Source organism: Ciconia boyciana, chromosome 1 (assembly GCF_034638445.1).
Source record: "Ciconia boyciana chromosome 1, ASM3463844v1, whole genome shotgun sequence".
Classification (NCBI taxonomy): Eukaryota; Metazoa; Chordata; class Aves; order Ciconiiformes; family Ciconiidae; genus Ciconia; species Ciconia boyciana.
In genome coordinates, this window is record NC_132934.1 from 171,983,025 (window position 1) to 172,055,113 (window position 72,089).

Genomic DNA, 72,089 nt, shown 5'->3' on the forward strand with positions numbered 1-72,089 from the left:
AAAGTTAGAAGCAAGTAAAAAACTACTCCAACATGAAACATTTAACACAGTACTTGAAATTTTTCATTCACTGAAATAATGTGTTACATTAGACACTATTAGTAAGAACTATTGGTGTTCTGGGCTATGTTCCTCCTACAGCTGTTGCTGTAACTGGATAGATAACATTTCTAGTAAGCAGCAGTTTCTCTTAAAAAGTGCAAATTTCCTGAGTAAAATGGTAGTTTCTAAGAAGCCAGTCACAAATCTCAGTGACCCCTTTGTACCTGGTAGTTATAGAGAGGTCCATCCAAGATCAGGAGCAAGTGTTCATGAACGTATCGCACCCATCCAAGAGATTTTTAAAAATATGCTGGGAGGGAACCTATCTTTTTCCACCCTAAACTGCACCTCATGAAAGGGTAGGAAAGCTGCCCAGCATCACAAGATTTGTGACAAAATATAAAGTTGAAAACACCGATTTCTTCGTTAATGTAAACCTCAGTGTTGCAAGACTTGAGAAGGCTGCATATGCCACGCAGATTGTATAATCAAAAACAGGGCTGCAGATTGCATTCCTGTTGGGAAGGCTGGGAAAGAGCCAGAGGCATTTCCCATTGGGCCAGCTAGGCTAACAACTGCTGGCCAAGTGCCTTCGCGGACAGCCAGCTGAGACCTCCTTTCCTCTGTCCAAGTGGAGGAGAGTTTGCTATTCCAGTTGTCTCCAGGAAGAAAAGAAAACCTAAGGCCCATTTTCACAGATTACATAGGTACACAAAGTGTCTGGTCATCTGGGGAGGAAGGGGGCGAGGACTGCACTCAGACATGCTCCCATTATTTTGCCAGAAACACCTGCTACATCAGCTGTTGCAAACTCAAGAGTTAAAGGTCCAAGCACTCCTCCTCTCCTTGTCTCTCTTGCTTCCTTCACAGGGAAACTCGGCTTCATACACAGCAATCTCAGCTTGAACCCGTGACGTATCCAGAGCATACTGTTTAGCAGGCACTCACCATCCTTATGAAGGAAGAATCAGGCAGAGACCCGAGCCAAGCCATATGTGACCTGCCGAGTCCAACACATCATGTCAGCTTGCAGTCAGAATTCAGAAACATTTAAGTCTCCCGAATGCAGACACTCAAAAATTTTTGATCACAGGATTATGCTGTCACTGTTTCATGCATTTAACATATGCCCATGTTATGATGAACACCAGCAGAACTGGAATAAGTGTTGTGAGTTTCCGAAAAAAAGAAAAAAAAAAACCTAAACAAAACCCCAAAACTTTGACTCCTCAGGGAAAAAACAGCAGCACTTGAGAGTCCAAAGTAGAGTAACACTACAACTGACTACCGATAATTATTTACAATAGAAATTCCTGGTTTTGCTTAACCACAGTGTCAGACTATCCTCAAAGTAACAGATTTTAAGTGGGATCTGATTTCAGGTAGAAATAGTAGCATTTGGCTTAATTTAATCTGCAGAAATGACTTCCATTGTTCTGTGTATACGGAGAAGTGAACTGATAGGGCTGTCTTCAGAAGTTCCTTATTCTGGAGAGGTACAGAGGTAAATTTGATCCGTCAAAACCAACTCATCATCCTTGAAGACTAAAATCCATATGAAGACTTTCTATGAAAGTTGCAAGAGACATTGTCAAATTAATTAATGAATTAGAAGTCAGTTAGAGACACAAAGAAAAGCAGACCAGCTAAGCAATGGTCCCACAGGTGCTCACACTACCAATTACACAATGATTAGCACTGGCTTTATTCCAGTAACACTTCCACCAATAAGACCTGCAAACTTCGCTCAAACACCCAGTCACTACTAATGGAAAAAATACACCTAAGACTTCAGACTCCAGGAGTGAGCTCTCATCAGCTACGTACAGCAGCAGCAGAAATGGACTGACCAGCAATGCTACTGCAATTATATTAATAATGACAAGACTCAATTAATGAACACATGCAAGTGAAGCTTGCTTTATTAGTTATTTTACTAATAAACAATTTATAGCAGCAGCAGCCTGTTCCATGTGAAACTGGGCATTTGGAAGTCATGGAACTACACCAACCTAGAAGATTAAGAAGGATGGGCATCTGTTAGCCATGTATAATGAAGAATCAATGAACAACTTCTCATATTACACTAAGGATACCCTCACAAACTCAGTGTTTCTTTGACCACAAGAAAAATTAAGAGTGAAGACTACAAGAACAGATGTAAAAACATGGGGATAACTGTAACCATCCCTCAATATAAAAGAACCAAAACATTTTAAACTTTTAATATATACCTTTCTGGTTTTGCACAAAAAAAATTTGAACAATAGCTGGAGAACTAATGCTGTCTGCAATACTTTTAAGCCTCACTGCATGGAAGTTTCCTTCTATAGAAAATATACCATAGACAAAAATCCAGGAAAGCTGATTTTTATTTCATTTGGGAAGGATGGGAAAAAAAACAAACAATTACATATCAGAAAAATGTTTAAAGTTGATCATGGAGACACTTCAGGAGCTAAAGGAAAATATACCTAAAACAAATTCTGCCACTGTTTTAATTCCATTTACATATACAATACTTACAACAGGTGGATGACAGTCACATATTTTAAGCATTTTCAGTTGTCTGAAAGTCATAGATTTTAAAAAGTTGGCTTACCTGTAAAATATAGACATATGAAAATACAAAGCATCATTGCAGTTAAGGAAAAAACCCTTAGAAATTGCTAGGTGGGTTATTTATTAACTGCAGCCAACATGCAGTAGGGCAGCCTTCTGCCTGTCCTTGCAGGGTGCATAACAAGTGCACAGAGAAAGAAGAAGGGGCATGGAAGTGGAAAGGATACGCTAAGTAGAGAAGATACAGATGGTAAAAGTATCCTTGGATGTATAAAGGAAAAAGATAAGGATCTTGGGATGGTGGAAAAGAACAGCATACATAGGACAAACAATACACTGGACTCTGCTTCTGGGTAGCTGTGCACATATGCTAATCACATTTTAGCACGATTTGAAATTATTTTTTTTCTTATTGAGAGATATCTATTTCCATACCAGAGGTTATGCACCTTCTCTTCAAAAGTCCAGGAAGCAATAATAATTCCACGAGATGAGCGTTCTGTTCAAGTGAACAATGCAAGCAACCACACAGGAGGGACTAATGCAGAGTATTATGGGAAAACATCCTCAAAGACTGGAAAAAAGATTAAAAGCTTTCTGATGTTCGGATAGCACCTTAATAAAACCACTTTTCCTGTCCTGTTGTCATCATTCAAAGGGAGGGAAGCAGACCCAGAAAGAGTAGGGCACTGAAACCAGGTTAAAAGGTGTTGCAGGATGAGGACAGTGTCCACACTCTAGGTGAGACAGCAAAGTGAAAGCTTGGAGACAACCTCCTCTCCGTAAGAGGACTGGAAGTGTGAGTGATGGATCATTTCTGAAATGCGTTAATAGAGTCACAGGCTACTTGAATCATATTCAAGATGTCCATCTTCCTGGGCTGTCCACATCAATAAAAGTAGATGACAAAACTAAAGAAATTACATTCATGCCAGTTGCTCAAATAAAATGGAATTTTCTCTCCCCACCTCCCCTCCCCCAGCTGGTTTTGCCCCAAACTTCAAAGCCTTATTTGCATTCATACAAAATCTGTTTACAGTCAACTTCACTGCAATACTGGAGCTCCCCCCCCCGCAAGACACAAAGCAAAGCTGGCCAGGTGTCTCTAAACCACAGAGCCAGCTGCTCCTAACCAAGCTCACAGGAAATAGCAAGGAAAATATGCAGCATTTGACACATCTGGAATAGATTGCAGAGTCTTTGAAAACAGTGTCCCAGTTCCCTTCCTCCTGCTGATGAGATTTCAGGCTACCAAACTGCTGCATCAACTATAGAGGATTAGATAACATGTGTACATTTTTAACCCTACATATTCTTTCTGTCCAAATGAGAATTTTTCCAAGCTAGTCCAGAAAAAAAACCACAACAAAACCAAGTATCTGTACAAAGCTTTCTGTAAAATGCAGTGGAGCAAACGTAAATAACTCAATCAGAAGACTGCTACTTAATTTGGGAAAATTAATATAGTTGGAAAATAGTACTAATTGATATTGGTAAACATACAAAATGAATCAATATTGCACACTTTGCACAGTTATATTAACTCATTAAAAGAAACGTCCTTACAGTTTGTTGCCATAAAACATGAGATGGAGAGTAGAGAGGATTGGTTAGTACCTATTTTGCCAAGTAATTTGTCTGAAATTCCATGTTGACACAAATGTTGCAGTGTGCATTTTTCAATGTGAAGTACAAAAAACCCAAAAAGCGTAAGCCTCAATTAGCAAAACAAAGCAATGTTTTATTATCTGCTTCTTTTTCATATGGACAATGAATGCAAAAGAACACAAACTAACAGATAAGTTTAGAAGGAAATCCCAATCGGATATTGAACATAATACGTAATTTTATTCTTTCCATAAAAAGCTGGGAAGTGGAGGTGCCCCTAAAGTTTTAGTCACTTTCAGTATCTCTGAAAGCTTAAGAAAAAGAATAATGTAACCAGTTTACATATGTGTGTTTTAAACATTCATATAGATACAAAACTGAATACAGCACTAGCTTAAAACAACATAAACCTCACTGTTTTTAAGGTTAGTAATAAAAAGGCAGAATTCTAATATAAAAAGAAAAACTGGAGGAAAGTATTTGTATTTCTTTTTCCTCAAAGGTGCAACCAACAACCAATGTATTTTTGCAACTGAGATTCCAGTTGTACAAAGGACTGAGAGATGTATTCTCCTACTTAAGGAGAAGCATAAATTTCACAAATTTTAAAGGAAACCACACATGCATGAACAGTAGACAGTACCCTTTTAAAGAGATGATATTTATAAGAAAGTAATGGTATACCTTAAATGAATACTGATGAATACTGGGAGAGGTGCAACACACATTGTCTACTTTCAGAGCTTTAAAGTATTTTTTTTTTTTCCCCTTCACAGATTATTTCCAAAATTACCTTCCATTTAAGTTAGTTTATTCTTAGGAAATGGCAAAGTACTTATTCTAAACAAGCGTTGTAAGATAGCTATATGAATTTTTTTTTTTAGAAGCCCTCAGGGTGGATGTTGTATTTATACTGCACTCAAGACTTCTTAAACAGAGCCAGTGTTATAACCCAGGGAATACATTTGCAATACTCTGTTTCAGGAACAAAGGTGCACCTACAAGGATCCAACTGCATAACCAAGGACTAAAGATGTAAGGCTGTCCATCCCTGCTAGCATGAACAAACTCTCTCTTTTAATGGGATCATGCGTATGAATAACGACTTTCAGACTCAAGCCCAAACCAGTTAATAATCATTCACGTGAGGAAAGTTAGGATGAGACAAACAATTCAATGCCTTTACCTCCAAAATTACATCTAAGAGTAACTATACCCTTAATAGCCAATTAACAAAATTTAGAGAATATGCTGTTACAAAATATATTTTGACATATTTCCTAAGAAGCAAATCAAACAGTCATTTATGCAGAGTTATTTACAGGGGACTCAAAGCAGAGTATCAGTTTTAAGCAAACCAGTACATTGGTTTGAATTTGATAAAATATTGTTGAATACAAGTTTGTGACAACAAGGAACTCTGGGGTTTAGTAAACTTAAAAATGTTCTACACAATCATTAGATGAATCTAAAGTATATAAAAAACTGTCTGAACTGGTTAATCTGAATCATTTAATGCATTTCATTGTACTTAAAGTTCAGATCAACAAGTCAGTGGTACATACACGCTGTGAAACAAGTTACCACTTAAATCTTTCAGATACAACAAGCACAGATTAACCGAGTCTGACTGTACCTAATCTATACTAACAGATGATTTGTTCTTACTTCAATACTATGTTTTTAATAAGCACATATACAAATGTGCTAAAACAAAAGGCAGCAATTATAAATATTTACTAGAATGACCAGAACTGGTATTTGAGCATAAACCATCCTGTCATTCATTTTTGAAGCCATATCTTCACTAATTTGTCTTCTGGTTTTAGTAGTCTTCTATCCTATTAACTCAGAGGGTTACAGATCATCTGGAAGTTTCACACTGGTATAGGAAAGGAATGTCTGTTCGATGCAGTCTGGAGATAAAGAAAGAGTTGTACTTCAGTTCATCGCAGTGACTCACTAGAATTAGCGTTGCTAACTGATGTTAAACCTAGAAGCACCAAAGCAGCAGCCTCCCCCCCCCCCATCTCAGGATGGGAGAAATAAGCAAAAACTTACTGCTATTTTGTTATCATTTCAAAAGAACACCTGATAATATTTTGTAACTGTAGAGGTAATATTTGTTATTTATTAAAACTAATAGTCACTGTACAGGAAATTACCTATCTATGCAAGAACAAGGACATTTAAGTGTGATAGCAATTAATTTGAACTTCTTGTTTCAATACTTAAGATGCCTCAAAAAAAAAATTATGTGTCCAGCTCTCTAAATACTCCACAGACCTTATCAGCCCATACATCTCAGTGATGCTTACACGTAAAGGAAAAATTCAAAGCCACCAAACTCGGATGAGACAACTCATTAACTTCAGTTAATGCTGAATTAAATAGCATTTTGTCCCAAAGCAGAATTTTAACTGCAGGAGAGCAAACAATCCCAGACCACATTATCCTACACTCTCGTTATTCTCTTCAAGCTACAGTTTTCAAATACCAATTAGTCCTAACAATTATTTTTGAAATACTATTTTTAAACTTTATTGTACTGAAAGCTGACAGGAATTTTCAGTCTCATACTTCGGTATTCTGAAGAGGTTACCACATTACTAAGAAAAGGAGCGATATGTAACTATTGTAAGAAGGAAATGCTGCCATGTAGATGCCCATTTAGGTTGGTTACTAAAAGGCAATATACACCTTAGTTATTTAACTTGAACTTACTACATAATTTTGACAAAATGGCACATTAAAATGAAATATTATGTTGCAGTTAACAGATTTCTTTCATGATCAAGAACTATATAGTATAGCATAGATATTTATCATTAGGTGTTTTTAAATGTATATCACTGTCTTATATAAAAGGAACCTTTTTTTTCTAGGCAAATACTGTATCAGGTTTTTTTTCAGGCTTCAGTAAAGTGTTGCTGGTTACTTCACATTGATCCTGTGACCAGTCTTGGAGAAGAGTTACACAAACCTGCTTTATTACAGCAAACATAGCTTCTCACTTAAGTCAAACTACAGTATTTAAGCATTTTCAGTAAACTGCAGATTAATGAAAATGCTACAGTACTTATTTCTTGGCTTAAATTTATCTCGTCATGCAGTTTAAGGAAAAAAAGTTGAACACAAATGGAGACCCCTGGTTTAAGTTACATAGTGAAGTCCAATAGATCCACCTAATGGATAAAAAGTATTAAAAAAAAAAAGAAAGAGTGGATATGTGCCAGACTGATTAGTCAGCTACCTGAAGGATATATAAAGCACATTGTTGCATACACAATAATCATACTTGTACATGACTGCCTTAATCCAGTCATGTAGAGAGACAATAATCATCTATTGTTTGCATGTTCAGACCCATGTCAATCAGATTTAATATGCAAGCAGATTAGTGCTTCCTAACTTGCTGACAACAGGTTGACTACCAAAGCCAGTTTTCCAACACAAAAGGACAGTATCCTGACAGGCAGCAGATACTGTTTCTTGCTTAGGAAAAACAACAGGTTCCTTTTCGGTTTTGTTAGTAACCATCAGTTCCAGGGAGAACTGGAGGCAACAAGGATGCATTGTTTACTTTCAAATTTCATAACTTCAAGAGACTTCAGATATTCCCAAGTCCATGTAGAATATATACAACATTCATGACAGATGTTCAAAAACCAGGTGACTTCTGTTTTGTGACAGAAGGTTGATTATTTATTTTTAATAGAAGTATTTCATTCTTCTCAGTTTTCCTGGGAGAGATAATCTTATCACTAAAAATTGCTTACCTTCAGTACAAGAAAAAAAATCTTGTTCTGTGAGCAGCTGCCATGCTTTCAGACATATTTCTGACTTTAAGATAATTAACAAAGCCTCGAAAGAACAGGAGGAGTCCTGAAAGTGTAGAAAATGCACAAAATGAAGTATATCAACATAAGCACATGCTATCCCACATTATTCTTATTAAAATAATTTTTTAAAACCTAGACTACACTAAGTAAAGTGAGGTCTTTATGCATCATTCACAAATTCAACAAGCAAGTCTTCTGCTTTTATCTTGTGATATTAGGATACAGCCTTACGGAAGGCTTTTCAGAAATTTTACACTCATTCTGGGTTCAACTATCATCTACTAAAAAAAACTGCATGAAAGAACTTAAAAACAAGAAAAAAAAAAGAATACATGCTGAACATTCTTTTCAAGTAGAATTCTTAAAACAAGTTACTAGTGTTAGAAGACTACCCAAACCACAAAATGTACCTTTAGAAGCGTAGAAGATAAACGTATTGCAAGTCAAAAAGAGGGAAACAACAAAAAAAAAAAAAAAGAAAAAAGAGAAAGACAGTACAGATTGCTCTAGCAACAAGCCAATAATAAATTATAGTATTATAGTAGATCATGGCTTGAGATTTAACCATCCAGGAAAATGCACCTGTCCAAGAGGAGGAAGAACAACAGTCAATTCAAAGAAAATGTCTCAACATGTATTATGATTACATTTTTTTTTGTCAACTCCACATTTCAAATTATTTTTAAATATTTAAATTTAACTGCATTTGAAAGAATATTTCAGCTCTGATAAGAGGAACAAGAGATGCAGAATAGTCACACAGAAATTACAGTTGTAACAATGGAAATCACTAACATTATGTTGTCAACATCATTTTATCAGTTCAGAGATTCACTGGACATCTGAACAAACCAACCCAGAAAAACACATTGTTCCATAGCGGACACAGCTTTTTGGTCCGTTTTCCTCCACTAACTAAACTTCAAGAGATTAACACATTCATCAGTTGGATCAGGGAGAATCCAAAACAGATAAAACAATCACCTGCCCAAAAAGTTGGGGGGTGTGTGTCAAAATCTGAATTCCACATCCAGCAGAGAGAAACACAAGCCTCAAGAGCAATTCTCCTCATTTAATGAACACACAGGTACCTTGAAGATATACACTTATCTGTATATATACACACATACATTAAGATTCCAAAGGTTTACATAAAAATCTAAACCAAAGCTTAATAAGCTTAGCAAAGGATTTCATCCTTTTCATCCTCTTACATCCTAATAAACAATCTCTGTGGTTACATTGACATTTTGCTATGTGATGCACTTTTTCTTGCTGCTCTCCAGGTTGAGACTGATTTTTTTTTCCTATGCTCATTTCTTCTCTAAATGCTTTTTACTTGTAAATTTTTATTTTATTTACTTTCTGTTCACTTTTTTAAAACCAAAGCCACATTAGGACACACACAAAAAAACCTCCAAACACAGAAAATGCTCTGCTAACCACTGGAACTTTGACCTAAGCCAGACACATTTCTGTGATCAAGGTGAATTCTGCACAGAGAAGAAAGCACTAAGATCTGGATCAAAAGTCTACTACAAAAGCTGCTACCCAGACATTACCAGAGATAGTCCCACGTTCAACTGAAAAGCAGCTGAAACAGCAAAAGGTGGGCAGACAGCTCTTAAGGTGCCTGAAAGCATACTTTCTGCATTACCCATGTTGGAAAACCAGTCCAAGTTCAACCCATATTTTATATTTCTCTGTTTAGGGAAGGAAAGACACCAAAACAACACTTTCCATTGTGTTTTTCAAAAAGAAACATTGGCTAACATTTAAATTTAAAAATTAGAATTGTCTCTCTCTCCAATTTGTTCACTATACATGACAGCTCCTTGGAAGTAGAACACTTCACTTTTCCATGAAGCGTGAGCAGATTTTTCCAGACATTGAAAGAAGGGAAGGGAGCAGAAACAGATAGGTGAACAACAGAAGAGAGGAAAAGATGGCAATAGGTGGGCTCAAGTATATCAAAGGACTCTGCAAAAGAAAGAATCCAACTCTGAAGTGAATCCAATTCTGAAGTGAATGAGAATCCAACTCATTCACTTCTGCAGAGACGTGGGACATGCTACTTCATGTGCTCCAATGGGAAAGTTATCTGAAACAATGAAATACAGATCTGGTTGTCAGAGCTCCCATGACTTGATAATACTCCTCCATGTCCTGCTAAGTAGCTCTGTTGGGTTAAATCCTTCTATGGTGTTCTAGCAATCTCAGTATATCCACTTTATCAGTTTAAAAACACTGTTGGCGTCTTTCATGCAAAACATTCATAAGACAAGGGAATGTTGACTGCTGGATGCACACTGCATGCCTCACAGTGCCTTTCATTCCAAGGTATATTATAAACTTTGTGAGTTAAAGTAAAAGAAAAAAAAATAGCCTTCAAATAGTTAAGGCTGAAGATAAGGCTTTCCTAAATCTAAGTGAGCTAACTTCTGAACAAGTGCTGCAAAAGACTAGGAAAAAGAGGAACTACAAATGCACAGCTTTTTCCATAGAAACTGGGGGGGGGGGGGGGGGGGGGAGAATTTTAGGGGAAGAACACACTATTTTCATCCAGGTGAAAACAGTGTCAAACTCCAATTTCAGGCACCACAAGGGTTTGTTTTAAATGTTCCTCTGGAGATGTTTGTACCTGTAGAGAGTCATTTCACTTGCTACTTAAATGCAATCACCTCAAACAGAATATGAAAGGGTTCAAGGGACTGGTGCTGTGATGTGTTAAACATTTGCAGTTTCTATATATCTCAAGCAACCACGTGCACAACACTAGAGCAAGCTGAGTATTAAGAAGTCTGATTTATGTCCTCAAACTTTACTAAAAGGAAGACAGAGAAAGTTTTAGGTAACATGGTTTAAGATTTCTGGCATTTCTCGTGAGATAAATAGCGAGTCACAAGCAGTCAGGATCTCAGTATTGCTGGTTTTTTGTTTGGGTGTGGCTTTTTTTTTTAATTTACTTAACATTTCATTCTAACATTTGCTGTTAGCCATTTGAGTCAATTGACTCAAAGGGAAGAGTGCCACCTACTGAACCAGCAAGAGTTTACTATGCTTCCAGAGCTAGAAAATAAAATGGATAGTAGTATTCACTTCTGTAAGAGAAAATCATTCCAGGTTCCATATTCAAATTACAAAATCCACAGCAGGAAAAAAGGTATACTGGTTGGGGTTCGGTATATCCTAATTAAAAACAGACAGAAGAGCAGAATTTGATGCATTCAAGACTTTGAACATGAGCAGACAGACCTCTTGAGAGAAAGCTGACATCATGGGAGCACTGTGATCAGAAAGCATGAAGCCATTCTCTTGTCCAACTGAGAAACTACTGATGCAGTATGCATTTCAAAGGACTAGAAAAGGACATTTCGTGACCTATGTACAAGACAGCAGACTTCACCTTCCTAGGATCAGTCACATTTAAAATTTAATACTTGACATAGAGGTTTATACATATATACTCAATATCACTCACTTTTCAGTATGTTCTCTACATAAAGCCAAAATTTCATTACACAGTTCTGCATCCCTAGATCAGTAGAAGCAGATTAAAAAGCACAAATTACAAGTCTCAGGTATGTACATAATTACATATGTAGAACAAAATTTTTTGAGCTGAAGGTTATTTGAATAGTCCACAGTTCACACAATAACAGCACTATGGTAACCAATAACCTCGTGAATACCATGGAAATAAAAACAACATACAAAACTATCAGCAGCTAAAGAAAAACACCCAGCTAAACATGTTACAGAACTCTTACTTACAATGACATGATTCATCTTTAAGTACTTCCACATCAAACCAGAAATGTTTTCAACTGCCACTTACCAAGTACAAGAAATATCCACCAAAGCCAGTACTGTCCATTGAAATATCCAGTAAAGTAATCTGAAAACTGAAATTCATACATGAGGCTTAGCTGCAGTAAGACAGATGACTGAGAGACATTTAATGCACTATGCAAATACAGAAAGCACAGAGGAAAAAGCAAATTTAAATAAAAATAATATATTCAACTAAAATGCAAAACTGGTAATTGTGCAGCAGTTTAATATAAAAATAACACTTCCAGTGTCAGTTGGTCTGTGGCAAAGTTATTTTAAAACCTCTAAAACAAATATATATATGTGTGTGTGTAAAAAAACCCCAAACTTGTATTACTTGCCAGAATCATCTGACATTTTCTATTATGAATCACCACTTGCCGATTTTCCTTTTTTTCCCCCAATGCCTGCCATCCCAAACACATTACAGCAGCCTGCTGCTTTAGATATTAACACCAAATGCCACATTAGTTTAATCTTATCAGACAGGGATGTTCTGCTGACCCCTCAAAAGAAGAGCTTTTGACCTTCTGTATACCCCCTACTGTTAATCGCTGCCAAGAATACCAGCCCCATAAAGACCCCCAACTCATTAAAGTCTTTTCATTTTCAAACCAGCATTCAGTTCCCAGCAGTGAGCTGAACGCAACTAAATGAACCTTGAAGTGGCATTTCAACTGTTCCTGTTAGTGACCATGGTAGACAGTTTTGTCCTCCCTGTGATGTGGGAGGCAGCTGGAGGGCAGGGTGTGATGGTATTGGAGACAGGTATCTGTGCCTTTACCAGACTCCAGACTGCATGCTTCACTGATAAAAAGGCTAATCAGATGTCTCCAAAACTCACATAAGAAGTAAGAATGGGGAGATGTGTGAAAAGCTGCCAGAAGGAATAAAATAACCTGTTTAGTAGCTCTGCACACTTTTCATACACTTCCCATCCTCCTATCATTCAGTATGTTTACTGCATCCTGCCACAGTGCTTCCAATTTGCCATTTCTAGGACACTGTAGTATCAGCCAAGCAAAAACGTAATTCAGGCACGTAATTCAGTTAAAAAAAAAAAATAAAGAGAGAGAGAAGGGAAGATTCTGGGCCACACATGCAACCAGATAAAAATTCAAGACATTTAAAGAACTCTAGATATAGCAGTTGTTTTTTTCTTCAAGTAACTGTACACTGAGATCCACGTTTTCTTCAGAATAAAGCCAGATCACGTGAATTCTTTAAAGGTTTAATCCTGTACTGTATTTCTACGGGCAATCCAAGAAAAAAAAAATATCAAGAAACAGAATTCCTAAGCTGAATGAAAGAATTGGTACTTACATTATCCCTATATAAATACTAGCATTTCTATGATTCAGCAGAGTAAGCATTTCATATTTTGACACTTCATTAAAATATCAAATGAGTTCCCAGGAAGCTGACAACATTATTAATCCCATCTCACTTGAAAATATTTTCAATTCTATAAACATATATACCAATACACTTTTTTAAAGTTATAATTTCATTTAATTGGAAAGAAGATTTACTAAAGCCAGCAATCAAATACTGGTCTACGTGCATTACTCTCACACTTTCTTTAGGCAGAAACAGCCATGGCTGCAGAATTTCCCCAACAGCAAAATTGTGCTTTTGTTCTCCCCCCCGCCCCAGTAAAAACTGATACAGAGAGAGCATATGTGAACTCAGGCTGTTTAGACACTATAGTTTTGTACTACTGACCCTGAGTGAGAAAGGGCAGCACAAGCCTTCGGAGGAGCTTGAAACAAAGGAACAGAACAATTTTGTGCAACACATGTGCTTGTGTGTCACCATTAAAACAAAATTGTCGACATACACCTTATGAGCTTTCTGCTATTGTCTCTAGAAAGGGAGACAACAGAGAAAGATGATAATCTTCACTATGAAAAAACCCCAGCCCTGAGGTCTTGGAATTGGTCAGCTCTAATATTTTAGAATTAGTAACAGATTATATAAAAGAATTTAAATATAATCTAGAACACAGCAATTCTTCAAGGAAGTTTAGCGTATATTAATTTTGTGTTTGTTATGAGCACATTTTCAAGCAGACAGGAATAATAAAACTGACACAACGAGCAAGTTCTGCCCTCTGTTTAGTATGCCTCAAGGGAAGCTGAAAATATCCCCAATGAATGCATAGCTGAAAAATTCATGTCTCCTCGCTCCCTTAAGATAAATTCCATCCCATACCCTGAATTCCAACTAAAAACACCAGAATCACATCTGGTCTAGTAGCATTCCCCTGCCCTGAGGAAGCAAAAAACAAAACAAACCACACAAACCCCCTCCCCCCCCCCAAAACAAAACAAAATCAGCTCTAAGAAGGATTCAGGACATGTCCAGGAAGGACCATGTGATCTGTTCTCTCCAATCCTTGTACTATCATACTAAGACCAAATCAAGTTAAGTTACTAGCACACACACAGGGGAAAAAAAAAGAAAAAAATTCAGAGTTGGCAGGGCATAAAAGATGACTAAGTTATCCAAGATCTCCTTCTTCATTAGATAGGATGAGATGTTAAATGTTGTCTCACAGACATGCAGAATTCAAGTTCAGAAAGAATCATTACGTTTCATCTAGCATCCACTTCGTCAGCTAAGTAACTTCCATTTGGCTAACATACCTTTCTGAAAAGTATCTAGGTCTTGCAGTGAAAATATCAAGAAATTGAGCATCTAAGATGGTAAAAATGTGACAACTTCAGATTCAATTTTGACTTGATTCAGTATGTATCTTACAAGGAATAAAAGAACCAGATACAAGGCAGAAGTGTTTTCTGATCCCCTCCCCATTAGGCTGAGCCATTTATAAATCTTTCATATAGGACACTATAATACCAGTGACATTTTAGGTACTTGCTTCACTTCTTCTGTATGCTTTTAAATATTTGTGCAAAGAATGAGTCATTCTGCATTTTAGTGGAAAGATGAACATAAAATGCTATGTCAGATAAAAATAGTTTAAGCTTCATCATTAGTAAGCACATATGAATATATAGCAAGTAAATTCTCTACTGAAGTGGAAGTTAGAGAATATTCTAAGCACTCTCTTAAGCACTGGAGTTTAATATACTGATTTTTAATTCCATTATTATATAACCTTCAATAAATTGTTATGGTTTGGTTCTACAAACAGAGTCCGTACAGTGTTAATCAGGAAACATACCCGTACAATGAGAATCCATTTGATCAGGGACAGACCAAATCCACAGATTGCACCATACCTTCCAGCTATGGTATTTGTTATACAGAAGGATAAACAAAATCCAATCCAGTTGAAAATAAATGCCACTATAAAATAAAAGAAACAGTAGCTTCTGTTAATCTGTATAGCTAAGCAAACAGACTTAACATTAATTTAACTTTTAAACTAATAAGGACATGCTTACACAGCCAGTAACTCCCTTCCGGTAATTCAGGCTTTCAGAGATTGACTTTGAACCCAGACATTCCCCATAGTATAGTCACTTAATAACAAAGCAAATGGTAAACAGGCTGGAACCTACTACTTTAAACAAGGGAAAACTCCAACATAAAAGAAAGTATTACATTGCTACAGAAATCTAACCAGATGACACTAGACATGAAGGGTAAATGCAAACAAAGGACTATAACATACAAGACTTGGATTAAAATAAAGAAAAAAAAACAACCTTGCTACACTTTTATAACCAAAAATATAGTTATATGCACACATACGTGCATGTATCAAGGCTGCATATTCAGCTTTTTCCAGTTTGGATCGAACAGAATAAAAGTATCCGCTCTTGCTCTGTAAACATAGTATAGAAATGAAGATAGGTTGAGAAGCTGATGTTTCATTGGTTACTATCTTCTCTTTTAGATCTATATTCAAGCATAAGGTATAAGAAGCCTTGGAAGTTTTACACAGAAGCTTAAGAAATCAAGAAACAAAAGGGACAATTGGGCATAACTACCACTTTTACTTCAATTAACACTTTTACACAACTCCCAGTAGTTTTACAATTTAAAGTTTCATATCTGCATATGTACTTGGTAATCAACATCATCATCTGTATTGACTTCAGTTTGCGTGCATTAGGTCAAAGTGTGGGATTTCCCAGTTAGGTGATGTCCCACCTTTGGGAGTAAGTGAGGGCAACTAATGAGAAAACCATCAAACAGAAAGGCTGGGGGAGCTGGCAGAAGATGACAATTCAGGAGTTCCGGAGAGGACAAGACAGTGGAAAACTGAAAACATTTGGGAAGCCCACAATACACACAAAAACCACTGAAGAGGCAAGCAGGAATGGAAGGCAGGCAGAGGGGAACAAAACCCCTGCACACAAATCCATAATGTTTTAAATCCCCAAACTCAAGGAAAAAACCAAAACCCACATAAAATTCAGACATTAAATCACCACAGAAAAAAAAGCCCGTCTTTTCAGTAAAAGTTCGAACACTTACAGCAAAACATTAGGAACAGAAAATTGGTCAATAGTTTTCTTAAATAAAAGTCAGTTTCGGAGGATTATCTATAAACAATTTTTTTGTAATTTAAAACCTTGTTAAAACACCTCCAACAATCCACATGAGGATGCAATGATTTGCCCACAAATGCAAAATTAGTCTGTAAAACTACACTGTAAAGAAATTGAAGTTGCAAGAGAAGTTTTGGAAGACTTTACATCAACACAGTCATTCTGTACAAGTGAGAAAACACCTTGCCTTGGACTGAGCCATAGGTAACAGATGTTGGCAATGAGAAAACTTACTTTTATGCTAATCACTAATTTAAAAAACAAAACAAACCCCACAACAACAAATGACTTAGAATAAATGCTGATCCAAATTGGTATACACAGAAGAAAAAAAGAGAGAGCATTTCTATTACATAAGAACAACATTGTGACCCTAACATTTACCTATCTTTCCAAAACATAAGAAAAGCATTTACATTTGAGAAAATTTGGATACATTGTTTTGAAAACAGGATTTCCCTATTTTAAGCAAGCTCTCCAAATCCACCATACTTTTAAGAGTAACAGATTTCAGAAGGTAGTTCTTTGATGCCTCTGTTCCTGTCTCAGCATAACAGCTTACTGCTCTCTCTCTTTCTCTCCACTACTCAAGCTACAAAGGGTGACTTCGATTGTGGCTCCAAAGACAGGCATGCAAAAGAGGACAAGATCGACATGTTTCTAATGGACTACGCAGCCCAGAGGGATTCCTAGAATACTTAAAATTTTAATAGGTACATATTAAAAAATATGGATTTTTATAACACCTGAACTAATTTATACATGCATTATAAAAATTAGGGGGAAAAAAATTAGTTCTTATAATCAAAGTTGAACCCAGGGAGAATTTTACCCTCCTTTCAATGGACCTAAAGGAATATTCAAAATAGAATCCACAGTCACTGGATGAGTATTAGGTGGATATTTAATACTAAGTTGTTTGCCCAGCTCCTGAAAGCAAAGGCATCAGCATGTTCCAATATTGTTCACAATAGTTTTTTCCTTTAACCAGTGTGCTGTTCCATCAATTTATATAAGCAGACAATAGAAGTGGGAAAGAAAAGGCATAAACTATACAAAAGTTTTAAACTATGCAAGTTCACATACCTCAATAAAACTGGACTATATACAGAAGAAAAATCTCACTATTTAAGTTTCTATCTGTAGCCATCCACTAGAAAAATTCTGCAGTAAGGACCTAATCAAAATTCCCTGTCTTCAGCAATATGAGGGACGTATTACTTCCACCTCTGTAAAACCTAGGCAATGGATTAGGGAAACTTTCCAACCATTTTGCCTTTTCCAAGACAATCCTTGGTGTTGCATCAGTTTAACAGATGGGACAAAAATAATGCCTACATGTTTTCAATCTTTCCCATAGCTTTTCTCTCACCTCCCCTGTGTCCTATTGCTAGTCAAAAAATCATCTTCACTCGTTCTGGTTGCAAAATCCCATCTTTCTTTTCAGAAATCCATCTCCAGCTTCTGAGCGGACTGCAACGAATAAGATTTTTATCTATCTCTTCCAATTGTTTTTCTCCACATCAAAATTAGCCTCATCTACCTAGCTGTATTTTTTTCCATGATGATTTCCATGTCTATCCTCTGCCAGTCATGCAAGTTGTCTGAGCTTTGCAGCCTACGCTGCATCTGCTTAAGAGTTACTAACATTATTTTCTGTATAATTCCTGCCTCACCTAATCACTGCAATAAAAGTTGTCCATAATTTTCATCCCTATATTGCCATAGAGAAGCCACAGCACAAGTTTCTCCACCAAGCTAAGAGAAAATACAATGGTGAGGGGACAGACTAGTAAAAGGAAGCATCTGTTTTCTCTAGATGTATCTACTTCCTTCTCTACCTATTAAATAGAGACAACTATGTCATTGTGCAAGCTTCTTGCTGCAACAAATGCAATCCTCTACTATTTTTCTGCATCCACACACTTGGTGAAATGTAAATGACGCTGCTCAGCAGTTAAAGAGATGACCTCATCCTTCATACTGCTTCAGCTTCCCATGACATTCTCATACAATGCTCCTGGTCTGACACTAATACACGCTATCATAAAGAAGAAAGCCGTTCCCAAAAATGAGATAGAAAGTCTAATGAGCTGTCACAACCACATCATGGTTTTAATGAAAAAAGCATTCTTAACTTGTTTGCCCATCCTTTTCATGCAGACAGGTTCTCTGTTCATCTTCTAGATTCCCACTGCAAGACTAACCACTCTGCAGCAAGAATTGTTTCCTATCCCAGAGATCACTAGCATTTCAATTCATATTTGAGCCCAACTTTCAACTATTGTCCTCTTTCTTTTAATAAATTTCAGACATTTAGATGAAACACACACTGACAGCACTGGCATAATGATTTCAGTCTCTTTCTTTGCTACTCTAACACCATAGAGACAAGCGGTGATAAAATAAAGATTTTTGAGTTTTATACATTCCTGAAATGCCAACAAGAGGAGAAAGTAAGTGTATATTAATGTAATTCACATACAAAGAATATATCCATTAGAGTTATTTCCTCATGACAACAAAACTCGTAATGAAAAACAGGTAAGAAGTTCCTTTTTGGGAGGAGAAGGGTTGCACTAAAGATCTTTTTTAATAAAAAGTCTTCTTGATATCCAATGTAGCGCCCACAACAATTATGTTATACTTGTACTTCTCTTTATGGTTTGCAGTAAGATAACCCCAGCCAAAATATAAAACACAGGCTGTTTTGAGTGTCTTAGAGTCTGACATGCAAAATAAGGCTATCCATCAGCTATTTCCACACCCAAAGCCCTCTTCTGAGGGGCAGTGGTCAGCACAGGATTTTTCATATAAAAAATTAAAGGTACAAGTCAAAAGTCTTTTATCTGTTGGCAATTCCAAAGAAGCTGAAGTAAAATAATTCAACTTGGTTCTGACAAACAAGCTCGTATCCGTTGCCATTCTTCATTCTCTACAGGGGCAAGGCAAAGATTACATACGAAGCTGTACTTTGTCATTAATAATTTACTAATCCATGCTTGCTTTTTGTCAGTGCTCATTAAGTTGCAAAGCAATATTAACACATCTTTTCATTCTACTCCCACAATTTACAGTAAACAAAGGAGACAAAGTTTTTCAAGTTATTAAGCAATCTTGTGCAAAGGTTTTGAGTTGTACATATTGCAATACATCAGAAGATGCAACAATAATGACAAGCATACTAGAACAACTCTGCTTTTTCCTCAATTGTTCTTGCACTTCACTTGCTGATCTTTTTTACTTAGCTTTCCACAGCTACACATTAATCACTTGTCTTAAGTTTATGTTCAGTATCATTAAAAGAAGCCAGCAAAATGGGTCTGAAGACCTGTGTTGGTTCCAAATTTTAACCATCGCTCAAGCCTGTGATAAGATTGTAATGGCAACTATATATACAAAAAGCAACCGTGCTCAGTTACATCGTTTATTCCATGATTTGTTTGTCCAATGACTTATTATTTTAATATACAGCAAACAAAGAGCTTAATGTTTCACACCTCGCCTAGGTTTACTAAGCATACTGCAATAAATAATACTTTCCAGATCTTCACGCACCACTAGAAATTATTATTCCCATTCCTGCACAGAATTTATTCCATTCTTGAACTGGGATACATTTTTGCTCCTTTCTGAAGGGCTCATCTGATGATGATCACTAGAAGCATTTGCTATCAACTTCAAACAATTTTTTTTTACTCAGTAATGCATGTTCAAAAACTTCCCTAGGCAATTTATTTCTACTGCTTCATTACCCTTGTTGACAAATTTTTCTTAATGCCCAACTAGAAGCTTCCTCATTCCAATTATTTTGCATTATATCCAACACATAATGGAGAAGCCATGCAAGTCAAATTCTCTATACATAGAAAGAAGTTAGGTGATTGTGTACGAAGGTCAGCCAGGCTCCCCTGATAACCAGAAAGAAGAAGTAAGCACTCTAAAACAGTTCCTTTACCTCCTTTCAACATTTGCAATTTCAGTCCAATGACTTCCCCCCAGCTTCTCTTGCATGACTAAGGGAAACCCGCGTAACATTCGTCATGTGGACATACAGAAGTCAGGTTTCCTAAATTCACACAGAGGAATCCTCTCACCGGAAATTTAGACCATGCTTACCACTCCTCGGGCAGCATATAACAGGAGGCTGTGCTCACCCTGAGCTTGTGCTACAACTCTGCCTTCCAACTTGTGCCTGCTTGAAACCCCCTAAGTAGATATCCTAGCTTGTGTGCAGTTATTGACTGTTTGAAGCACCTAATAGCTTTGAAAACTGTATGAACATTAGTTTACAAAATTTTGGTGTGGTTATTATCTGTTCCAATACAGCATCTGGGACAATATGTACATTTACATTTTTCCACGTCATGAGATTTTATTGGTGAGAGTTGTACACAGTGTTTAAATTGTCCAGACGTTTTTAAAAAAGACCAAATCAGATCTCTGTATGAGAACTTAAACTTCAGCTACATGATCAAACACTTTTCTCCATTTCTTACTCCTTATTAACCCATTTGTGAGGTTCAAATTAATATTCATTTTTCCTAGGTTGTAGAGACAACCCAAAACTGCCTTCCATGGTTTCAAAGAATCCAGATAAGCTCTGCAATTCCTTCTGGGGCCCACAGGTGAAAAGGCTGATTGATATCGCTAAAGCAGTCCTTAAATAGAAGGGAAACCCATATAAGCCTTTTATTACTGCCCAAAATGACCTCCTTCACATAATGACCCAGGATGAGCCCATCAGACATGATTCAAAAGAATTCCACTACAGGCTGATTAAGCATGAAAACCAAACCCTTTGGGTCATGACAGTTACTTGATCACCATTACAGCTGTGTTCAAAATGGAAAGAAACAGCTCAGAAATTTCTCCTTTTTGTTGTGCATACAAAAAAAAAATCACTGAGAAACTTACCTATTAACAACTTCCTCTGGCTTTCTGAAAAGTTTCTACTATGCTGTATAAGGCACAGCTGACTTAAAAATACATAATAGAAAAAATATATTAAGTGGTCTGATAGCTAAATTTGCTGTATTTTGCATTCATAGCAAAATGAATATATTCACTAATATATTCATTTACCTCAAAATCAGAAACTGACAAACACCAGCCCTGACCATTAGAGAGCAGATTCTTTGCCCACCAACATAATCACAGATTTCAAAAACCACACCAATTTCTTAAAACATATGATTTTACCACATATTAGAAATAAAATGGGTTGTTTTCCAAATTTTTCCACTAAGTTTCTGAATCAAGTACTAAAGCAAAAACCCACCTGTTCACGCAAAGGACTTCTATTCTTTAGAGTATATTGTCTCATTCTATTTAGTTATGCTAAACAGAACAGTACTTTACAACTTAGATAGATGGGCAACAGGTTTGTAACTTGCATGCACCAAGCTCCTAAAACAAACAAAACCCCCAAACAAACAGATCTGGCCACTAGGTGGCCTCGACAGCAATTTTATGCAACTTGGGCAGCTACCACTAGATGGTAGCTACGTATCACTAGTTGATTGCAGTATGCAGGTAAGCTCAGTAAAAAGTCTATTTTATTATACTTCAGTTGAAAAAAATGAAATTTAAAAAGCTAACTTCACTGTTTTATATTTAAAACAAAAGGAAACCTGCCCCCCACCCCCCCAGATCTTTCTACCAACGCCGTACATAACAGTCATGGGAGGAGGTAGGAGAGCACCTCTGGAACGAGCCATTTGTTCCATGCTCCTCTCACTAGAGCACAATTCCTGACACTGTTCTCCTGCTTTTTCACTAAGTGAGGGAACTTATGCTTGGCTCTCTGTGATCGCTACCTCTGTTTAAACATATCCCACCCTGAAAAAACCCAAAAGATAGCCATACTGTAAATTTCATTTTAATTCCTGCTCTCTTAAATCTACATACATCAACTTTATGGAGACTTAGCTCCTTATTAGAGGGACAGGAATACACCACCCACTATTTACAGTCTACCCTTATTAAGTTAAGCTCATTTTTCATTTAGTTCTCCAATATCCCTAAGAAAAACTACTGAAAATTAATATTACAAGTCTATAAATGCTATGAGGTTTTTTGAACTCCTCATACTATGAATACAAACAAGTAAACTTTATCAATTTCCTTATGTAACCAGTATCCGTAACAGCCAATACAGATCCCAATTAAGTATACACTTGCATAAATATCTTGCAATGTGTAAGCACTCATTTTATGCATGTCATTCATAGGCGAGCAAAGTTGGCAGTAACATAGTCTCAGAATAATCAAGAAAAATTATGATCTACAGAGTATTTTTGTCAAATGTATTTTTGTCAAAACTCACTTTGTTACCCTATATATGTATTTATATATTTGCTATGTGAGATAGATACATATATTTTTATCCCAGGATGCAAACACCACATTGTCCTAGTAAATCGTACACCAACATGAAAAAAACTTTCATGGAAGTTCTGTAACCTGCATCTGTAACAGTTAAATAAAGAGACTGTGAAAGACATTAAAGAAAAAAGAACTAAGATGAGATCTAGGTTAAAAGACATAAATGAGATTTCAGTGGATAATCAATCAGCTTTCATCCTGTTGAATGCTAAAAAGAACAGCTACACCCCCAACACCAAGCTTCCATCCAGGTTGCCAAACACATTTATTTCAGGAAGGGAAAATATCCTCAGAAATTAGAAAGAAATATGTAACTGGCAAAACAGAAGTAGCTTCTTTCTATAAGTAACTTATAGTGGCTAAATCTAACTTTGCTCAATGCAGTACATAAGTTACAAGGTAAGACATGCACAGTGCACACACAGAGTACCTGAAAAAGTGCTATAGTAGTGCTGGTTGCAATAAGACATTACCTGAAGACAGTACATTTTTATATGCTAGTGGTTAGTTCAACCTGAAAATAAGCGTTATTGGATTTGTTCCAAAAATCCACCCACAGCTATTTAATTCACTATGCTAACATCAACAACTTTTATATGGCACATCATCTTTCACTCAGATTTGTTCTACTTAAAAATCAATTGCCGGATTTCTGTGATCCAGCCTTTATTCAAGTTGGTAGTCCAACTGGAAGATGACAGAATTTCCCATTTCATAGTGCAGCCTTGCTATGCCTCAAAACATTTACTATGATTTTGCTTTGGCACCTTATCTGTGACAGATGCCACAGAAAAAAAGTGCAACATATTTGCTACATCTGGAACAGGAAGTGTTTATATCTGTTTACAGGTAAAAAAATCCATTCATTACAGTACATTAATGCAGTTTATCACAGCTATCTTTTAAATTCCATAGAAAAAAGGTACAGTTAAGATATACCTCAGTAGGTCTGGGATACAAGATAACTTACTGAAAAATGCCAACATGAAGATGCCATCATTGCCCACTCTAAGCTGATCTGCATCACTGAAATCATCTCGTGGTGGATACTCTTCTTCCTGGATTTACAGGTTAGTGATAATTTAGTGAAAAGTTTATTTTAGAATAACTATCTGTAGGATTAAAGTATTAATTATGTTTCTAAAGCTAGAAGAAAATTGACATTTCTGTAACATGTCCACATCAAGGAAGTTTAAAAGAAAAATAATTCATATCTATAAAACAACTCTTATTTGTTGCTTATATTGACAAGAGCCCAAATTTAACTGAAAAGTTTAAGATGTGTACATACTGCCTATTCATCTTAAATGAAGCTAGAAATTATTTCAGATGAGTACTTTGACAATGAAAACCAATAAAAATATTTTTACTGTAACTATCTTGATATGCAGCCAAGCTATTAAATATTTTTTTGAAAAATCATTACATAGTATGTTCTATCTTTTTCCTGCCAGAAAAGTCTTTTAATGCTTCCCAAAATATAGAATAAAGTTTTAGAATAAGGTTGGTATCTTAAAATAAATTGCTGATGCAACAGCATTGCACTAACTAGTTTGACTACCCTATAACTCACAGAAAAACATTTGCAAAGCAAATAAAACCTCTGGGGACACTAGAGGGCGCGAGCACATTAAAAGTGTTCAAAAGTCTTCTGAACTCAAAAAGCACAGTACTTCAAGTCAAACAAAAGTAAACAGATATGGCAGTCAAAACGATCCAAAGACTTCTCCTATCGTGTCAAAATACTAGGTCTTAAAATACTGAAAGTATGAGTTTGTTTTGTTTCTCAGTACTTGATTTTCAACAAAACTTGGCAAACCTTATATATGCAGTTCTGTGCACAAGTAAAACATTGCTGCAACTGTAGACTGGCAAACATAAAAGTTTTCATGATGACATCACTTACTAAAAGAGCCTGATGAAAACTGTAAAACCAGTTAAACACACCATCTTTACACTTAAATGAATAACATCAAAACAATGCAGGATGATACAAGTTAAATAATGCTGTCAGTAGCAGCAGTAATATGGTCTAGACATAAGCATGAGTAACATTTTCTCCTATTTTTTCTCCAATTAATCATACTGTATTAGAATTGAGATAAGAAATGATCTATAAAAAAATGAAATCAAGGGAGATGAGTTCAAGTGAGATTTACTTAGCTCAGCAAAGAGATTTACTTTACACAGCAAACACTTATTACTGAAATAATGTAATTCTGATTTTAACACATTATTCAGTTGCTGTACCAAATGTTATTTTTTATATTAAGTTCATAACTAAAAGGGCATTAAACAATTACAGTGATGTAAAGCTCTGTCATGCGATTGACATGTTCACCTTTATCAACACAGCAAAATAATTTACCAGGGTATAGCGATTATGGTTAAAAATGTGCTAGAACAAACTGTACCAACTCAAGGCAGCCAGCTTTACCTTTCGTAACATGGCCATGAAATTCCAGCTGTGCTTTTTATTTCAGATTAATTAACCAAGACTCTGTATCAGACAACTTGCTTTAAAAACACTGCTATTCACATAGACAATTCCAAGGAAAGCACAAAAAGCTAGTTGAACAACAATCTTAAGGTGCTGTAATCCAACCCTACATAATTTCAGATGTCCCTAAATGGTCATCTTAAGTGGCTATGAAAGCATTAGTTTATTTAGCTCAACTTTGCTGCAGCTACAAGACTGATGGGGGGGAGGGGAACGGAAGGAAGGGCTGAAAATGCATTAAACAGAGCTGCATTTGAATATGCTTATCTCTGAAATGTATGCCACAAAAGTTCCTTTTTCAAGTCAGGACAACAAAAAAATAATTTCAATTTTAATTTCAGAAGGTCTATAAAATAATTCTTGGACTTTTTTTTAAACTGTCTGCTAACTACTATACTTCATACTGGCATTTCCAAACCAATTAGTGAATTACACTGTATACAAAACATTGCTTCACAAAAAGAAAATTTTGCTCAACTACAGTAACAAGTTTAGCAGGCTTCTCTATACACACAGACTTCTCTAAGGCTTACACGTGTGAGAAACACAGGTCAATATACAACCCAGGGAACATGAGAGCAGACATTTGCAAGTAGACACTGTTGCAGTAAGTGTGAACAAATTGTAATTTATCATACTCCACATCAAAGGGAATTCTATTAAACGGAGTTCTATTTACTCTCTCCAAAAACTGGCATATGAAAATTACCAGAATGTTTAAGAAATGAAATAGTTTCCTGCGCTTAAATCATGTTCAGCCTATATCTACATCATTTAGTATTACGTGGGTTTATGATCAGTCCTGCAGACAGAAGACACTAACTGGCCACTGTTCAAGCCCCACTAATACTGGCTGTCTTTCACAGTGCTCTCGTTTGATCTAGTTGGTGTCAACTGCCCCAGTCTTTCTTCAAGATATAACTGTTTGCCACCATTCACTGAGGAATGAAAAGGGACAATGCAGAATGACTGTCCTCTCTGCTGATGCTTAGAACTAAACGTAATTTCATAGCAATACTTCTATTAGATATTGACATATCAATGAGAATAATTATATATTTTATTTTTATATATTTTTTTTTTCTCTTTAACAACAAGAATGTCATATAACAACATACACAAATCCATAAAATATATAATACTGTTTCAGTATCTCATACTGATTTTTGACAAATTTATCCATGTTAAAGATCATGGACAATATTTCTTGTTTGCTAAATAAGCTGAGATCTGTATAAACATAAAACTTACTGTTCCTATGACCAGAGAAACATCTAAACAGCAAAATATATTATCAACATAAACGGCATGTCACACAGAATAATTTCTCTAAGCAAAAGAACATTAAATGGTACACAGCATCTATTGAAGTCAAACCTATTAACTCCGCTGAAACTACAGTGCTCTCTAGTATTCTGCAAAAAGAGGACTGTTTTTCCCCCCCAATGCTTTTTAACTTCTTCAAACTGAAACCTAGTATGGCATATAGAGACACAACCACTTTTAATCAAGTAAAGAAACTGCTTTTTCAGGAACCCCTTGGATAACTAAACTGATATAACTCTTCTCAATGCAGTGGATTTACAGAGAAAAACTTCTGAGGAAAGGGTCAAATTACTTAATAAACCCCATAAATGATACCTTCAGCATACAAAACAAAACAGAGAAGTTAATGGTGGGGGAAAAAAAGGCACAATGAACCCCAGAAGCATTTGTTTGCCAGCAGGAAAATTCATAGTTAAAGTCTAAACTAGAGAGAACTATACCATACCTCTGGACGACTGAGGAATATTTCATCAAACAGACTCCTAGACTCCCTAAACTGGGCGTGCTAAGCATGTAAAAACAGAAAAACATAAGACAAATGCAACTGAAAAGCATTAAGTAAAAGCCATTCATTGCAACATACAAACAAGTCATTTAACTGTTAGCAATATTTTTGTCCATTTAAATTGACCTTTCAAAACTGACCTTGAGAATTTGAAAAGGAAAACATCAAAAGCCAGGGTAACTAATGCTATCACTACTGATGACATAAGGCTGCCACAATTTCTTTGATACATCGAGCTATCTGAGAACATGTGAAAGAAATAAATGTTTATACACAATCTATTCTTGTAAGACAAGCTACACAAAGAACTACAAAAACAAGTACTGAAAGTTTCAGTAAATGTTAAGTTTAGATTGTTCATACAATCTATGAATGCAGGGCCTATGACGAAGTCTTTAATATGATCACACTAATGTTTTTTGTAAGATTCCCACATGACTCAGGGGAAAAAATATGAAAGCTGTTTATTAAATGTGCTGCCTTTTTATACCATTTTCCTCTCTTTTACTCAATGAGTAGGTTCGTAGCCTTCTTTACTGCACACTATGGACTATACCATGAAACAATTATCAGCTTCATGTATCACTCAAGGTAACATAAGGACATTTAACTTTTTCCAACTGTTCACATTATTGTAGTGAAGAGGCAATATATCCTCATTTTACAAGGAAGAAACTAGAGGCACAGATCATAGCAGAGTTCACATTCATAAGAGCACTAATTTCATAAGGCTGAAAATAAAAACTGAAAAAAACTACGTTATATCCTTTGTGTATGTTTTGCAAAGTGTGCAATATACAAGTCAGATACCGTCTGCAGCTGTTACTGTTTGTGACATCCAAGACAATGAGAGTGAGAAAACAATTAACTACATACCAGTAGTGCAAAGTTTAAGTCACTTATCTGTTCTTCCATGGGTATTCACAGCTAAGGATCAAAATCCTTCCCCTCAAGATGGCAAACAACCACTCTAACAATAATATGACCTTTTTGTCTTATTCCAGTCATATGCCAGATTAAGACAGTCTTATTACACAGTCTTTGTCCACCCCAGTGTAAGTCCATCAGAGGTATTAAATAAGGCACGGATTTTGCGGCAGCATCACATAGTAACTAAAATGGCATTGATTAAAACTGAGCTGGTACATAATTTTAATATAATCTACAAAACTGGAACTCAACTTCTGCATTTCCTACTTTTTCTCAAAATCTCAACTTTGCAACCTTAATACTGTTTCTTTAATATAGCTTGTGTGTGTGCGTGCATGTGCTTTAAAAAAAAGAAAATTAGAAAACCAAAAAACACAGAAACAAACTGAGAAGAAATTCTATCAAACTTGAGATCTTTAGCAGTCAGCAGGACTGTGGCTTTTAGGTACACTGAGTAGACTTCTGATACTAATTTAGTACTACCATAAGTCTACAACTTTTTAGCCAATCTCTGCTTTGGGGAAATGATGGTGTGTTCCTACTGATTTTTCATAAGTGAAACTCTTGCGGTGTCAGCACCTAGTTCTTGAATGTCAAGTTCTACTGCATGTTTTGGAAAAGCAGACTACGTAGAAGTTTATTTCTCACTTTGTCACCATATCCTACTCTCCTGCCTCTTACCTCCAGATTCCTTCTCCCTCCCTACTCCTCTTTTCTCGCACACCAGCTTCAGCTCCTTTCCCAGTACCACATTTTGTCCCCACTTGGGTTCCTTTCTCTACCAATCCCAGTTTGTCCTTCTCCCTTCTGTTTCTCATTTAAATCTCTCTCTACTCTCTCCATACCACTGCCCTCCATTCACCCTTGCTTTTTCTTATTTTGACTTAGACCCATCCTCTCTGATCCCTGCCCGTATTCACTTTGAGCCAGTTACCTCCTTGCCCAAACAAAACCAGACTTCTCTTCCCACAACACGTAAACTTCAGAGGCTCAGAGCCATTGTCCTTCTTCACCTACCATTGATGCCCTTGCAGTTGAACCAAGTGGCTTTCCCCTTCCCTTCTAACCGAATGGCAAGAATAATAAAACTACTTCAGGGCACACCAGAAATGCCTATTTCTCAGTTCCAGTGTTTTCACCAAAAGCAGTCATAAGGTGTATCTACTTTTAGTCCCATAATCCTACCCTGATACAGAACATTTGAGAATGTTCTCTGGGAACAGCACATCTGCAGTCCCATCCTCTTCAGAGCTATGAGCAGCCTGAACTTTTTCATGCAAGACAATCTCCACACATTTACTAAATCTGAAGCTGTATGTATCAACTGTGGAAACTAATTTTTCAAAAACTTGTAAATTGGCCAAAGCCAGGCAGATTTTCTGAGGAAGGGCAACAGATGTTTCTGACACAGTGACCTGAACTTGTGAGAAAGAGTTCTGCAAAGTAAAAAAAGCTTAAAGTGACAAGGCAAAAAAACACCTTTTTTTTTTTTGCTTAGCTTTATTCTTGAAATTAGCTGAACCCCAGCCTGAGGTTTTCCCTGTGAAATTCAGGTCAAGGAAGATTGCTTGTATGTCTGAAACTTTCACCTCGTAGGGTTCTAGACAAAATTAAAAGCAACAAGAATCTTGCACATGTCCTGTCTGAAGCATCACAGGACGGGTAACGATACCCTAAAAGTTACGGTTTGTGTTCCTAATGTTCCAAGTAAGTTTAAAGGTTTGTAATTTCAGATTGAGGGCTTCATTCAGACCAGTATTTCAGCAAAAGTTTTACTTATATGACAAGCAGTAAGGACAGACTACATAGAATTGATGCTCCTGTTAAAGCACTTGAAAGGTTACAACTGGAGATCATCACCTCATAGCAGAAACCCTGCAAGTAACCATTCAAATGTCCCTGGTTCCCTACTGCATTTAGTAAAACAGATTTGTGTAACACCGTCACTGGCAATGTTACGCAAATCCACTTTAACTTTAGCTGTGCATACCTTGAAGTGAGTGTTGTGCACTGTGACTACCGCACAGCAGTCAAGGAAGGAATAGCCTCCTGCTGGGGGAGCAGGATTTTTTTGCCAGTCACAAGCACACTGCAGCCAGCAAGATTTTAAATGCATCTCAAAGGCAATCACATTTGATCTCAAGGTGGAGATTTTTAGTAAAAGCACTGGAAGTCTAATTTGCATATAGTATATTATGGCCAATACTACCAAACAGCAGAATTTCCACATTCCAAAACTTGGGAGAAAAAAAAGGAAGAACTTTGCTTACAAAACTAGCATTTAACACTGATTGCAGATATCAATTTTCTATTTTGAAGACTGTATTCTTTACAATGTTAATTCTTACAAAACTATAAACACCAAATACATACCTATTACTTAATTTACTGTTTACCGTAACTCATGGTGTGTTTTTTTTGTTTAAGTACTTGGAACATTTCTTTAAACTTCAGTATTAAAAGTTTTCATGGAGCAAACAACAGGGACCATTCCTTTTTTAAAAAAAACAAAATAATAAAAAAATTCTACATTTGGGGTTTTGCCCCTTCCAGACTGTTGAATTCTCCTTCCTCTCTAAAGGTCTATTTTGTTCATCAATTTCTTTTTTACCATCTGAAACACTTACAAAGTAACATTAGTAGTGGATACCTAATTAAAAGATGACAAAATACTGGATAAACTATTAAAACAGGGAAAAATTTGGCTTTTAAAGCTGTTCAGACAGCAGCTATGCCTCAAAGAGTGAATATGATACACTTTTCATAGTACTTTACAACTAACTTATACTATATAAAACCTAAGCATCCAAAATACTTAAATCACCAGCCCACCACTATTTTATTAAATAGGCCCTAACATGGGCCCAATTGTTATAAATAATTAGATCGGCCTAACATGTTTCACAAAATTGAAATAAAGCAGAACTATATCACTTACTCGTTGGGCAACTTCTGCGGCAGCAGCTGCCATTGCTGCAGCTTTGGCCTTCTCTGCTTCATCATAAGTAGGAAGAGAGGTAGCTACACTGTATGGAGGTGGTACAGGATAAAATTCATTGTGTATTTCTGTTCAAAATAAAGAGGTTATGCATTTTTAAGCCAGAAAGATGTCAAGAATATTAAATTTTACATGCACATAACTATTGAGCTTTAAAATGTATTTTTTTCAACAGAGGCTGAAATTGATGATATTTGTATTTCAAGTTCTTACAAGTATTAAAAACACCTCTATTTTTATGAAATAAAATAGCAAACAGCTTGATGGTGCTTTTAGTTGCTACTCAAGGCAGAAACCTTAACCTAGATGCTGCAAGGAGCCAACAAATTCATGAACAAAAAAATCCTATTTGCTGAGTTACATCCCTAGGCATTCCAACCAAAGGCTTTTTATCAAATTATACAAAAAACATGCACAGAAACATTCTATAAAAAGCTTTTAGTTATTCAACAGCAATTAGTTACTTAAGTCCAGTAATAATCATGCTGTATTGTTATTAGCATGGCCTTGTTGCCAACTCCAGTTGTTCTGTGAAAATCAGTTTCACCACATTCTTTTAAAAATGTTCCTTCTATCAAAACGGAGTACAGACTTCTTTCTTATATATTGAAATAGTAAAACATCATCATACAGAATTATTAACAAAATTAATAAAAACTTTTTAAAATACACCTTGAGCTTCCTCCTACAGCCAGCAGTAGTTTGTAATAAGATTACTTACGTGGTACAGATTTATCAGCACACGACCACAAAGATGTTATATATAGGGATAATTCTGCATAGCTATGTATTATACTTGCAAACACTGACTCAAAGAACAGGGACAGGAAATTGCTCCTTTAATCAACATTAAAAAAATTAGGTTGGAGGTTACTTCTAAAATATTTATTTGGCACATGGGAGGCACAAATCCAAGCAACCTCGCTTAAACAGGGACTTTGATGTTGCCTGCTCTTAAGTCTCCTATACCCCAAAGAAAAGTTACAACCTCATGAGAAAGGGAGCAGTGAATAAATGGAGAAAAAGAGACCCCTGTTACTCATTTTCCACAAGAAGTTTTACCAACAGTCTTTAAAGCAAAATGAATCTTTTCATGGCAACGTTTTCACCAAACAATGGCACACACTTAAGAAGTATGAGTTTTGACAAATCAGTGCTTTGGTTTTGTTTTTTATTAAGAGGTAATGAAAATTGCTAACGAGGTCTAACAACGGAACACTACTCAAACACGTAGATTAAATGTAGAAATGAACTACATGCAGACTTAAATAAAACCCATTACACTAATTAATGAACATCCATTTAGTCTAGTAATCGGGAACAATCAGTGTAATTTAGAAGTGTGCTTCTTCTGAACAAACCAAAGGACTGTGCATGAAAGCATAGCTTTTTACTGCAATTGTGTGCGTAGAAAAAAAAAAAACATACCGCAGCATCGTACTACTTTGAACCAAGTGCTGATTCATACACACTCCTCCCTGACAAGCTGTTATGTAAGAAAAATACCTGAAGTTGCAGCTGCTTCTACAGCTATGCTACAGTAAGGTGGAGGGGAAATATCTGCTTCAGATAAGGCTGCTGTCTGGGGAGTCTGCGTAGTCTCTGTAGATGTGGAAGGCTGCTCAGCTGCTGAAGACTCTGGGGGGTCATCCTCATTGTGAAGCTTAGAAGAAAAACACACAAATTTCAGATGGATTCAGGGAATACTTTCCATGACAGCCTAGTACTTGCAGAACCATCTTCAAAAAGAGAGATTACTCTTCAACAAAACAAAAATTGTTTACAAAACAGCGCATGACTACTTTAAGTAGTCCAGTTAAATCTTTTTAAGCAAACAGTTAAGATAATATTAACTGCCTTCTCCCCCCCCCCCCCCGAAACGGATTTCTTCTCATCAGTGATGTTCACTGTCTTAAAAATCTGCGGGTCCTAATGTTTACTATATGGGAAAATGCTGACTATAAAATACTTCCTATTATATGAGTATGTTAACACTAGTACTTTTTTTCCTTAAATACATTCATAAGATGTATTAACCCAGTTTAAAATACAACAGGTGAGCAACACTATCTTTTATTGTATTAGAAGAAATAAAAAAATAAGACACATTTCTACTTCTTTAACTGGGATTTTTATACTCTTGCATCTTGTCAGAGTGCTTCTCCTCTCAAATTCTAAGACTTTTCAAAACATTCAGCTTTTCTTTACAGTCTGGAAAGAATCCTTTCCCTATAAAACTTTAAGTTGCCAGTTTGTTTGGGTGTTTCTTTAAAATGCAGTTATAAAAGGACATGTCCAGTTAAGCATATACAGAAATAAGAATTTGGATAAGCAAGAATGTTGATTAAAACTGTGGAACTCAGATCCAGCAACTAGTATCTTTTCTTAGAGAAGGTATTTTTTTATTATTGTAGCTAACTTGACAGTGTTTAGAATATGAATCAAACTTTAAGAAGAAAGAGTACCAGCATTAAAGAAAAAAGTGCTAGTTCCCACTAGTGTAAACTACAAGATAAGATGCCTAGAAGGCAACTACTGAAGCACCATATTTAAAACCCAGAAAATAAGATCCGTTAGTTGAACATATCTGAAAAAATAATTCTGTAACTTCAAATTGGTAGTTTCTATGAACACCCTACAGAGAAATATTATTTTAATTTCAATAACAAAAATATTAAGAATACAACTACAGTAATTTCATATTAGGCAAAGTACAATCAGGTTATTGGAAAAAGCATGTTCTGAGAAGAACGAACGCTAATGTCCTTGTTAAGTAGTGTAACATTCACATCAAAATTGTTTTATATCCAGAGTACACCAAAGTTCACAGAATGGTTGAGGTTGGAAGGGATCTCTGCAGGCCATCTGGTCCAATCCCCCTGCCCAAGCAGGACCACCTGGAGCTGGCTGCCCAGGACCATGTCCAGATGGCTTTTGAGTACCTCCAAGGATGGAGACTCCACAACCTCCCTGGGCAACCTGTTCCAGTGCTCAGTCACCATCACATTACAAAAAATAAAAATAAACTTTAAAAAGAGTGTTTCCTGATGTTCAGAGGGAACCTGGGAACCTCCTGTCTTTCCGTGTGTGCCCATTGCCTCTGGTCCTGTCACTGGGCACCACTGAAAAGAGCCTGGCTCCATCCTCTTTACACCCTCCCTTCAGGTATTTATATACACTGATGAGATCCCCCCCCACCCCCACGAGCCTTCCCTTCTCCAGGCTGAACGGTCCCAGCTCTCTCAGCCTGTCCTCATATGTGAGATGCTCCAGGCCCTTCATCATCTTGGTGGCCCTTTGTTGGACTCTCTCCAGCATGTCCATGTGTCTCATACTGGGGAGCCCAGAACCGGGCACAGCGCTGTGGCCTCACCAATGCTGAGCAGAGGGGAAGGGTCACCTCCCTCGACCTAACAGCAATGCTTTGCCTACTGCAGCCCAAGATACTGTCAGCCTTTTTTGTGGCAAGGGCACACTGCTGGCTCATGCTCAAGTTCTGCAGGTTACAAATTCCGTGCTTTCTTTCTAATGAAAAACTGAGGCTAACAGCAGGAATTACAAGCACAGAAGACATTTGAACAGTAGGCAGGTAAAGCAAAAAGATAGTTCAAGGGAAAACAGAAAGTACTTCAAACAAAGTTAGTGCAACAGAACAACTTCATGCAATTTTCATATGGCTTCTACCACACTCTTCTCTTTAAATGTGTCAAATCAGAAAAAGTGATAAAGTTACTTGCTAAAGCATTCTTCATCATTTTTCAGAAGTCCCTCCAAATACTGTATTCAAACAACTATAGCATAAAGTGTTTATCTATACACATAAACTACATATATATGCACACGCATGTGTAAGTATATATATGTATATACATAGGCACAATACCACACGAACACGTACTATTAAGGAGAAATCACCTTCAATGCAACTGACAGGGGTTATTGAGGGTTTTTGGGTACTGAGCAATCAGGTCATTTAATGGCTAATCAGTGATCCAGAAGAAGTAGTAACCTGAGAAATATGTATAGCCATTTAGAGTAGTTAAGGCCAAAGAAAACAAACCTATTTCAAAATAATCTAATATATTTAGAGATACAGAAAGCAAGTGAAAAGACAAAACATTCTATTCTAAAAAGGTCGAGCAGGTCAGACAAACAGCCTGAGAGCTATAAATGTTATGGTTCTAAATTAAGTACAATCATTCACAAGAAAAATCTAGTATTGCAATGGATATAGCTAAAATAAAACCATTTTAAGATAAAACTGTCATTTGATTAGCAATGAGACAAATAACAGAATATTACTGGCATACTTTTACACTAGTGGCCGGTACACCCACCCTCATTTGGGATGTGTGTGTAGTTCTGACTACGCCACCACAACAACCTATGAGCAGGGGAAGAAGTAAAGCCTAGTTAATGGATTTCTGGCTGTTACCTCCATTCTTCCTCTCCTTTTGCCCTCCAATCGCTGCAACTTTTCTTCCCTAGCAAGCCACAGTATTAGCTGTCACTATCCTGAAAACACATAGAGATCCACAGTAGTTCATTCACTGGTCAAAGAGCATATTACTGCTCAAAACCCACTTTGCCATCACCAAGGAAATTAGTTTTGTGTCTTCTACATGCTTTCTTAAAAGTTACTGTTCTCCAAATTATCTGTAATTTAATAATTTACAAATGATGGAGGTAATATGAGGACGGGAGAAGAACATGCACATGAGACTTCTTGCCTTCAAAGACCAAGTTAACAAGTCATTCAATTGTTATAGCAACTGCAATTAGGAAACAGAAAAATTCCATCCTAAGGGCTCCATACAAAAGAGCCCAGTTATGCCCTTTAGTGCATTCAAAAGGTCTTTATTTTGTAGGACTCATATTCAGGGACCAAGCATTTCTATTTATCCTGTCTTCTACTATACAGACCTTTCAGAAATTCTGAAAGGCCTCAAGGTTATCCTAATGCAGCAACGTAAAGAAAAATCATAAGACTCCTTACAGAATACTGCACCATAAAAATCACAAGAAGTGGATCAAGCAGCTTGAGTGTTTACAGCTAGAATAATACACACAAGTTGTTCCATGAACAGAAACCAGCTTTTCTTAGTTCTTGTTCTTAGTTCTTGTTCAAGTGTCCTGTCTCCTAGTCCCTCCTCAAGGCAGCAACTGCAGCTCCTCTTGAGGGACTCCACTGGGGTAAAAAACAAGACCAAAACAATAAAAACCCACAACTGCAGCAGAACTTGCCCCAGCAAGGTGGAAGTTTTGCCTATGGCAGAAGTAGTTATATCATCTTGTCTTGTAGCAACTCTGCCTTGTCTTCACAGGGCACTGATTCTCCTCTGTGGAGTCACCAGTTTGCTTGAAACCAGTAGGAACCCGACTACCTTTGAGCCTCCCCCTTCCCGTTTAATTTTGGCTTATACTGGCTGGTAAATTTAGAAGTTATTTTTGGAGACAGGGGAGGGGAAGAAGAGGCCTGACACTCTGCATAGGTTTCATTGCCATAGAAACCAAGCTAAAAACACTCAGAAGGGAACAGAAAACATCTGTTTCAAGGCATTACTTATGCTATGTACATAAATGTTACCTGAAACAGCATTTAACATTAAAAGTATAGAAATCGTATCTAAGATTTTTTTTCCAATAGTAAGATTATTGTGCCCGCTTTAATTAAAGGACTAAGGAAAACTCAGTTCATTATCCCAGCCCCCAATGAACCATTATATGGTAGTAAGCAATACAGCTACTTTTGCCAAGATTATGATCAAAACAATTGCCAGGACCTATTAAACTACAAACAACTGTAAATTAGTACCTTCCCCTGCCCCCTACCCTCACATTTTAAAAGCAGGACACAAAGACTTTTTTTTCCTTCATATCTTAGTCTGCATGCAGGGTGTCTGGCTAACTATATGGAGCTCTAAAATTAAAAAAAGGGAATACTTTGTTACTAGACATATTACTCCTAAACTGTTTATACAAGTATTTCAATCCCTGCTTTTGCAACCCTTGAACTACAGTACATTACAGGCTCAAAAGTCATGATGCTCACATTCAAGATATATGTCTGTTAGGACACTTCAATCAAGGAGCAATGGCTCTTCCGCCACCAATGACTCAAAATCTCATGGTAACTACTACAGAACGTACAGTACAGGAAAAAACATTAGTTTCCTTCATATGATTTTTACCCTACACTATACTCAAGTTTTTTTCCCAGAAAAGCTCTATGAAACAATGATTCACTACTTCATTTCAGAAGAAGTTAAAGTCAACGTCAGACCTTTCAACACCAAAATATTGTGGAAAATACAGCTACCTTAATTTTATGATTTATTTTTTTTAATAAATAATTTCTTTTTAAAAGTACTGCATGTCCTCCTGTAATTTATTTCCTTAAGTCTGTTATTTTGTTTGTGTAATTATTTCCAAAGTAATCAGATGCAATGCCTGAAATCAGCTGACACCCTACAAAGAACATGAGCTACAAGAAAGTGCTTAGTACAGAAGCCTTTACTGAGGGGACTGATGTGGATGCTTTTACTCTTTAGGCTTTTCAAAATAAAAACTTAAACTGGGAGGAAGATCTCATTCTCTGCTTAACACTTTTCATTTACCTGCAAATAGTAATTTTGTCTGACCTACAAAAGTTTGCTTGCCTAGATAAACAGAGTTTGCTCATTTGTGATGAACTGCCTGTACAAGAGTGGCAATACAGGCAAGTTATGAAAACATGCCAATTTTTAAAAAAAGTCAGTGGAAAAGGATAAGATGTCTTACATCACCTGTACCATACATACACAAGATTAGAACGATGTTTTCTGATAAAGTGCATTAAAGTAGCACACACTAGCTCTAGTCATAACTTGTAGTGTGACACACAAACAGCACTATTTCTGTTACCTGATTTTATGCACATTGCAAAAGCTACTGTTTTCCCATTTCATAAAATGATTTACAGAAACCAGTACATTATAAAATTATTGCAACATAATGAACTTCAACAGCACATTGCAAGCGTTTTAAAAGATCTTCTTTATAACTATTTATACGCTATTTTTATGCTATTTATATCATTTATTTAGTGTAGCACAAAATTATGCAGAAAATAGTGCCATACAGGGAGGGGGGACGACACACGACGACAAAACACCAAAACCAAACAACTAGCCAGCTTTCTTTTCCTGTTTCCTTTTATACCTTTATTACCAGCTCACCTTGACAAAGACTGACTTTTAGGTAAGCTTTTGCGTAAATTTTAGTAGTGATGGTTCTGCCTGGGGCACCACAGAGCTTCACAGCATTTTCACTAGCAAATGTAAATTATGAGCACTTTTAATGTGTCCTCCTTTCCAGCCTTTCAAATGATAATACATTTTTGATGAAGCTTGGCTCCTCCAGTTTTGACCTCACATGGACCATTTCATGGATTCTTTCAAACTGCATTAAACCAAATATAATGCATAGAAACTCCATAATGCTGGACCTAATATTCTGCTTTAAGTAAAAGTGTGGAGACAACTAAGTAGATCATGCAAGTTCAACTTCTGTATGCAAACTCATCAGTTGGTACACCTCCTCCACAAAAAGCAACACTCTTAGCAACAGAGGTTCATCATCTTCACTTTGTAGAAGTTAACACTTTGGTCTTCTAGAGTCAGTTTTTCAGACTATGCCAAAAGGTCAACCAAAAATATCCACTTACTGCAGCTTCTTGTGCTGGAGGGAAAGGCATAAAAGACTCATCTCAAGATTGCCTGTGCAGTGCACAAAAAGTATTCCAACACTTCTGCATTAGATTCATGACACCTTCCATACTGTTACACAGGTATTTATTCCATAGAAATTCTCCTGTAGTAAATACTGAGAGGTGTAACCAACAGTAGGTTAAAAAGAAAAGTGCTATCATCTTCATTAAGCTTTCAGGAAGCTTCTCACCTCTCTGTGTTACCTCTGATATTTTCATTTGCTGAAAAATTCAAAGGCCTTTTACACCTACCTACTGGTAGTGACTTGTAAATCTGTACTAAACTGTTCCCTACAAATGAGGCTTGAAAGCAGAATTCTCTACCTGCATAAAAATAATTTCACTTGAACAAATACAGTCTGTGTATTAAATGCTTGTTTTGTAACCACATTTTGCACTTTTTCAGCTTTAGTAGTCTAAAAATAGGTTTATTCATCTGTAAATGGCAAAATATTAGTCTTGGGATTTTCAAGGGAAAAAAACAAAAGGAAATCTTGAAATAAAATTTAATTCTGAACCTGTTATAAAAATATTTCATGTTGGAGACAGCTTTGACCTCTGTTTACCCATCTCTATTTTTTCTGAATGACACCTAATAGTCTCAACAGCTCACGCTATCGACTATTGCTTTTTTATTTTTAGAAAAACCCATAAAACCTATACCATTAACCCATAAATGCCATTCAAGTGCTAAGATCAATCAGCCCTAATTTAGGTCACTAGTAGCCACTGAACAATCAAAACTAAAACCAATAATCTGTAATTACACTTAGATAAGAATTATAAGAGCAGAAGAGATAAATAAAACCTTCTGCAAAATAAATGTTTTAATTTTCTTGTTTATCAGGAACAACACATATCCACAATGGCCTTTGAAAGAAATATGTCACAATTTTGTAAAATACAAGAATTCTTGAGGGAAAAAAAAAACAAACAAACACCACATTGTATTTTAGCTTACTAGCCTTCTCCGCAGTATCAGTTTTTATCCTCTACCAATAAGGTAGTTTACAACAACATCCTGCCTGTTGTAACAACCAAATTCCTGTTGTAACACCAACTTGCCACGAACCCATGCAGACCAGATTGTTAACTTCCCAGCTAGTAGGAAGGCAGCTATTTGCAGTTCAGCACCAAACACAGTCTCTCCTGAAACACAGTCCTGGCCCCAGCCACAACACTCCAGAGAACCATCAGCCTCTAGAGACTGGGGAGCCTTCAGTTTAATAAACATTCTACTGAAGTACTAAGCAATTAAGCTTGTAAGGCACTTCAGTACATTCCAGTAAAACACAGAAGTCCAACAACTTTCATCTACTTTTTGCTTTTATGTATTTAAAACTAACTGATCAAATTTGATCAGAATTCCCGACTGCACAGAACAGACCCACATCATTTTTCTTCCCCACCATCCCATCACTTCGCAAGCATCAACAATCACACACCCAGATGTAGCAATAGCCCTTCATGACAGTAGAGTGGGTATTTTTTTTTTTCCCTTGATGCATCTCTGCAGAAAGTTTTCAACAGCAGTCAATATGTTAGAAGGTCAAAGGTGTAAAATCTGCACTAGAAGCAGGAAAGCAGAACAGAAGTCCATTGCTGCCGTTCCACAGCTGTGTAGAAATACCAAGTGTGTCTGCTAAATAAGCATTAGGTACCATGGAAACCCACAACCTCTGGAAGCAAACTTCTACCGAAAAGAATCCAAAGAGATTTATACTGAATGTTGTTGAAAAATATGTTGCAACAGAATGGCTTTTCTGCCAAAGTAAGACTCCTCATGTAAAAATAAAGTGATCCATAGCGATTGAAAGTGTTTTACATGCACTTCACTTAAGTGATAGTTAAATCATTTTAGACAGTTCTCTTTAACTAGGGATCTTTAACCTACTGGATTTTTCAAAGGTTTGTTGTTTTTTTTTTTTTAAAAAAGAAGCTTATAAGCATGTCAGAAAAAAACAAAAACTAAACAACAATGGTGATCAGGACTTTGTGAAGGAAAAAAATGAAATAAAAAAATTATATCTATATAATGTGTGTTTAGATAGATTTACACAGATATATATCTCTCCATCCTAATGGCTACTTTACATATAACATTTCACTTGTTCTTTCATTTTTCATGGATTATAATCCAGATTTAAACAAATAATTACACATTTAAACAGCACAACATACACATTTGCATTCATTCCCTATGGCTTCTAAGATATCTATTCCTTCCCATCCCCCACATTAACAGCAAAAGTGGAGCTATTGTTAAAGGACAGTAACATACCATGTGTTACTATGAGAACTCTTTTAGAAAAGTAAATATTCTGAGGCTAACGCTACCAGGAGTGTAGAGTTATCCTTTAATACACATCCATTTCTCTCCACTTATTTTTTTAGGTTTCTTCTCTACTAAGGGATTATTCACTAATAATTCTGAATACTGGAATTTTGATATGATCCAAACAGATATATGCTTCATATTTATTGTAAAATTATAAATCAAGCATAGTTTTCAAGAGTTTTTCCTATTTCAAGGTTACAGAAATTAATTGTGAAATTTGTCAACAAAAACCTGAAGTCTCTAATACTAATAAAGACTATGGCTGGCACCAACATTTTTCAAATCTTCAAGCACGAGTACAAAAATATTTCTAGAAAAAAAGTTGGTAAAAAGCTTACTCTAGAGCTTGTATACTATGAAATACTGCAACTCTGAGTTACTCTAGAATTTACAAGTTACTAAAAAGATTACCATATACCATGTAGCCTTCTGTTTGTCAAATGGTAACTCGAGAACAGCTTGAGGAACTGGTTTAAATTCTATAAACAAAGTACAAAATAAGGTTCTCTTCCTTGAAGACTTTCTAGTTAGAAGTAAGAGTGTATAACACAGAACCATTAATAAAACAGAAGCATGTTATTGAGACCAGCGGTCAGTCTAAGGAAGTGTTCCATCTCCAGCACAATCATCAGGAGATACACAGACAGCACGCAAGCCTTAGTCACTTATTTGCCATTCACTTTCCTCAGACTCCCCCAACATTCACAGCCGTTATATCATGGCTGGTAAAATGTACATCTCTGCCTATTCCATTTGAATCTGTTATGGATTTGATGTGTGTGAATTTGTATTCCTGAATCTGCTAGTACTATTTGCCTCAATGATCTTGTATATTAACAAACTGTGTATGTTTTCTTCTCCTTGTCTTTTCTGTGATTCAAACCAAATTTCAGTGAGTGCTCTCCAGTTTTAATATTGCACAATTTGGTGAATACCAGCTCCGCAACCGCTTTGTCCACTGCCTTGGTGACTCTGTAAATGTTGATCATTTCCAACTGCCACCACCCATTTCAGACGCCACTTTTAAGGAGGCTGCTTCCCTTTACCTTCTGTAGCTCCTCTTGTGAGAAACAAAAACTGCGTATGGTACCCAACATACGGGCAGGTCCCAGGTTTCATACAATAATGCCTCCTGTTCATTCTCAGTATCTTCCCTGACGACAGACAATGTTTTATCAGGATTTGTTGGCAGCTGCCACTAACCAACAGCTTCAGCAGACCATCAGCGACAGCTCCAAGAATTGCCAGTCGAAAGGTCATGTCTTTACTTACCAGCAGCTTTATAGAATCAGTACAGAAAGTAGATCCCAGTCACTCTAAAGTCGCACAGAACACAGAAAACATGTAAATTGTAAAAGTACAGGAAATAGGAAAGCCTGTAAAATTAGGAAAAGGACAGGGCTGTCACCAAGAGCAAACTCAATATTCAACAGTTAGTTCCAGCTTCCATTTTAGCCTACATTCATCTGGGCTGAAAAATTCAATGTTGATTGAAAAAGCTGAGTATTTCTCTAAATATATTATGCACTTTTCACTTAAAAGCCCACGTACAGTAGGACAGTTCATGCACAATGCTTCCTAATGAAGACAATGCAGGAAGATGCTAAAAATGGCAAATTCATTTTACAGGAAGAGGGATAAAGAAAAAGAGTTTTCTCCTGGAGAACTATCATGGTAACTGAACTGCAGAAGGAGCATACAGTTTCACCTTAAGTTCCTGATTTGAGACAGGCAGGGAAAAAGTGACTCGAGTTTGTGTCTCCTATATCACAGGTAAGTAAGCGTCCTCAAAAATTCTGCAGTAAAACTCTAAGAAAAACTTCAAATGTCTCAACTTTATTGAACACACAAAGGTTTTATTGCTTGTGTATTTGAATAAAGCTAGTCAAGCAGGAACAGTTTCTTACTCTACAGTACTGGTTAGCCCAAAATGAAATAATTCATTAAATAATAAATAAATCAGAGGATATTATTAATCAATAAGAGCAAACCCTCTTTATTCTTATTAGAGGGTCAACTGTGCCTGACATTTTCAGCATATCTCATTTTCTTAGTAACTGGAAAATGGAGTACTCAAGCTCTTCAATTTAAGATATCAGTAAATCAAATCATTAGAGAGATAATACAGACAAATTTCAACACCTTAAAAAACCCACACACATACACAACACCAGCTGAACGCACTTTTTGTGCATTGCATGCAGAAGAACAGGCTCTACTGAAAAGATACTCATTTTGATTTGTGGTCTTCTTTCTCTTCCATCCACTATGGGACTCACAGCTTTAATAAAGTTTAGTAGCAAAGACAAACACAACTCACACAACAATGAGCATTAAAGGTCCTTTCTTTAAAGAATGTATTTTTATGTCTCAACAGATGGTATCGAGTTTTTTCAACCCTACTGTTAGCGCTAAGAGTGTTGACTAAGCATTTTAAAGGAAGCCTACAAAATATGTGGCCCAAAGGACAATTCTCTCGATGTCTCAGTTGCTAGATAGATGATGCATACATCTAGAGGCAGGCACTTTCCAGCAGGTCAGGGTTTTTTGATTATGAGGCAGCTAAACAAAAACAACAAAAAAGCAGCAGTCTAGGAAGCTCAGCTCTTCAGAGGAGAGTAGAAGATGACCAAACTAGTGCTATCTGTAAACCATAGGGAGTATTTAAAAAAAAAAAGTAGCAGACATTGAGGTACATGAGAAAGGAACACGGGCCACACCGCTCATCATCAGCTGTGGCCCAGCACTGCAGGGTTTAGCAGCCTGCTCATTTTTTCAAATTATGGACTCTCATTCTAGAATTTGGAACAGGTTTTTAAGAGTAAACAGCTTATGCAAGTCTTTTTCCTAATAATTTATTCTATGCATTTAATGCAAGTCAGTTTTGTGACCACAACTCTGGAGTTTCAATTAAGAGTCTTAATGCTTCAGAACATTCCTTAAAAATACCTTAAGTACTGTTTCCCTTAAATTCCAAAATATGACAATTGATTCAAAATACCATAATCCAAATGGACAATTGGCCTCAGTATCACCCAGGACTCTTATCACAATTGTCTCATGCTTTACCAAAGGCATCACTGACTCATCAAAGATGACAAGTGTTAACTACACTAACCATTACCAAAGCAATGCTTAAACATGAGCTTGTGCTACTTTGCAAAAAAAACCCCAAACCCCTTACTTTCTGCGATAAGGAGGTAACTGACACTGTAAGCACCCTCTTGTCAATAACTTCTCAAGGCTGTTCTACATAACCTTTTCAGATTAATCAGGGAAAAGCAAAAACACGTTCAATAATTCAAGCTATACATACACCTTTACCAAGGACATGATTCTGACCTCTCCTACAACAATAATCAGTCAACATTAATAGGATTACTGTCAAAAGGTAAAATACTGTTCAAAGCTGAAATGGACAAACTATGTTTGTGAATGTGTTAAGGTACCATACAATAGCTAGAGACCAAAATTTTTCTTCAATCTTTTTACTGGAAAGCCACGTTTTACAAGAAGGAAGATGACAAATTTCTGCCAAACACCTTGAACAGTAACTCGAGAAAAAGAAAAAATGGGATTACAAACAGAAATAAAGTAATATACAGATTATTGACCAGATTTTGTTGTGTCTACACCACTCAGAGTTTGGAGGCTTGTTTTCTAAATCATTCTGTCCATTCCAAACACAGTGGGAGGGGGCACAGCCAGGGATGGGGTTGGGGGGTGACTCAACATCTAATGTTTTGGCTACAGAGTGATCTAGGAGTAAATTAGACTGTATCAGTTTTAGGCTAATCTTAGCCTACGATCATGGAAACAATGCTTAGGTGGAATAAACACTTAAATGTTAAAATGGAAATATATTTTCCACTTTCACTGTAAATCTCAAAACCGTAAGGCATCCGCATCCTGACATGTGCTGTGAGGCCCGGTTGTGCAAGTCTGAAATGTGCTACTTTTGTGCTGCTTTACAAAAAGCCAAACCCCCTTACTTTCTGCAAAAAGGAGATAACTGATACTGTAAGCCTCCTCTTGTTAATAACTTTTCCTCTTCAGCACAAAACAGAAGCAGTTAGTCATTTTCATTAAAAACACAGCTGGCGAAGGGGGTGCCCATTTACTAAAATCAGCTAGCTGTGACAGTACTTGTCCAGGAAGTGGGAGACCTAAGCCTGAGGCAGCTCAAACCCACAGCCTTGGCTGTGCAATAGCTCAGTCTCAGTAGGAAGAGTTGGCAGTGCCTCTCCGACCTAACAAGTTGCCAATTTTTTTTTTTTTTTTACACTCATAATCTTTTAGGATTACTTTTCTTCTCCGTTTGAAAATGGCTTGCCTAATGTGGGTGCACTAGTATACATCCATTTGTTCATTCCCCTTTCCAAAGTAGCTGATGCACCTAAGCCTAGAAGGAGGTTTGAGGCTATGAAACTCAACACAACATTCAAATCTATGACTGTAAACTGAGCACGGAGGTCTCACAAAGTTAGGTGTGATGACATTACCAGTTGCCACATCTCCCTCGTTTTGTCAACACTGTCACCAGGAAGAACGTTTCAAAATCAGCCTAGAATTAGCCATTTGTCAAAAGTACCTCATTTTCCCCATCTAGAAGACTGCTACTAACATTTTGTATTAACGTAGCACTTGATTTCTGAGATTATACTGATGTGGTTCCTACCACATTTTTCAGATACAAACGAGCTGAGAGAGTGCTTAGAGTTTCTCTTTTTTAAAGTAGCATGAAAAGAACATCTAACTTGGCCACATCACAACTGACTTCTGCTAAGAAAGCTACTATTTGAACACATTTTATTCCTGTTACTGAACTTCTGCCTTTTTTTAATAGGATTAGAAAACTTACTAAATGTGGCATGCCACAGCCTGAAGCTGTCCTTTTACATTTACACTGAGCATGACTTAGTGTCACTGCTCAGATCCAGTATATCTTTCCTTTGGTTTTGTGTGTCTTTCAAGAACCTAAAAATCCAGAGTTTCGCAAGATAGGCTCAGCCACACCAACAGCTTGCTGCCACCAGAAAGGCCCAGCCCTGCTCCTACCCTCTCCTCCTGCAGTACTCTCGTGCAGACTCAACAAGGACCTTTGAAGAAAAACCCGAGTGGAACAACCCAGGTACGTCTTGCTGGTTTTTACTACTCATTTTATTTTGTTCAGCACAGTAAAACCGGTGCCCCGTATAATTAAACCAATTTGTGTGCAGGGCTGATAAAAACCACCTCATCTCCCTCTGTGGCCATGCCAAAAAGAAATGAAACTGCCCACATGCCACAACCTGTGCCCACATAAAGAACCAGAAAGCTACTGTAACCACTGTAACTCCTGTTGTACCAGCGAGCCAGCGTTTCTTCCTGTGAATCAGTTGCAGAGCTGGGTGTTGTACCTGTGGCCCTCCAAAAGACAGATCCAAAAACCAGACAGTGATGGCAACACACAAAGTTAGACCACGCTGCTTTAAATTTACAAAGGGGAACAGACAGAAAGGATTGTACCTGTCTCATACCTCATCACCTTGATTTGGGAGGAACACACAAAGAGATAGGAGGTTTATTTCCTTGTTCATATGAAAGTACTTAAAAACTTAACTAAAAAGTGAAAAAAATGTAAAATGTATTACTTTTTATGTATTAACTGCATCACTACTGTATCTGCAAACATACCTCAACATTTATACTTTTTCTTCTTCATTTGTGGCAGGATTCTTCATAAAAAATAGGGAAAATGGTTCATAAAAAAATAAAGCTATTCTTTCAAGAGAAAGCCCACTACATTTAATAGACAAATTTGTCACAGGTAAAAATGTTACAGAAATAAATTCAAAATTTAAACTGTTCATTATCAAATTCAAAAAAACAATTAAGATGCAAGGACAGCCCATTGTTTCAAAGTGTCATTTACCTCATATTTCAGAAGATCCTCATTTGCCCTTCTAAATTGTTAAAGGTCTGTGCTAGGTGTTTCACGTACAAAAAGCCAGTGCGCTGAAAAATTTTATCTTCAATGATTAAGAGGTTCGGATCACTAAAACTATCAGTGCAACTGTCACAAGCAAGCAACAGTAACACTTACCACTTAATGCACCTTTACTCAATGTTTTTCAGTACTATAAACATAGTCCCCTATATGCAGTATTTTATCTTCCAGTTATGACTTCACCACCAGAACTGTGGAAAGCAGCAGAATTTCCCTAACGTAAGCTAGCCTCAATCTGTTCAGTAACACCAATTACGTAAGAGTTCTCCAAAGACAACAAATACTATAGAAAATATGCTAGATATAAGCTAGGGGTCTTACATCAATGGTGAAGAATAAACAATATTTGGGGTTTTATTTGCCAATCACTATTAGGCTCAGTCCCATGAAAAGAAAGGAAGAAGATATTTTTCTTTGTGCACATTTCCTGTGTAGGTTGACTTTCATGTGTCTGAGACCTACAAAGACAACTTGACTTTGATTAAGGTTTTTAACCAGATAACTTTGTGAGAGTAAAGAGTCAACAACAATGGAGTTAAGAGATACAGAAAATTAAGCCTTATCCAAGATAATTGTAAAACTATTCACAACACCTAGCATTATTCAGGCAAATGGATTGGAATAAAGAGTTTACAGTAGCAATTTTCATCTCTTAACCCTGTTTCTGAAAAAGCACACACAACTTACATTTATACAAGATTCACACACCTTTTAAAAAAATCACAATTTCTTTATCCCTGTATAGTGCTGTACAATAGTGGGCTGCAGTCTCGAAGTCTTGCACCACACATCACTTACAAACCCCACCAAACCTAGGTGCTACAGTGGCACAGCAGATTCAGTGACAGTTTAACTGGCATCCATGTGGACTGCTGCCTTTGGCTCCATCTGTCCCAGTTTGCTACCTACCCATTTTATCCCTTACCTATCTAGCTCTGACCACCCCATAAGTCAAAGACTGATGACCACCTGAACCCAGATTGATAGCCCAAAGCTTTAATCAAGAAAGACTGGGGGAGTGGTGAGTTGATTATAATTCTTACACAGTTCAGCATGTAAGCCCTGCAGCCTTCAATGGGATTTCCGTGCCTAAATCACTCATATGCACATGAAATCTTCCCTCATGACTCGGTTATCCGGAAAATCGCATTTCACAGAAAAAAAAAGGCAAACCAAAGCTTTAATACTTAGTTGCTCACCCAGTTTTATGCACTGCAGAAAACAGCTGCACTTTTTCTTTGTTTCAGTATAGATTCACAAAGCATCATTCAAATCACTTTTTCTGCAAACAAGCTAGACTAGGAGCAGACATTTCAGACAAGAGAGTAATGCACAAATTAAGGCCAGATGACAAAGAGCTAGAAGGTAAAAAGAATCAGGAGAACGATGACTAAAGAATTTTTATTATAATTTTCCTAAAGTTGATGCCTCAGTCCTCTTATCCAATAACAACCAGAATAGGGGAAGAAAAAGACGAAAATACAACAGTAAGGAAATGACACAACTGAACTGACTATACCTGTAATGAATGTAAAATTTAAGACATGTTTACCAACAGGATTGCAGCATGCAAGTAACTAAGGAAAAAAAAAAGAAAGTAAAGCAAGACAACAAAGGTTGGCTAATTTACTTCTGATGTCATATTCCTGCAGGGAAGCATGACAAATTCTTACCCATCAATTAGTTGTCTTTTTGCCCTATGAAGAGAGGACAAAAAAGGAGGGGCAGAAAGCAATACAAATCACACATGCCCGCGGCAGATGGTTACGTAATGCTGATGTACCGCCTGCTCTTTGCTCACAACACTTACTTTGCTGCAATTCCAAGTACCAGCTTTCTAACAGTTGCCTGGTTTGAACATTTTTAAACTGCTTTTGAAATAAAACGCAGATGCACAAGAAAGAATAAGATGCAGAATGAAGCTTCAGTGCTAGCTCTGACAGATAAAAAACAAAAGAAGCTGAGGGTTAGCTTTATGATCAGACATTTTCTGTTTCATAAGAAGTCATAAAACTGGCTTGTTGTGCTAAAGCTCAAAACTAAATTGCCTGCCATTCTTAAAGTCTTTTAGTTTAACTTACTTGAAGAAACCACAAATAAAAAGAGGCAGCAGTGAGATAGCTCCTTCAATTTCACTGAAGTGCTGTTGTCACTGCCAGGAACAGAAATGCAAGTCAGTAATTCTTTCAATAATAATGTACGCCTGTAATTCTTTCTATTTAGAAGAGAACTTGCCCTGAATAGAGCAAAACAGATCAGTTAGAAGTAAAGGCAGAATGGTACAATTGAAAAAAAGTGTTTGCTATTATTCATGGAAAAAAAAAAAAAAAACAAGAACACATACAGTGAGCATAGCAGAACTTGTCAGATTTCATAAGCTTAGCACTAGGGATTGGGATGTTCACAGAACTAATGCGACATTAGCCCCGTTAAGTCATATTTTTCTTCTATATTTTGTCCTTAAAAATTAGGATACAACCATACAATCTGCAATAATTTATTGCTAACTTCCTATCATAGCCATTATGTAAGCAAATACATCATAACACTTAAGATCACATGCTTGAATAATCAGGTGCTAATTAAGTATACCTGCAATTGCCTTGTTCCTTCCATTCTCTGACCCAACACAGTAAGTAAATAACATTAGAAAAATCTCAATGTCTAGCAGTCAGATATAACAGAGAGAAGATAAAACAACACACTCTTTCCTATGGGACCGTAATCACCAAAGGTCGTATTTTAAACTCTGGAGGACACCAGAGATTAAGATAGCCCTTTCATTGCGACTGACAACAAATTCAATTGAACTTAATGTTCTGTAATTACGATGGCTTCAGAGAACACTTCCGTAACAAAACTCAGTGACACAAATTGACCACAAAGTTTAATATACACAGGGAACTGACTAGGCCAACTCCTGCTGTCAAATACTAAGATTAGCCCTTTTGGAAGGCTGCACCAAAGAGCATTTACCCAAAGTTGGGCACCAGCACCATTGCTGGAAATTCCTAATCAAACGTAACATAAAAATATTATGGAGGCAAACTGTCTCTTCGTTCTATCTTACCATGTTTTTTTCTACTCCTTTGAGTAATGGAAATAAAATTTCCCTTATATTTGTCTGAACTTTAACAGCATATACTTTTAAGGCCTTTCAAAACATACCCAGGTTACTTCAGGCCTCAGGGAGGACAGTGTTTGCAGGCTCTTAAGAAAATGCTCTGCCAGCATTTTCGTTCTCCATTGCGAAGAAGAAGGAATGACTTTAGGACTTCTGCTGATTCCAGGTTATGATAGCGTGGCGCAGGAACAGAACTGTGCTGGAAAGCAGGGACCCATAAAGCACTTGGTGACCTACTAGCATCCTAAAGGTGTACGTCACTCCTAAGAAGTCGCAGGGTGCTAGATGGGTTCATCACCTATATGACAATCTCAATCATCCAAGAGCATACAGAAATTTCCCATGCTGTAAGACTACAAAAATAAATATTCAAAACCTATTACAGGGGGTTTTGTATTACTTTTTTTAAACCTAAGAACTATCATAACCTAGGAACAATCTGAATATAAGTATCAGCATTTAGTTCTACATATGGACAGAAGTAAACGTGATTACTTCTGTAGACATTGCTTTCACTGCTCAAGCTGCAAAACACAAACAATAAGACAAATAATTCAGGATTTAGCTAGAAGATTGCAGTAGAAATTTGAATTCCAGACAGTAGCAAAGGTTTCAGACTTCTATAGAACAACCTTACATACATAGCAAAGCCATGAAGTACAAGGAACGGAAGGACAAAATTTGAGGAGACTGACTGTACCCAAGTAATTTTTGCAACCAATAATCAGCTTGTGTATTTTGAGTATAATTGACATTAAGCTAATGACTGCAAGATTAATACAACTAACATTAAACTAACGACTGTGAGAAACAAGCAGCACACTCAATTCGGGCAGGAAGAAAACCTTTGCATCCTAAATGATTATTTCTGTAGTGAAGTTTAGGAAGGAAAGAACGGACATTTAAATTGGACTCGATGAACTGAAAAGTGCTGAAGACTGAGCGTCTTCAGCGAGGGTGCTCGTGTGTGTCTGTGCGTGCGCACACACGCACACGCATGGGCTTACTGAAGGTCAGCCTTCTGCGTTTTACAGTGCCCTGCATCGCATCTTCAGTAAGCCAGCGTACACGTGTGTGTGTCTGCACACACCGGCTTAAAGATGACAACAGGCGTACACAAACCACACTCTGTCCCTGTGCCAGACAGCTACGGACTATTAAAAATAAGAAGGTTTCAGAGCAGAAACGCCGCTTCACTCCCAGACACGCACTAGCCAGAGATAACTAACCCGACCCCTTCCCTACCTCCGCAGCGAGGCAGGCGGGAACCGCTGTCCCGCTTCGACTACGCTCTCCGGAGAGGCCCGCCACCCCCTCACCGGCGGCGGACGCACTCGGGAAAACCCACCGCCCCCAGACTGCCACCAGCCGCCGAGGGGGAGCCGAAGGGAGGGAAAGGGGAACGGGCAAAGGCGGTTTCCCGTGCAGGCCGGCAGCGCGGCCGAGGCCGGCCAGCCGCCCCCTCAGAGGCCGGGCGGCAGGGCCGCCGGGGGGTGGGGGGGAGCTCCCGCAGGGGCCGCGCCGCCCGGGGAAGGCCCGGCTGTCAGAGCTCCGCCGCCGCCGGGGCAAGGGAGGGGACGGGGCCGCGGTCGGGCCGGCACCGGCGCTGGAGAAGCGCCAGGGGGTCCCAGCCAGACCCCCGCGCGTGGGAGCCGAGAACCGTGGGGTGGGGGGAAGGGCGCCCCGGCCGCCCCCTCCCCCGCACCGCCACGACCCGAGGAGGCGGGGGCAGGCGAGCGGGGCCGCCGCACTCACCACTCGGTAGCGGCTGGCGGGCTGGTGGTGATCCATCGTGGCCGTCCGCGGACACGCACAGGCGCGAACGCAGCTCCTCGGACCAGCCCCGCGTCCCTCGGCCTCTCCCCCGCCCGCTCGACCGGAGCCGCCGCCGCCGCCACCGCCCCGGCCCTCCCCCGCTGCGGCCGCCCCCCGCCCACCCCGGCGGCGGAGCCGGCCCAGGCGCCGCCTTCCCGCGCACCGCCCCCGCCGGGGGAGGAGCCGGCAGAGCCAGGCCGCGCGCACGGCTGCGGGGCGGGGCGGGGCGGGGCGCGGGGGAGGCACCGCCCCTTCCCCGTGACGCACCGCGACGCGCGTGACCCCGCAGCCCGACACCCCGACGCTGCCGGGCGCGCATGCGCGCAGCTGCTGCCGGGCGCGGCCCGGGCGGTGGGGCGGGCTGCGGCGGCGGGAGCCATGTTGTCCGGGGGCGTGCGGCGTGGCTGGCTGCTGCACGTAAGCAAGGCCATGCCGCCTTCCTCCCCCGCCTGCCCCCCGCCGTCGCTCCTCTCCCCCTGTTTCTCTCAGAGCTGCTGAGCCCGCGGTCTAGCCTGTGGCCTCCCGCCTGTGGCCTTTGCCATCTTTGCTGCTGAAGGCCCTGAGGGCTGCTGCTTGCCTTCGATCCACTAGGCCGAGGGCTGTTAGAGGCCCTGGCTCTGCTGCAGGCCTGCACGTTGTGCTGTGCTGAGCTGTGCTGAGCTGTGCTGAGCTGTGCTGTGCTGTGCTGAGCTGAGCTGAGCTGAGCTGAGCCCGCTGGCCATGCTGGCAACCAGCCCCTTCCTGGTGGCTCTGCATACACAGCGCCCAGCTCATGACCGGATGTCTCCACCTCAGCCCTTTCCCCTCTCTTTCTCTTCACTAGTATTCTGTGAAGATGTTTGGCCCTAAAACTGTACCTTGCTTAGCGACCTCCATGGGGCGAGAAGATGTAGGATATCGCACTGAAGAGATCTTTCAGACCTGGAGAATGATCTTGAATAGGCATCTCCCTGTAACAATTTTGTGTTGTGAGCCTATTTTCCCTCAGTTCTTTCAAAAATTGAAGGCAAAGCACCATTCTCTTGACAAGAAAATGGGCCTTTCTCCTCCTCTCTTCCTCCTAAAACTGTAAATGTTTATGCGTTTATATGTTTTTGACCTCATGGAGTAAAAATAGTGAAAAACACTTTCACCCATACTGGTGTATCAGATGAGGATGATTCATTCCTAGGTTCCCAGACTGTCAGAGATGTAGCTGTGGTACGAAACAGTTTCAAAATAGCTGTAGCTACAGCTCCTAGCTGCAATGGAGAGGAGTATAACTGATGTGCAAGGTAAATGCCCTCACGAAAGCAGCGTCTTGCTATCGTGGCTTGCACACAGAACTTTATCCTGCAGCCCAGATCCTCGCCTTTATCCAGACTGCTTGCTTGTGTGGGGGCTGACCTGTGCAGCGGAGTACGTGTTTTTGTGCACGCAGTCATTACTGACAAGCTGGGTGAGGACTTGAGGGAGTGGAGTTAAGTCCTGGTATGTGTGCGTAGGAGGGCAGAGAAGTGGAGAGCGAGCTCGGCGTTTTGTTTCTACATGGGGGTGGGAGTGAAGACATACAGGATTATGAGGGACTACCGTGGTTTAGCCCAGCCAGCAACTGAGCACCACACAGCCACTTGTTCATTCCCCCAGTGGGATGGGGGAGAGAATCAGAAGGGTAAAAGTGAGAAAACTCATGGGTTGAGATAAAGACAGTTTAATAGGTAAAGCAAAAGCCACACACACAAGCAAAGCAAAACAAGGAATTCATTCACTACTTCCCATGGGCAGGCAGGTGTTCAGCCATCTCCAGGAAAGCAGGGCTCCATCACGCTTAATGGTTACTTGGGAAGACAAATGCCATCACTCTGAATGTCCCCCCCTTCCTTCTTCCACTTTATATACTGAGCATGATGTCATATGGTATGGAATAGCCCTTTGGTCGGTTGGGGTCAGCTGTCCCAGCCGTGTCCCCTCCCAACTTCTTGTGCACCCCCAGCCTACTTGCTGGTGGGATGGGTTGAGAAGCAGAAAAGGCCTTGACTCTGTGTAAGCACTGCTCAGCAGTAATGAAAATATCCCTGTATTATCAAAACTGTTTTCAGCACAAATCCAAAACATAGCCTCACGCTAGCTACTATGAAGAAAATGAACTTTACCCCAGTGAAAAGCAGCCCATTCTCCACCCCTTATTCCATTCCATTTACATCATGCTCAGGTCCCAACACCATCCAATTACAACCTCATTAACCACCAACCACCCTTCCCATCCTTTGATATAATACACAGATACCCTTCCCTTAGTCTATGGACCAACCCTGTGAAATGCCTGTAAAATGTCCATAAATGTCCACAAATGCCCACAAAATGTCCATTGAGTTAATTTCGTCCATGACTTTGGGCTCCATCCCTTCTGGTGGTCACTCAGGACAGGAGAGGTGGTATATTGCGTGGAGTTACTGGGCACCAAAGCCAGCTCAGGTCGGGTCGCTGCTGCACTTGCACTGCTTCTTGTAAGGCTTGTCCTCTATTGGTTCAGGTGGTTCCTGCTGTAGTAATTCCTCTAGCATGCAACTCAAATCCTGGGTTACAACAATTTAAAGGTATTTCCATTACAATCTCCACCCCTGGTCCCTTTGGAACAGACTATAGGGTTTAACATTGCAATGAACTCCTCCCCTTTCTCCTAGCCTAGCTAGCAACAAGGGGTTCCTGCTATAGTAATTCCCATAACATGCAACTCAAATCCTGGGTTACGATGATTTAAAGTTATATCCATTGCAATCTCCACCCCTGGGGCAGTCGATTCCAGATGTACTGGACGCCCCTCCAAGTGAAAGCAAACTGTGGCCTGCACTCTGTCGCCAAAGGCATTGAAGAAAACGCATTAGCAATATCAGTTGTGGCACACCACTTGGCTGCCTTTGACTCCAGTTTGTATTGAAGTTCCAGCATGTCCAGCACGGCAGCACTCAGCGGCGGCGTGACTTCGTTCAGGCCATGATAATCTACTGTCAGTCTCCACTCTCCACTAGACTTTCGCACTGGGCCACATGGAACTGCTAAAGGGTGAGCAAGTCTTGCCGATCACTCCTTGGCTCTCCAGTCGACGAATCAGCTCATGGATGGGAACCAGGCAGTCTCAGTTGGTACGATATTGCCTCTGGTGCACCATTGTGGTGGCGATTGGCACCTGTTGTTCTTCAACCCTCAGCAACTCCACAACAGAAGGGTCCTCCGAGAGACTGGGTAAGGTGGACAGCTGTTTAATTTCCTCCATCTCCAAGGCAGCTATACCAAAAGCCCACCGGTACCCTTTTGGGCCCTTGAAATACCCTCTCCTGAGGCAGTCTATGCCAAGGATGCACGAAGCCTCTGAGCCAGTCACAATGGGGTGCTTTTGTCACTCATTCCCAGTTAGGCTCGCTTCAGCTTCCAATGCAGTCAGCTGTTGGGATCACCTCGTCACTCCAGAAATACAGATGGATTCTGCCCCTATATAGCTTGATGGCATTAGGGTATGCCATGCACCAGTGTGCACTAGAGTCTTATACTCCTGTGGGTCTGATGTGCCAGGCCATCGAATCCACACAGTCCAGTAAACCCAGTTGTCCCTTTCCTCCTCCTGGCTGGAGGTCCTGGTCATAGTATTCGTTACCCACTTCTTGTAAATGGGAATCAAAAGTCCCTTTATTAAGATCAGAAGTGAGATCAGCCCTTCTACTCTGTCTGGGGAACTGTCCACTGGAAACCGGAGCAGCAATTTTCCTGGAAGAACCCCCTTTGGTGGTTTTTTTTCACTGTAACTCACGTACCCGTGCCTCTAGGGTTGAGGTAGGTTTTCCATCCCACTTCCTCATGTCCTCTCTGTGTTCATGCAGGTAAAACCATAGGGTGCCCCATGGTGTGTATTCACTATATCCTCTCTCTTGGGCAGAGGGACGCTGACTCCTAATAGCTGAGATACTGGTCTGTACAGGTGGGTAGGACCTATCCTCTTTGAGTTGCTGGAACTCCTGGGACAGTTTTTTGGACAGTTTCTCCACAGCCAAGATATCTCAAACCTTCCAGCCCCACATTGGGTACCAAAAAGGACTGCTGTGGTTTAACCCCAGCTGGCAACTAAGCACCACACAGTCACTCGCTCACTCCCCCACAGTGGGATGGGGGAGAGAATCAGAAGGGTAAAAGTGAGGAAGCCCGTGGGTTGAGATAAAGACAGTTTAATAGGTAAAGCAAAAGCTGCGCACGCAAGCAAAGCAAAACAAGGAATTCATTCACTACTTCCCATCGGCAGGCAGGTGTTCAGCCATCTCCAGGAAAGCAGGGCTCCATCACGCGTAGTGGTTACTTGGGAAGACAAATGCCGTCACTCTGAATGTCTCCCCCTTCCTTCTTCTTTCCCCAGCTTTATATGCTGAGCATGACGTCATATGGTGTGGAATATCCCTTTGGTCAGTTGGGGTCAGCTGTCCCAGCCGTGTCCCCTCCCAGTTTTTTGTGCACCCCCAGCCTACTCGCTGGTGGGGTGGTGTGAGAAGCAGAAAAGGCCTTGACTCTGTGTAAGCACTGCTCTGCGATAACAAAAACATCCCTGTGTTATCAGCACTGTTTCCAGCACAAATCCAAAACATAGCCCCATACTAGCTACTATGAAGAAAATCAACTCTACTCCAGCCAAAACCAGCACAGGGAGGAGAGGGTGGAAAGCATGAGGCTTTCTGTGTGCGCCCAGGACCTCACTTGCAGCCCGTATCTGGCTAATGCAGCGGTTACTAAAGCTTCCCAAACAAAACAAGTTTGGGAAGTGCGGGCCTACTCTATTGTTTGTTGCATTTTTTGTGTTCCTCATACAAGAACTCTGTTGCGCATCAAAAGCCCTAACAGTTAGGAAACACAGTTGGCAGAGAAATATAGGTTAGAAATGGATTAATGTTATTATTTTCCTAACAGGATTTCCTCCTTTTTCCTCTTTACCTCTATATGTAATGAAAGTTTCTATGTTTCTATGTTCTTCTGTCTTAAAAGCAAGAGTTATTAGTAAAGGTCATGTTGAGTTTAAGAATAGTCTGTACAGAGTCCTGCACTGTGCTTCTGTTACCAAATAGAAGGAAAATCTCTTAATTATATTACCAGATTTCATGGAAAATGGAATTTGGACCATTCATGTAATAGGTTTAACTTCTAGTATCTTATAGAGTGTTAGAAACAAATTTCCCCAAAGTAAACTGTTTCAGAAGTGTTGCATGTGACATCTCAGCCCAGGACGATGTTTCCTGAAAAATGTACAAAACAGAGATGGAACGTTGATCTGAAATTTTGAAAATGTCACCTGACCTCTATGTTTTTTTAAGTGTTTTTTTGTATCTCAGCTCCATCTAATACCCTGTCCTTAGAAACTCCAACTTGGGCACTAGTTAATAGCTGCCAAATTGCATTTCAGTCTGTAAATATTAGAATACAATTGAGTAAGCATTTATTAAGATGAAACTTTCAGTTTTGAACTTATGCAAATCACTTCTTTTAAGGGAAGAAAGGACAGTAGGCAATAACCAGAATGTCTTTAATAGGGAAATTAGAAAATATTCCATAGACGCTTGGGAAAAGAGTCAGTAGAGGCACAGGTAGATTCAGTAGAGGTAGTAAAGGTATGTGTGGGGAGGGGGTTTCATACTTAGGGACAAATTTTGGATGGGTGATACAGCTTATGAGGTATACAGAGACCCAGCTTCTTTTTCTTCAATAATATTATTAATGTACTTATGCAACTTATCCTCAAAACAGACAATGTGACTAATTTAGGCTTTAAATTTGTCCATTTTTCAGTTCTTATTCTTTCTGGAACATTGTAACTTTTTTTTTAAAGCTGTGTAACTGGATAGGAGGCTATGTCATTTTACTGGTAGAAGGCTGAAAAAAGAAGGTCATGCATTACTGTCAGATCTTTATATTTTCAGAATAGTGTTATATGTCTTATAATAGTGTTAATATTGTTATATTTATAGTTATATTAACAAGTGTTATATTAACTAGTGTTAATAGTGTTATATTTTAATTTAACTGTCTGGTTCCAGAGGTTTTGACTATGGCATAATATTAATCTATAATGCAAAGTAATCGGCAAGCACTAAGGCACCTTTAAATCACAGAACCACAGAAAGGTTGAGGTTGGAAGGGACTTCTGGCGGCCATCTGGTCCAACCCCCCTCCTCAAGCAGGGCCACATAGAGCTGGTTGCCTAGGTCCATGTCCAGATGGCTTTTGAATATCTCCAAGGATGGAGACTCCACAACCTCTGTGGGCAACCTGTGCCAGTGCTCGGTCACTCTCACAGTAAAAAAAAAAGTGTTTCCTGATGTTCAGACAGAACCTCCTGTGTTTCCATGTGTGCCCATTGCCTCTGGTCCTGTCACTGAGCACCACTGAAAAGAGCCTGGCTCCAGATTCTTTGCACCCTCCCTTCAGGTATTTATATACACTGATGAGATCCCCTCTGAGCCTTCTCTTCCCCAGGCTGAACAGTCCCAGGTCTTGGAGACTTTCCTCACAGGAGAGGTGCTCCAGTCCTTTCATCATCTTCATGGCCATTTGTTGGACTCTCTCCAGTATGTCCACGTCTCTCTTGTACTCTCCTGTACAAAACAGATATTGAATGTGAGAAATGTGTATTTCAGAACTGTTAGGACTTTATTACTTAGATGAACAAGTCATGTTGACTAAAACACTTTAATATTAGTTTTAAGATTTACTTTTTCAGTTTGACCTTCTTAAACCTTAAGGGCCTGCAGTGACAGTAATGGTTATCACTGTTCTCTGTATCCTGCAGTAAATTGTTTATTGTAAAAGATCTGTATTTAAGGAAACAAAACCAGTGTTCTAAATAGCATGTAAAAAATATAGTGTCAAAATGACATTTAAAATAAAGTGTTACTTCAGATTTGTTTTAGGAAAGAAGAAACTTAATTGCTGTTAGTCAGCAAGTTTACAACAGTTTAAACTTTGCTCCACCATGAAAACGAGCCAAGAAAAGAATCTTCTTGGTAGTAATAACTGTTGCAAAGCTCAGTTCTGCAAAACGTTGACTTGAAGGATGTGATCTGAATTCAGACAAGTCTGAAGGTAATTGCACAAAGGCAAGCAGTACAAGACTGTTAGCAATTTTAAGCTTGTTTTTCATTCATTATTCAATCAATGGCCAGCAAATAAGAAAGCACTATATTTAATTTCACACTTCTTCACCTGTATACACCTATTCAAATTTTTAAGGTTTCTGATGGAACTTACATAATATGTAGATTTCAGAACAAGGTTACTTTTATGTTAATAAACATACACAAAACCAATACTGCATATTTATATTATTCTACAATTTTGTACTATTTTAAGTAAATATTATGCTTACCGTCCTATTTTGCTTGCTGTACCATATAAAGAATTTAGAATAAAAGCTGTACATTTCTATCCAAGAACTGAACAAAAAAATAAGATTTCAGTTTTTGTAGCTTCATTTTGCATCTTGAGCATTGTTTTTCAGACCTCTAATACAGATAATGTCAGTGGGAAATAAATAGATTTTTCCAAATGTAAATCTAATGAAATTAATGTACCTAATTTACTGACCGACCTGAAACTAGGCTGTGAATTTACTGACTGTATTTGTTTTCCTCACTGTTTGCAAACTCTGCTTATAAACTATTCAGTTTTAATTCCATGTTCTTGGTTATGTAAACTGCACAAAATTTCTGATCTGTGTATGGGTTTAGATAGCTACTTTAATCAGGAAGTTGGCTTAAAGAAACCACTGGGACTGAATTTCTTAGAAAGAAACAGCAGGAGGTTGGCTTGGTTTTCTTCAACTTTTCTTCTCCTTTTTTAGGCAACACAGGCAATGCCAGAGCCATCATTAACAGGAACACTGGGCTACTTTTAAGATTTCTCAGCTGAATACAGATTCTCAATTACATTGTCATCATCTTTGTTCAGTGTGTATATTCATGTGTATAGTCTTGCAAATCTGGTCCTTGGATATGTCCAAATACCATGCAGATATATCTGAACCAGCTTTAAATGTCATTACTGCAACACAGAGCTCAGGGTAGGAAACATCTCAAATATTTGCCTTGGTCTAGGATGGATTTTGCAGCCTGCACGGATCTCTATACTGCCACAGCTATTTCCTGTTAGTCACAGAGGCAGTTTTAAACTAGTTCAGGTATATTCTGACAAGCTCATCATAGCTGTGCATGGCTGTACTTTGTCTAAATCGGTAGCATGGTCAGATCACTATGTCTCTGTTGTCTCCCTTACAACTTACACTAGTTACCTTTGCTGGCCACAAGCACGGTTAGAGCAGGAGACCATAGAAGTGAAGGAACATTATCTGCTAAACAGATATAGCTATGCTTCAGACAAATTCAGGGAGACTATGCTCACATTAGCAGCAGAACAGCTTCTTCAGTATAGCTTGGTGTTTTTGCAGAAAAAAAAGAGTGTAGCGAGCTGCCACTGAGAGCTGAGTGCTTAGCTAATTTTGTGGAGTAAGCTATGAATCTAGAGGAATGGTACGGAGTCCATAAATAAAGGCTGAGACAGTGTGTGCTTGTCTCTCAGTGGATTCTCCTTAAAAAGTCATATTTCCACATAATGTGACACAAACTGCATGTTGCTATAAAGAATGAATACAAAGGCTGATGGCGTTTCACACAGGTGACAGGGGAGGGTCTAACAGTGAGTAAGAAGGATCTGCTAAATCCCACCTCTTTGGAGAGGCATGTGTACTCTGAGAGAAGTCAGTACATAGCAGAAGAATCACAAGAGTAAACACTTGAGTGTGTGGCAGTTTGACGTTCTCTTTAAAACTAGTTTGTCTCTTTAAAATCTATGAGTTTATAACTTATTTTTTGAAAATGCCTTGTAATAAAATATAATAATTTAAATATTTGTGTGTAACAAACACTGGTGATGGACACTACCTAGAAAAAAACGCCAAACAACAAAACCGAGAAGTAATTACAATTTTTTAAATGTATGTGGTTTAGTTTTGCAGTGTTTTTTCAGATACAGATCTGATGTTAAATACCTAGTCTTGAGAGTAGCCAGCATGTGCTGTTACGGATGTAATTTTTAACAAACAAAAAAATCCCCATTTGGCTTTGAAGTTTCCGTTTAACAAATGGGGTTGAATGGAATGTGCAGAAGTCAGGCAGAGTTGATAAAACTGATGGTAGTAAAGTAGAAATACAGAACAAAGAATGTAAATATACACCAAATTATGAAGGAATGTGGGAAATATGTGAGAAAATACTTCCAGTTAGAAAACAAAGAACAAATAAAAAATCCCCAAACCCTTGAGATCTGTTGGGAAAAGCGGAGGAAATGGTAGAAAATATAGATGGCAATATGCTTTGTGCCTTGAAAGTCAATACAGATGGATACTGCAAGAAGAAATCCACTGCTATTATGAAGTCCTATTTGGACAGGACCTTTCCACTCTGATCTTGGCAATACTTGTATTTTTTGTACTACCAATAAGGTATGATCAAGTAGAAAACAGTTTTAGTGTGTATTCCTTACGAAAAAGATTATTCAAATATTTGTTCAGCCATTAACCCGAAAGCTACTTTGTTTTTAGAATGGTTCTTGGTCTTCTGTGAATGATGTGAATATTGTCTCTGTTTTAAAACATCTTGCATGAAATTATATGAGAATAAGTGCACAAAAAAATCTAAACAGTAAAGGCCTGGATGTTATCTGAAAATCATTTTGTTATATGACTAGAAGAGGAAAGGCAAAGTGATAGATACACTAGTAACTCCATGATCTTGTAGTGCCAGTATTGCTTTAAAATATTAACTGCAATGCATGGTCTCTGTCCTACAGGAACAGAGGGAAGCTGCGTATATATTAACGGTAAGTTACTGCTAGGTCAGTAAGTCTAATGTATTGGCATTTCTCCTAACACTTACAACACAATATAAAAATCTATTTGAAAAAGCTATAAAGTGAAAACGATCTTTTCAGTATCAAGATGATGCTGATCATTCAAATTAGATGTCCTGCAGAGTACTGATAATGGTTTTGTTCTGAATAACTTTCAGTCTGTTCATCATTATGTATGTTTCCTGTATATACAGCTCTTGAGGAGGCTTTATGCCCGAATTGCTTTTCTTCTATATAAAACGAAGCTCTGCAGAAATTATAAACCTCTTGGATTAGGAACCACCCTTTTATTCTGTCTTTGTAATACAACTGCATTAAAAACCACACAGTGCTGTGCTGTTACAGTGGCTCCTTGTAATGCTAGCTTAGTCTCCTTTGAATCTAAGTCAGAATATAAACAAAAATAGAGCATTACCATGCCATTAACCACCATGTCATCAACCAAACCTAGCCAGACGCAATGCTAACCCAGCCTAAATTCTAAGGCCCCATGCCTCAAGTTTCCTGTTGAGTAAGCATTCTGTATCTTGCAAAGCCCTTCAAACGACTTTTATAGTGACGTGTATTAGTTTTTACCTGTTAGCTAGACACATGAGCTTAGATGGCAGTTAAAACTGTCTGAATACGACCACTTACTTCAACAGGTAACTTGTTAAATGTGGAGAAAAATGTTCTTTTTCACTGGTCTAGCATGTTAACAGTCAAACAACATGTATCCCACTGTCAGAATACAGTGTACTATTTCAGCTAGAGGCAGTTGCCTAAATTTTATACAGACACACTCAGGAACTAGTAATATGCAAACACATAGTCACAACTGTAATTAAAATTGCTCAAGTCTTTTTCCTACTCTTGTTTTCAAAAGCATGTAGCTTTCTGGAAAAAATGCCTAGTTTGCTGAATCTGAGTGGAAGTATCCGTCAATATCTGAGCTGACCTAGGACTGCAGTAGCAGAAAGTAAAAACAAATTTTGAGAAATAATCTTCAATGACAGTACCACTGAAGCTAGCTTTTGTTCAGTTGTGTGGTGCATGTATATTTCAGCATTCATATCAGTTTCGAGGCAAAAAAGACAGTGCTATGCTCGAGTGTCTTTAAATGCTGCTGGGAATGTACAGAAGTGCTCTAAACTCATCAGTCCAGTAAAGGTTTGATCCGGTACATGGTTACGTGAATTCAGCTAAACAAAAGGAGGAACACTTATCTTGAAATATTTGTCAGCTGTGTTGCCCAGATGAGTGTGAGAAGGTTTTGTTTTTCTGCTACCAAGGGATTAGCAATAGATGGATGGATGCTAAAGAGCAAGGATAGAGTCACAGAATCATGTAGGTTGGAAGGGAGATGCAGAGGTCAACTAGTCCAGCTCTCTGCTCAGACCAGGCCCGGTTAGATCAGGTGACTCAGGCCTTGCCCAGTTAAATTTTGGATATCTCCAAGGGTGGAGAATCTGTTTCAACTGGAGTCCACATTTACTGCGTTCTCTCTGTTAGCTCTAAGAAGGGCTTCTCTGCTAACTTTAGACGAGGCTTAATGAAGCATTGAGGAAATCCACGTATAATCATGCTAGCACTGTCAAATGTGTCATGTGTTGTTGATGGGTGTCAGAGAGAGGATGCTGGTCTAAATGTTTGTGGGTGTTTTTGCCTGATTCTGTATAGCTATTCTACTGCTTTTATATAACCTCAATTTTCTTCCTCTTTCAGCAGTTTTTGAAGATACAGTCATAACTCTGAGCAAGCACTCAGATGGAGGAAAGCTCCCCTCATATAAACTCCTCATCTATTTTTTAAAAAAAGAAGCCAATGGACACAAAAAATTTGGAATCCTACCAAGGCATGAATATTTATAGCACCAGATGTTTGAATGAACTAGAAGACCCTTAACTCTGTCTGAACCACATGCCCATAAGAACAGAGCTAAGAGAGGAAAAAAGGACAGCTTTTCAGGCTGTTTTCTCAATCAGAAAAACAAGAGTACCATTTAAGTAGGAGAGAGATATTTTTGTAATGAGAGTCTGGAGATACGTTACAGAGTTAGCCTCTACTAATTCTGAGAAGGCTACTTATCACCACGGTAGAGATAACTCATACAAAGTTCAGGTTTAGCAAAGGAAAAAGCAGTATGGATCTTCGCTGTAACTTGTTACTCTGCTGTTTCTAAACATTATACCTGACATTTATTACTGAAAAATGTAGTGATTCATATGTCAGAGAGAATGATAGTGAGTCAGTTAGTATTCAGGAAATCAGCGCTGGTATCCTCTATCTTTTAGGATAAAGAGGCTGATACCACACTCTCTTATATTACTTTTGTCCAAATCTAGCTGGAAAATTAATATATCCAATAGATCAAGTTGCTAATTCATTTCACTATTAGTACTGTTGCCACTAAAGGCAAGTAATTATATTTAGTGCCTGTGCTTGTAAACCCCATTAGAATTGGTTTATGTGATCATCATCTCACTGTCATGCTATAAGAGCTCTTAAATCTGAAAGACTTGGATTAAATACCTATACCAGAAAAAAAAAAAAAACAAAAAACTTTCTATGCAAAAACAGATGACCAGGGCAAAAATGTCAATGAGTCAGAGTCTATCGATGGCCCCAATACTAAGTGACTGGCTTGCTTCCCAACAGCATGCATAGGAAAAAAACCCACTAAGTGGTGACAAGACTTCTCTCATTTTTCATGTCTTCAGTACAGAAGTCTAGCAATATTCAGGACACAAGCATAATCCCAACAGACATTGCTAACCAGAATATGTCTTAAATATGTGCACTACGTACACCACAGCAGGAATATTCATAAGCAAGTGCTCAGACTTGGTTCTTCAGAAGAATAAACCACTATATGTTGACTTTGTATTGAATGTCATGCAGGGTTCAAGATTTGGAATACCTGTCTCCAAATCTGTGATTGATTTCTGTCCACAGTAACCAAGAAATGATGCAGAACCACAACTGCTCTCTGCTGTTTTCACAAAATGAAGCAAGCAAAAGTGAGTGTAATGATTGCTTGTGATTTTTGAATAATCCCTCCGTGACTCAGTATTTCTTGTAGAATATAAAATGTGCCACAACTTTTTGCTTCAAAGTTCAAGATGTAATCTAATTTTCTCTCAGAGTAACACACCGACAATGATACAAACTATCCAGTTTCCCTTTATGAGAACAAAACAGAAGAGGCATCTGATGTGCAGCACCTCAGTACCAGGTATTTCATCAAGAGGGTGGCAATGGATAAAACAAGACGTAAACAGAAGTTTTTGGGGGTTTTATGCAAGCACATAAAGTTAGTCTTCTAAAGTCACAGGAGGATCTTAAATGTCTGTCTTGATTTTTAGACAGCTAAACACACATATACATAGTTGACAGCAATGAGAGTTTAAGGTTATTTCTGAATTGCAGGTAAATGTAGTGGAAATGCTGTTGCTGTGAACCTTGCTATAGAAAATTCATAAAGGCACAGGAGTGAACTTTTCCTGAAGGACCATTTCCTTCCTGTAAATTTCTATGGAACAAAAGCAAATTTCCTGCAAAAGCTCTCATTCACCTCAATAAGAGCAGAACTGGGTACTTAAAAAGGAAAGAGGATAAAAAAAGGTACTTAGCAGCTAACTGTAAGGGGAACCATGTTTTCCCTGGCTACTACAGAAGAGCTACTACATTGTCTGGCCTTCCCCTGAAGCAGTGTCCTTGTCTGCACAGAGGCTGGATGAAAGCTCTTGCATCACCTTTTATCAGAGGGAGGCACAAATGCTAAAGATTTTGTGCCAAAGTACACATTAGTATTTGATTTTTTAAAAATACCATTGTGTCCAAAGCTAAAGAAAAAATTCAATTTTATATTTTCCTGTATCTTGGTACAATAACATGTTGTCATTTCAGCCAAGTATGAATAATTCATCCAGTGAATCACTATCATTTCTTTTTACATGAGCCTAGAATAAGATAATAGGGCCTTTTGCAACAACAGTTAGTACCACAATAGTAGAAATTCCTAAGGTTAAAATAAGCAAGGCTAAAATAAACATCTTTGAACTGTAAGGGCCAGATAACTTTGCATGTCCCCAGCTGTTTTGATATGCCAAAAGGCATGAAGCAGCTATAAAAACAGGATTCGTAAGTCCCTCTGAAATAAATTCTCAGGTGTTGTCAAGCTGCTATATTGCACCAAAACTTCCCTCTTTTTTTACTTTTTTTTTTTAAATAATTGTTTTCTGGAATAGAGTAGATATCCCATGAATCAGAACACAGACCACTGGAATTTAAGAAAACATAGCTGTAAGACAGTTACTAGACTTGCCCCACTTCATGGGAAAGTAAGGCTGGATTACTGCAATTATTTCCTTTCATTGTCTCCCTTCACATTATAGTTGTACTACACAACTTACCAAATCAACTGGAAATGCTAGATTAAATAAAAAACAACCAAACAAAAAACCCCACGCTTTTTCCATCATTTGAGACTCTAGGTGAGGGTCATCTGAAATGCCCTAAGATACTCAAGGCATCCTAATAGGGCTGGCGGAACCTAGGGCATACCTCAGCTTCTTGAGGTGTCAGATGGCATCTATATGAGAAACGTGAGGGTCTTTGAAATGGCAACTGAAAGTTGAGGCAATTGAACCAACCTTTTGTATCTTTTCTGTCTAATTCTCTTCCTTCTCCCCACGCAGCTCAGGAAGTCCACACGGCAGCCTCTTATGAAATTAAGAACGAGCTCACAGTAGCAATTCATTTTTTAATTGATGAAATTATCTTTCTGAGATAAGTTGTTTTTTTTTTTTTAAAAGTTCTCAAAGATTAAAAATGGACAGACTGGCTTAAATTGTCACAGAAACAAGTGATTAGTAAATGAAAGAGCAACAGGCTACCCACAAACACCCAGCAGATGAGTAAAATACTGTATAGATCCATAACTTTTTCCATTAATAATCTGCTGTTACAAAAAATGCCCAGGCAAATAATGAATCATTTTAAATTATACAGATGTTACATAATGGAGGGAAGGTATGTAGGGAGAGATAATATCCTGAAAAAAGATTTTTATGCCTCAGAGCTTGCCTTTTTCCCAGCTCTAGCAGTTATCTAGTAAATGAAAATCTCTCTGCCACAGGTCTTCCCTCATTTCTGTTCTTGGACTATCATGAAAGTCACGACACTACTTCCACAGATATTTTATAAATCAAATAAATGATAAACTTTAGAGGAGATATAGCAGGAGATCACGAATACTGAGAATGTCCAGGACTTGAACTGTCAGATTCTCTTGCCTAGCCATTATCTTGCTCCATTGCAAAATATCTTTTTTCCTGGGATTTGTTGGATAATAAAATTTGGTCCTATAATATTCCTTCCTGGAATATGACTGGGTTCCAATCAAGTATTAATGAAAAGTAAAAGCTATGGACAGTAATTACACTAGTCTAATAGCCTCTACCTCTCAACCATTTCATATTTAAGGAACATCTTTAGCTTGCATTGCTCATATTGACTTCTTTTCTATATTAGATATGTAGAATTTGTAGATATGCTTTACATATGCAAAATGATAAGTTCAGAAGATGCTTTGAAAAATTATGATGCCAGCTGGTGGTCACTTAACTTTTGTCTGTCAGAATACTAATAAGGGAAGCTGACTGTGAAGCTGTAAAGCACTGAAAGGCAGTGAAAAAAAAAACCTTGGCACAATAAAGAATGGAAAAAAATAGCTGAGTTGCTCATAAAATACAGTGTTTTGGAGAAATCCAAATAAAGATAGGGATATCAGATAATATTAATAATACAGGCTTGTGGATTTTAAAACCATGTGAATGTTATGGCTGATCTTGATGCAAACAAGGAGGCCGTTAGATAGTATGGCAATAAGAATGATAGGAACAGGGTTTTGATAAAGACTGGAAAAGAACAACTGAGAATTGATGTGCCTCAAAGATCCTATGTCTTCAGAAACAAAAACTCTGGAAAATGTGATAAGGGAGAAGAGAAACCAAGGACAGCCTTGGCCTCTAGGTCATAGAAAATGTCCCACTCCCTCAGGATCTTGCTCCCAAAAGCAGCCAATAGTAGATGCACAGAGAAAAGGGTAAGAACAAGACAAGCATATAGTGACATCCCCAGAATATTTGCCCAGCTCCCAGCAACCTGTAGGATACAAACCATATGCACCATCTTTGTATCTAACAGTCCCCAGTAGTCTTTTCTTCAATACATTTTTTCATTGCTTTTTCAACTCTTGTGACATTTTAATATTCCGGTGCAACGTGGCCAAGACTTCTACATTGTGTGAAGAGGTATTTCCTTTTCTGGTTTTTCATCTGTCACCCACCACCTTTATTTGATACCCCTTATTTATTTTCCTCAAAAAGGCAATGAGCAATTGATCTCTATTCACACTATCCACCGTACTTTTGTAGAGTGCTGTCATCTTTCTCTTGGGTCTTCTCTTTTTCAGACCTTGTAGGTCTGGTATTGAAAGAGCCAGTGAAGAGCTGGTGGTAAAAGCACTGCATATGTAACTGTCTGCAGGAAATGGAGTAGAGCAAACGGAATATGGGAAGATGCTATCACTGAACTGGAGAAGAAGTTCTGATGAAGAACAAAAATAGGCATATTTTTGTTTCAAATAATACAGTTATAGAACAATTGAGGGAAGATTTGAGTACACTTCCTAGTTATTTTAAAAGCAAACAACTTCTGGAAGCAAATATGGGAGAAATAATTTTTAGAAGAAACTGAAGAGGAAATTAGATTGCTTGAGAACAGCAAGGTAACAGGTACTGGTAAATCTCTTGATTAATTATTAAACACGTAAGACAACAAAAAGACTTTGCAAGGTAGGTTTAGTAGTCTGGAAGTAATCTCAGTGGAACAGATTAACATTAACATGTACCAAACTATGAGAAAGCATGACAAGATTAAATCGAAAGATTATCTTGGCATCTTTACCATTAATGCCGTCTTTATTACATTATCCCAAAATCAAAGGAAATGAGAAGGGAACATCAATATGGGATTTAGAATAAAGGTACCCCTGGGGGATCAAGTATTTTACATTTGTCAGTTACTCAAGAAAAACATGGAAAATACTATTAAATATATTGATTTTATCAAATCTGAAAAAAAAAAGAACATCATGACATTCTGTAAAATGGTCTTGGGTTTTGATGAAAAATTTGGAATCTCAAATAAAATATTTGAATGATAAAATTAGATGCTTGGAACTGAAAAATGTACTATATAGGTAGGGAGGCAAATCTCTCTTCAATTTTGTAACAGTTCATGAGTACTCTGGGATATACTCTATCCTCTTTAAAATGACTGCTGAAGAAATGGTTTTATAGAAGGTAAAATTTTCAGAATATCACAACTAGAGAAGAGCTCTACCGTCTTTTTAGATATGCTAATAATTTTGTTATGATAGGAGATACATAAGGTGTGGAATTGGATTAAGAAAAAGGAATTGAAGATAAACAAAAAGATAACCAAACTAACTGTTATAAGCTTGCAAATGATATTAGCCACCAGCCTGTAAACATATATATCAGTAAGCTAAAGCAATTTAAATACCTACAAGCATTAAATGAGAATTATTTGGAGACAGAGTAAATTAAGGCCTGGGTGCACAGACGGAATGCTTATAATTATTCTTCAGATAATTTTAGCTCAAGAAATTAATTGCGAAAGACTGTCTCATGTAAAAGATTGTTAAAGTTTTGTTTTCTATGGATGGAGCATTCGAGTAAGAAAGACAATTCAATATATTATAAAATAATTAATAATAAAGTACCAATTTATGTTTGGGTTAGTGAATATTTTTTTTTATTACTTTTATAGAAACATAACTGTCATTTGAATTTTCCATCCCTTTTTCCAGAATACCTTGAAATAGTAAATAGGTTCAAAAAGAAGGACACATTCAAGTGTCATTTTCCTAGGAAACACGCTGATTCTTTCACTTTCCCTGCGCATTTTTCCACTGTGGTGTTTTAAAGAATCATCACCTCACAGTAACTGCTGAAGAATCTGTGTTCTTTAACAGAACTAAACATTTGAGACAGTTGTACCAACCAAAAAATTAAAGTAGAAGTGTGTGATGCAATGCTGTACAATACTGATACAACTGTTTTTTTTATTAAAGCAATCTGAGGATTTGTGAACATTGAAGTACTTAGGTACAAGTTATCCCCTTGATATTTTCACGGTTCATTAAAGCCAAAATAAGTTGTGCACTTTAAGGAGTGAAATCTGGGCAGTGGCTGTTTTTCCATCTTTGAACATCTAACATGAGGATTTAGTTTACATATTTGAAGCCTGAAAGTTGTTAGTTCATCAACTAGTTTTTAAACATAATCTGCTTGAAAGTGCAGTGCTGTAACAAAGAGGGTAAAGGAATATAAGAAAACCAAGTCAAGTCATTTGTGTTGCTATTTTTGTCACAACTGTTTGCTGGTGATAACCTAAGTCTTTCCGTGTGAATAAATTATGTACAAATGGGCAATGGAAGGAGCATTTCTGGGCACTTACTGAGTAGCCAGAGGAGGGAAAAGCCAATACAGTGCTTGGAGGGAGTGATCCAGCTGGCAGCTGGCATGTCTCCTAGCCATTAAGTTTCCTACGACATTAAGGAAGAACTCTTTGCCCTGTACTTGTTCAGTTATTCAGGCCAACATCTTTTTTAAAATAGGTCTATAATTAGGCCCTAAATCCATACATTCAACTTAAGCAATTGGACTTTCTGAATTGTCAGGCATCTGGAAATTTCCACATTAGCTGGCTGGTCTATATTAAGAAATCAAATGTACCAAGGACTGTTCTCTGGCACTAAAGGCAATTGGCATGGAGCAGCACCCACCTCCATAACTATGCGACTAGGCTCTCCAGGACAGGGTGGCCTGGCCCAAATTACCTATTGGGAATGGTCTCTTACCCATGCTATTACCCAAACCATGCTTCAGAACTGTTAGAAAGCTGGGAAAAGCCCAGACTTCTCCAAGGGATCGTACTTGCAGTTTAATGATAGAAAGCATTAAATTACAGTCCCTGAGGATTCTCCCCAGTCTTTTTAAATTGCTTCACAGGCATGGCTAGTAAGCACTCTTAGGTGCTCAGGATTTCTAAAAGCAAGGCCTCTTGGTTTTTTTTCTTTTACTCTTTTACTGTTCCCGTTTGGAAAAGATTAGCCTAAGCCATTTTGTTTCTTTACTCATCTCAGTGAGAAAAGACCTTCCATTATATCTTTCCCACTAGACTAGGATGTTCTTTCCAGCTTTTCACCATCTCACTTTCTTAGGTATGGGTTTACACATTAACCTGTGAAAGTTAGACATGAACTGGTGCAGTACTTTGGAGATGCAGTCCTGTTCCTTGTACTGTATTTTTTAGGCAGCCAGACTGTGATCCTCTTGCTTGTATTAAACAATATCTTACTCTGAGTAGTCCACTGACGTCAGTGTGATTGCTTCTGGTGGAACTAAATAGCAACTGTGAGAAACACTGGTATGTGTAGTTCTTGGGAGTCTCTCCCCACCTTATTTTCTGTGGGTTTATGATTTTTTCTGGTCTCTGTCACACAGCAGTTGAAACTTGGAGAAGGAAAGGAAAAATAGATCACAACGCTGGTTTAAAAGTTAAAAATTAAAGATGTCCAAGGTAAGATCAAAGTTATATAAAAAGGAAGAAAGATCAGTCAGCCAAGTATTTGCATCTCTTCATGCCTGTTTAAGCTTTCTAGCAAAAAACCCCCATGTAGTTATGTGGTTTGAAAGACAAACCATAATGAATTTTCCAAAGACAACTCTTACAAAGTTACCTTTGTGAATTGCTCAGTTTCACTGGTAAGCAGAAATGTATCTTTAGTTCCTCAATTATCTTCAGTCAATGACCGGCACAAGTGGGTGGCATGAGATGTACTGATGGGGGCCGTGTGATGTGAGGACAGAAGGACTAGTCAAAAGGGAACTGCCATCAGGATTATATGAAAGGAAACTTAGGGACAGGACAATTCCTAGATTTAATTGGCATTGAAGAGTTGGGTCAGAGTCTAATCACAAGTTTTAAGAAAAGAATACTCTTTCAGACCTCAGATGGTTTTGAGATTGA

The 72,089-nt window shown here is 38.1% G+C and overlaps 1 protein-coding gene across 2 annotated transcripts; it reads right to left on the reverse strand.

The window, feature by feature from the left end:
- Positions 1-4,324: 4,324 nt before the first annotated feature.
- On the reverse strand, positions 4,325-52,171 carry NDFIP2 (Nedd4 family interacting protein 2). 2 transcript variants are annotated; one of them, XM_072849992.1, is made up of 9 exons: positions 52,014-52,171; positions 32,567-32,723; positions 31,001-31,128; positions 27,073-27,132; positions 23,772-23,859; positions 15,079-15,203; positions 11,893-11,959; positions 7,992-8,097; positions 4,325-6,128 (listed from the first exon to the last, which is right to left on the reverse strand). In XM_072849992.1, exons 1-8 carry the CDS (start codon positions 52,047-52,049, stop codon positions 7,994-7,996), a joined length of 765 nt encoding a protein of 254 aa, XP_072706093.1. In that variant the 5' UTR covers positions 52,050-52,171; the 3' UTR covers positions 4,325-6,128; positions 7,992-7,993. The 2 variants fall into 2 exon arrangements, with proteins under 2 accessions (XP_072706093.1, XP_072706094.1); XM_072849993.1 differs by lacking the exon at positions 27,073-27,132.
- Between the last annotated feature and the right edge of the window lie 19,918 nt (positions 52,172-72,089).

Coding starts and splice junctions, on each gene's coding strand:
- NDFIP2 (XM_072849992.1), bottom strand. CDS start 52,049: ATGGATCACCACCAGCCCGCCAGCCGCTACCGAGTG. Junction 31,129..32,566: donor AGAAGCAGCTGCAACTTCAG/GTATTTTTCTTA, acceptor TATTTTGAACAG/AAATACACAATGAATTTTAT. Junction 15,204..23,771: donor CTTCATGTTGGCATTTTTCA/GTAAGTTATCTT, acceptor TTTATTTTATAG/TGGCATTTATTTTCAACTGG.